The following is a 72,089-nucleotide window of genomic DNA, read 5'->3' as shown; positions in this document are numbered from 1 at the left end:
TTAGTCTTTAATAGAATATGGTAAACAGGGGGGAGGGGTTAAGATGGCAGAGGAGTAGGGGCCCCTTTTTCAGCTGGTCTCCTGAGTCGAGTTGGATAGGTACCAGACCAGCCTGAACATTCACAGAATCAGCCTGAGACTCAGGAAGATACATCTGGATCTCTACAAATGAACATCTCCCGCACTGAGTATTGAGGTACGAAGCAGGGAGTAGTGAAACCGCACACAGATATTGGAAGATAAACAGAAGGGGGAGGGAGCCACTGGGTTCGGGTGCCGGAAAGTGGTAGCCACCTCCACTGGGGAGCAGGCGGACTCACGGATGGCACCCGTGAGAAAACAGACTGGGATCATAAGTGGGGAGCGCGCACGCCACCAGACTTCTCACAGAACTCCGGTGTGCTCAGTGGATCCAGACTGAGACCAGGAGCTCCGGGAGCGCACGGGGGTGGCTGGCAGCTGGCGGTGTTAGAAACACAAAGGACAGAGATGCGCCAGCCCTGGAAGTGAGGGCTGGGACACCGGGTGCGGAACGCACATCCTGGGATGCTACAGGGTTGAGCAGCACCAACAGAAACAGAGTTAAAGTGGCCAGATCATCAGAGGAGAACAGCCCACGATCCCCTCTGTTCTGTGACAGAGGCTGAGATTCGGCCACTGATGCTCTGTCTCTCAGAAAAGGCACAGCAAACCCCCAGGGAAAGCAGCCAGAGAACAAAAGCCTGGAAACACTGGCTCACAGCGTGCCCATCCCCATCCCCACTCACAGGAGACATGGAGACCCTACCTAAACAGGGTTGCCTGAGTATTGGTGCAGCAGGCCTCTCCCCCAGAAGGCAGGCTGAAAAATCAAGAAGCCCACATCCCTAAGATCCCTATAATACAAGGGTGCACAGCCTGGGTCCCGGTCAATAATTTGGGATCTGGACAATGCCGCAACCTCTCCTCATCAGAATGACGAGAAGAAGAAATCTCCCCCAGCAAAGAAAAGACAATGAGTCTGTGGCCTATGCCACAGAACTGATGGATATGGATATAACCAAATTATCAGAAATGGAGTTCAGAGTAACAATGGTCAAGATGATGTGGAGACTTGAAAAAAGTATTAATGAAAAGTTAATGAGAATATAGAATCTCTAAGGATGGAAATGAGAGCGAATCTGGCAGAAATTAAAAATTATATGAGCCAAATGCAGTCAAAACTAGAGGCTCTGATGGCCAGGGTAAATGAAGCAGAGGAACATATTAGTGAATTGGAGGATGGGTTAGTAGAAGAAACAGCGAAAATAGAAGCTGGACTTAAAAAAAATCTACGCCCACGAATGTAGGTTACAGGAGATTACTGACTCAGTGAAACAATCCAATGTCAGAATCATTGGCATCGCCGAAGAGGTGGAGAAAAAGGTCTAGAAGAGATATTTGAACAAATTGTAGCTGAAAACTTCCATAATCTAGTAAAGGAAACAAACATTTGTGTCCAAGAGGCAGAGAGGACCCCTCCCAAGCTCAACAAAGACAAACCTACACCACGTCATGTCATGGTGCAATTTGCAAATATTAGATCCAAGGATACAGTATTGAAAGTGGCCAGGGCAAAGAAATTTCTCATGTACCAAGGCAAAGGTATCAGAATTATGTCAGACCCCTCTACAGAGACCGGGAATGAGAGAAAGTGTTGGGGAGGGGCATTTTTAAAGCTCTTCCAGAGAAAAACATGCATCCAAGGATCCCTTACCCAGCAAGGCTGTCATTCAGAATTGATGGAGAAATGAAGACATTCCAGAATCACCAATCATTTACCAATTTTGTAACCACAAAACAAGCACAGCAGGAGATATTAAGGGGGGTTCTATAAAGGTAAAATGGCCCCAGGAGTGATACAGAACAGAAAGTCACAACTGATACAAATAAAGACTTTACTGGCAACATGGCATCATTAAAATCATATCTCTCAGTATTCAGTCTCAATGTGAATGGCTTAAATGCTCCCATAAAATACCACAGGGTTGCAAATTGGATAAAAAGAAATGACCCATCCATTTGCTGTCTACAAGAGACACACTTTGAACCCAAAGATACATTCAGACTGAAAGGAAAGGGATGGAGTACCATCTTTGATGCAAATGGACCTCAAAAGAAAGCTGGGGTAGCAAATCTCATATCAGATAGATTGGATTTTAAACTAAAGAATATAGATAGAGACACAGGAGGGCACTATATTATTTTTAAAGCATGTATCCAACAAGTGGAAATGACAATTATAAATATCTATGCCCCCAACAGGGGAGCAGCAAGATACACAAGCCAACTCTTCACCAGAATAAAGAGACATATAGATAAAAACACAGTAATAGTAGGGGACCTCAACACCCCACTATCAGAAATAGACAGAACACCCTGGCAAAAACTAAGCAAAGAATCAAAGGCTTTGAATGCCATACTCGACGAGTTGGACCTCATAGATATATATAGAACACTACACCCCAGAACCAAAGAATACTCATTCTNGACCAAAGAATACTCATTCTATTCTAATGTCAATGGAACACTCTCAAGAATAGACCATGTTCTGGGACACAAAACATGTCTCAACCAATTCCAAAAGACTGAATTTATTCCCTGCATATTCTCAGATCACGATGCTTTGAAAGTGGAGCTCAAACACAAGGAAAAATTTGGAGGAAACTCAAACACTTGGAGACTAAGAATGATCCTGCTCGGGAATGATTCAATAAACCAGGAAATCAAAAATCAAATTAAACCATTTATGGAGCCAATGAGAATGAAAACACAACATTCCAAAATCTATGGGATACTGCCAAGGCAGTCCTAAGGGGAAACTACATAGCCATCCAAGTCTCACTCAAAAAAATAGAAAAATCTAAAATGCAGTTGTTATATTCTCACCTCAAGAAGCTGGAACAGCAACAGGGGGACAGGCTTAATCCACTCACGAGGAAGCAGTTGACCAAGATTTGAACAGAAATCTATGAATTAGAACCCAGGAGTACAGTAGAGCAGTTCAATAGAGCTAGAAGCTGGTTCTTTGAGAGAATTAATAACATTGACAGTACTTGGCAAGACTTATCCAAAAGAATAGAGAAAGGACCCAAATTAATAAAATTATGAATGAAAAAGGAGAGGTCAAAACCAACAACAATGAAATTGGAAGGATTATTAGAAATTTTGTCAACAAATATATGCCAATAAATTAAGCAATCTGAAAGAGATGGAGGCCTTCCTGGAAATGCATAAACTACCAAGACTGAAACAGGAAGAAATTGATTTTTTTAAACAGGCCAATTAATTATGAAGAGATTGGTCAGTGATAAACAACCTTCCAAATAATAAAACTCCAGGCCCAGACGGTTTNCTTATAAACAATCTTCCAAAAAATAAAACTTCAGAGGAGTTAAGATGGCAGAGGATTAGGGGACCCCTTTTTCAGCCGGTCCCCTGAGTTGTGATGGATAGGTTCCAGACCAGCAGGAACATCCACAGAAGGAGCCTGAGATGCAGGAAGATATATCTGTATCTCTACAAATGAACATCTCCAGCGCTGAGTATTGAGGTATGAAGTGGGGAGCCATGAAAATGCACACAGATATCGGAAGATAAACAGAAGGGGGAGGGAGCTGCCCTGTCAGGGCCCCAGGAAAGTGTAGCCACCTGCACAGGGGAGTGGGCGGAACGTGGACCCACACCCTTGAGACAGCAGACTGAGACCATGAGCCGGGGGCGCGCGCTACCAAGCATCTCATGGAACTCTGGAACTCTGGTGTGCTCACTGGGTCCAGACTAGGACCGGGAGCTCTGGGAGCGTGCACGGGGCAGATGACGGCTGGTGGGCCACCTGCACTGGGGAGCAGGTGGACCACGGATCCGCACCCTCGAAACAGCAGACTGAGACCCTGAGGCGGGAGTGCCTGCCACCAAGCATCTGAAGGAGCTACGGAACTCCGGTGTGCTCACTGGATCCAGACTGAGACCGGGAGCTCCGGGAGCGCACACGGGGCAGCTGGCGACTGGCAGCTGGCGGGGTTAGAAACACAAAGGACAGAGACACGCTGGCCCTGGAACTGAGGGCTGGGATGCCAGGTGTGGGGCACACAGCTCAGGATGCTGCAGGGTTGAGCAGCACCAACAGAAACAGAGTTAAAGTGGCCAGAACATCAGTGGAGAATGGTCCGCGATCCCTCTGTTCTGAGACAGAGGCTGAATTTCAGCCGCTGCTGCTCTCTCAGAAGAGGCATAGCAAACCGCCAGGGAAAGCTGCCAGAGAACAAAAGCCTGGAAATACGGGCTCACAGGGTGCCCATCCCCATCCCCCCTCGCAGGGGACATGGAGAATCTACCCAAACAGGGTTGCCTGAGTATTGGCGCAGCAAGCCCCTCCCCCAGAAGGTAGGCTGACAAATCAAGATGCCCACAACCCGGAGCGCCTGAGTGGCATAGTCATTAAGTGCCTGTCTTTGGGTTAGGGCGTGATCACAGCATTCCAGAAAGGAGTCCCTCATCAGGCTTCTCCACCAGGAGACTGCTTCTTCCTCTCTCACTCCCCTGCTTGGGTTCCCTTTCTTGCTGACTGTCTGTCTCTCTCTCTCAAATATAAATAAACTCTTTAAGGAAGAAGCCCACATCCCTAAGATCTCTATAAAACAAGGGCGCACGGCCTGGGTCCCAGTCAACACTTGGGCTCTGGACAACCCTGCAATCTCTCTTCATCAGAATGACGAGAAGGAGAAGTCCCCCCCAGCAAAGAATTTCTCGCCAACAAAGAAAAGATAATGAGTCTGTGGCCTGGGCCACAGAATTAATACATATGGATGTATACAAATTTTCAGAAATGGAATTCAGAGCAACAATGGTCAAGATGATGAGTAGACTTGAAAAAAGTATTAAAGAAAACATTGCTGAGAATATAGAATCCCTAAGGGCAGAAATGAGAGCGAATCTGACAGAAATTAAAAANGGCAGAAATGAGAGCGAATCTGACAGAAATTAAAAATTCTATGAGCCAAATGCAGTCAAAACTAGAGGCTCTGACGAACAGGGTCACCGAGACAGAGGAATGCATTAGTGAATTGGTAGAAGAAAAAGTGAAAATAGAGCTGGGCTTAAAAAAATCCACACCCACGAATGTAGATTACGGGAGATTAGTGACTCTAAGAAACGATCCAATGTCAGAATCATCGGCATCCCTGGGGGGGGGAGAGAACAACAGAGGTCTAGAAGAGATATTTGAACAAACTGTAGCTGAAAATTTCCCTAATCTAGCAAGGGAAACAAGCATTCGTGTCCAAGAGGCAGAGAGGACCCCATCCAAGCTCAACCAGGACAAACCTACGCCACGGCATGTCATAGTGCAATTCGCAAATATTAGATCCAAGGATACAGTATTGAAAGCGGCCAGGGCAAAGAAATTTCTCACGTACCAAGGCAAAGGTATCAGGATTACGTCAGACCTGTCTACAGAGACCTGGAATGAGAGAAAGGCTTGGGGGGGCATTTTTAAAGCTCTTTCAGAGAAAAACATGCAGCCAAGGATCCTTTATCCAGCAAAGCTGTCATTCAGAATTGATGGAGAAATAAAGACGTTCCAAAATCGCCAATCATTAACCAATTTCGTAACCACGAAACCAGCCCTACAGGAGATATTAAGGGGGGCTCTATAAAGGTAAAAAGGCCCCAAGAGTGATACAGAGCAGCAAGTCACAACCGATACAAAGACTTTAAAGAGAAATGGCATCATTAAAATCATATCTGTCAATAATCTCTATCAATCTAAATGGCTTAAACTCTCCCATAAAACGCCACAGGGTTGCAGATTGGATAAAAAGACATGACCCATCCATTTGCTGTCTACAAGAGACTCATTTTGAACCCAAAGATGCATTCAGACTTAGAGTAAGGGGATGGAGTAAAATCTTCCATGCAAATGGACCTCAAAAGAAAGCTGGAGTAGCAATTCTCATATCAGATAGGCTGGATTTTAAACTAGAGGCCATAGAGAGAGATACAGAAGGGCACTATATTATTCTTAAAGGAAGTATTCAACAAGTGGATATGACAATTATTAATATATATGCCCCCAACAGGGGAGCAGCAAGATACACAAGCCAACTCTTAACCAAAATAAAGAGACATATAGATAAGAACACAGTAATAGTAGGGGACCTCAACACCCCACTATCAGAAATAGACAGAACACCCTGGCAAAAACTAAGCAAAGAATCAAAGGCTTTGAATGCCATACTCGACGAGTTGGACCTCATAGATATATATAGAACACTACACCCCAGAACCAAAGAATACTCATTCTATNGACTACACCCCAGAACAAAAGAATACTGATTCTATTCGAATGCCCATGGAACATTCTCAAGAATAGACCATGTTCTGGGACACAAAACAGGTCTCAACTGATACCAAAAGATTGAAATTATCCCCTGCATATTCTCAGACCACAACGCTCTGAAATTGGAACTCAACCACAAGGAAAAACCTGGAAGAAACTCAAACACTTGGAGGCTAAGAACCATCCTGCTCAAGAATGACTCGATAAACCAGGAAATCAAAAAACAAATTAAACAATTTATGGAGACCAACGAGAATGAATACACAACGGTCCAAAACCTATGGGATACTGCAAAGGCAGTCCTAAGGGGGAAATACATAGCCATCCAAGCCTCNTACGCCTATGGGACAATGCCAAGGCTGTCGTAAGGGGAAATACATAGCCATCCAAGCCTTACTCAAAAGAAGAGAAAAATCTAAAATGCAGTTTTTATATTCTCACCTCAAGAAACTGGAACAGCAACAGAGGGACAGGCCTAACCCACTGACAAGGAAGGAGTTGACCAAGATTAGAGCAGAAATCAATGAATTAGAGACCAGAACCACAGTAGAGCAGATCAACAGGACTAGAAGCTGGTTCTTTGAGAGAATCCATAAAATTGATAGACCACTGGCAAAACTTGTCCAAAAACAAAGAGAAAGGACTGAGATTATTAAANCCCACTCATGAGGAAGCAGTTGACCAAAACTAGAGCAGAAATCAATGAATTAGAAAACAGAAGTGCAGTAGAGCAAATCAACAGGACTAGAAGCTGGTTCTTTGAGAGAATCCATAAAATTGACAGACCACTGGCAAAACTTGTCCAAAAACAAAGAGAAAGGACTGAGATTATTAAAATTATGACTGAAAAGNTTGAAAGGACCAAAGTTATTAAAATTATGAATGAAAAGGGATAGGTCACGACCAACAAGATTGAAATTGAAAGGATTATTAGAAATTTTTATCAACAGCTATATGCCAAAAAGCTAAGCAATCTGGAAGATATGGAGGCCTTCCTGGAAACCTAAAAACTACCAAGACTGAAACAGGAAGAAAAAGATTTCTTAAACAGGCCAATTAACTATGAAGAAATTGAGTTAGTGATAACCAACTTTCCAAATAACAAAACTCCAGGCCCGGATGGTTTTCCTGGGGAATTCTACCAAACTTTCAAAGAAGAAATATTACCTATTCCCCCAAAGCTATTTCAAAAAATAGAAACAGAAGGAAGGCTACCAAACTCATTCTATGAGGCTAAAAAACCTTGATTCCCAAACCAGGCAAAGACGCCCTCAAAAAGGAGAATTACAGACCGATTTCCCAAAATGAATATGGATGCGAAAATCATCAACAAGATCCTTGCTAATAGAATCCAACCATACATTAAAAAGATTATCCATCATGACCAAGTGGGATTCATACCTGGGATGCAAGCGTGGTTCAACCCTCGCAAATCAAACAGTGTGACACACCATATCAACAAGAAAAGACTCAGGAAGCATATGATCCTCTCAATTGATGCAGAAAAAGCATTTGACAAAATACAGCATCCTTTCCTGATTAAAACCCTTCAGAGTGTAGGAATAGAGGGTACATTTCTCAATCTCATAAAAGCCATCTATGAAAAGCCTACTGCAAGCATTATTCTCAATGGGGAAAAGCTGGAAGCCTTTCCCTTAAGATCAGGAACACGACAAGGATGCCCACTCTCGCCACTATTATTCAACATAGTACTAGAAGTCCTTGCAACAGCAATCAGAAGACAAAAAGGGATCAAAGGTATCCAAATCGGCAAAGAAGAAGTCAAACTGTCTCTCTTTGCAGATGACATGATACTCTATATGGAAAACCCAAAGGAATCCACTCCCAAACTATTAGAAGTTATAGAACAATTCAGTAAGGTGGCAGGATACAAAATCAATGCCCAGAAATCAGTTGCATTTCTATACACGAATAACGAGACTGAAGAAAGAGAAATTAGGGAATCCATCCCATTTACAATAACACCAAAAACCATGCGTTACCTTGGAATTAACTTAACCAGAGACGTAAAGGACCTATATGCTAGAAACTATAGATCACTTTTAAGAGACATTGAGGAAGATATAAAAAGATGGAAAAATATTCCATGCTCACGGATCGGAAGAATTAACATAGTTAAAATGTCCATGCTACCCAGAGCAATCTACACTTTCAATGCTATCCCGATCAAAATACCGAGGACATTTTTCAAAGAACTGGAACAAATAGTCCTTAAATTTGTATGGAANAAACTATAGATCACTTTTGAAAGATATTGAGGAAGACATAAAAAGATGGAAAAATATTCCATGCTCATGGATTGGAAGAATTAACATAGTTAAAATGTCCATACTACCCAGAGCAATCTACACGCTCAATGCTATCCCAATCAAAATACCGAGGACATTTTTCAAAGAACTGGAGCAGATAGTCCTTAAATTTGTATGGAGCCAGAAAAGGCCCCGAATCGCCAAGGAACTGTTGTAGAGAAAAAACAAAGCTGGGGGCATCACATTGCTGGATTTCGAGTTGTACTATAAAGCTGAGATCACAAAGACAGCATGATACTGGCACAAAAACAGACACATGGACCAATGGAACAGAATAGAGAACCCAGAAATGGACCCTCGGCTCTTTGGGCAACTAATCTTTGATAAAGCAGGAAAAAACATCCGGTGGAAAAAAGACAGTCTCTTCAATAAATGGTGCTGGGAAAATTGGACAGCTACATGCAAAAGAATGAAACTTGACCACTCTCTCACACCATACACAAAAATAAACTCCAAATGGATGAAAGACCTCAATGTGAGACAGGAATCCATCAAAATTCTAGAGGAGAACATAGGCAACAACTTCTATGACATCGGCCAGAGCAACCTTTTTCATGACACATCGCCAAAGGCAAGAGAAACAAAAGATAAAATGAACTTATGGGACTTTATCAGGATAAAGAGCTTCTGCACAGCCAAGGAAACAGTCAAAAAAACTAAGAGACAGCCCACGGAATGGGAGAATATATTTGCAAAGGACACCACAGATAAAGGACTGGTATCCAAGATCTACAAAGAACTTCTCAAACTCAATACACGAGAAACAAATAAACAAATCATAAAATGGGCAGAAGATATGAACAGACACTTTTCCAATGAAGACATACAAATGGCTAACAGACACATGAAAAAATGTTCAAAATCATTAGCCATCAGGGAAATTCAAATCAAAACCACACTGAGATTCGACCTTACGCCAGTTAGAATGGCAAAAACAGACAAGGCAAGAAACAGCAATTGTTGGAGAGGACGTGGAGAAAGGGGATCCCTCCTACATTGTTGGTGGGAATGCAAGTTGGTACAGCCACTCTGGAAAACAGTGTGGAGGTCCCTTAAAAAGTTAAAAATTGAACTACCCTATGACCCAGCCATTGCACTACTGGGTGTTTACCCCAAAGATACAGACGTAGTAAAGAGAAGGGCCATATGCACCCCAATGTTCATAGCTGCATTGTCCACAATAGCCAAATCATGGAAGGAGCCGAGATGCCCTTCAACAGATGACTGGATTAAGAAGCTGTGGTCCATATATACAATGGAATATTACTCAGCTATCAGAAAGAACGAATTCTCAACATTTGCTGCAACATGGACGGCACTGGAGGAGATAATGCTAAGTGAAATAAGTCAAGCAGAGAAAGACAATTATCATATGATTTCTCTCATCTATGGAACATAAGAACTAGGATGATAGGTAGGGGAAGAAAGGGATAAAGAAAGGGGTGTAATCAGAAGGGGGAATGAAACATGAGATACTATGGACTATGAGAAACAAACTGAAGGCTTCAGAGGGGAGGGGATGAGGGAATGGGATAGACTGCTGATGGGTAGTAAGGAGGGCACGTATTGCATGGTGCACTGGGTGTTATACGCAACTAATAAAGCATCGAACTTTGCATCAGAATCCGGGATGTTCTGTATGGTGACTAACATAATATAATAAAAAAAATCATTAAAGAAAAAATAAAATAAACTTCAGGCCTGGACCGTTTTCCTGGGGAATTCTACCTATCATTCAAAGTAGAAATAATACCTATTCTCCTAAACCTATTTCAAAAAATAGAAACAGAAGGAAAGCTACCAAACTCAATATGTGGCCAATATTACCTCTTGATCCCCAAACCAGGCAAAGACCCCATCAAAAAGGAGAATTACAGACCGATTTCCCTAATGAATATGGATGCCAAAATCCTTAACAAGATCCTGGCTAATAGAATTCAACAGTACATTAAAAGAATTATCCCTCATGACCAAGTGGGATTCATCCCTGGGATGCAAGCGTGGTTCAACATTCGCAAATCTATCAATGTCATAGATTTTATTCATTAACAAAAATTCAGAAATCATATGATTCTCCCAATAGATGCAGAAAAAGCATTTGAAAAATACAGCAAACTTTTCTGATTATAACCCTTCAGAGTACAGGAATAGAGGGTTCATTTCTCAAGCTCATAAAAGCCATCCATGAAAAGCCGNCATCTATGAAAAGCCTACTGCAAGCATTATTCTCAATGGGGAAAAGCTGGAAGCCTTTCCCTTAAGATCAGGAACACGACAAGGATGCCCACTCTCGCCACTATTATTCAACATAGTACTAGAAGTCCTTGCAACAGCAATCAGGCAACGAAATGCATAAAAGTTATCCAAATCAGCAAAGAAGTAGTCAAACTGTCTCTCTTCGCAGATGACATGATACTCTATATGAAAAATCCAAAAGAATCCACTCTCTAACTATTAGAAGTTATAGATCAACTCAGTAATGTGGCAGGATACAAAATCAATGCTCAGAAATCAATTGCAATTCTATACACGAATAATGAGACTGAAGAAAGAGAAATAAGGGAATTCATCCCATTTACAATAGCATGAAAAACCATACGTTACCTTGGAATTAACTTAACCAGAGACGTAAAGGATCTATATTCAAGAAACTATAAATCACTCTTGAAAGACATTGAGGAAGACACAAAATGATGGAAAAATATTCCATGCTCATGGATCAGAAGAATTAACATAGTTAAAATGTCCATGCTAGCTAGAGCAATCTACACTTTCAATGCTATCCCGATCAAAATATTGATGACATTTTTCAAGGAACTGGAAAAAATAGTCCTTAAATTTGTATGGAACCGGAAAAGGCCCTGAATCGCCAAGGAACTGTTGAACAGGAAAAACAAAGCTGGGGGCAACACAATGCCGGATTTCGAACTGTACTGCAATGCTGTGATCACAAAGACAGCCTGATCCTGGCATAAAAACAGACACATGGACCAATGGAACAGAATAGAGAACCCAGAAATGGACCCTTGGCTCTTTGGGCAACTAATCTTTGATAAAGCAGGAAAAAACTTCCGGTGGAAAAAAGACAGTCTCTTCAATAAATGGTGCTGGGAAAATTGGACAGCTACATGCAAAAGAATGAAACTTGACCACTCTCTCACACCATACACAAAAATAAACTCCAAATGGATGAAAGACCTCAATGTGAGACAGGAATCCATCAAAATTCTAGAGGAGAACATAGGCAACAACTTCTATGACATCGGCCAGAGCAACCTTTTTCACGACACATCTCCAAAGGCAAGAGAAATAAAAGATAAAATGAACTTATGGGACTTTATCAGGATAAAGAGCTTCTGCACAGCCAAGGAAACAGTCAAAAAAACTAAGAGACAGCCCACGGAATGGGAGAATATATTTGCAAAGGACACTACAGATAAAGGACTGGTATCCAAGATCTACAAGAACTTCTCAAACTGAATACGACGAGAAACAAATAAACAAATCATAAAATGGGCAGAAGATATGAACAGACATTTCCAATGAAGACATACAAATGGCTAACAGGCACATGAAAAAATGTTCAAAATCATTAGCCATCAGGGAAATTCAAGTCAAAACCACACTGAGATACGACCTTCTGTCAGTTAGAATGGCAAAGATAGACAAGGCAAGAAACAATTGTTGGAGAGGATGTGGAGAAAGGGCATCCCTCCTACATTGTTGTGGGAATGCAAGTTGGTACAGCCACTCTGGAAAACAGTGTGGAGGTCCCTTAAAAAGTTAAAAATTGAGCTACCCTGAGGTCCCTTAAAAAGTTAAAAATTGAGCTACCCTATGACCCAGCCATTGTGCTACTGGGTGTTTACCCCAAAGATACAGACGTAATGAAGAGAAGGGCCATATGCACCCCAATGTTCATAGCAGCATTGTCGACAATAGCTAAATCGTGGAAGGAACTGAGATGCCCTTCAACAGATGACTGGATTAACAAGTTGTGGTCCATATATACAGTGGAGTATTACTCAGCTATCAGAAAGAACGAGTTCTCAACATTTGCTGCCACATGGACGGCACTGGAGGAGCAATTATCATATGATTTCTCTCATCTATGGAATATAAGAACTAGGAAGATTGGTAGGGGAAGAAAGGGATAAAGAAGGGTGGTAATCAGAAGGGGGAATGAAGCATGAGAAACTATGGACTCTGAGAAACAAATTGAGGGCTTCAGAAGGGAGGGGGTTTGGGAATGGTATAGACTGGTGATGGGCAGTAAGGAGGGCACGTATTGCATGGTGCACTGGGTGTTATACGCAACTAATGAATCATCGAACTTTACATCAAAAACCAGCGATGTACTGTTTGTTGACTGAAATAATATAATAAAAAAACATTAAATAAAGATATAAAATCATTAGTGGTGCTACAAGTTTCTTAACCTCTCTTCTTTAGCTTCCTTTTTAATAGCAACAAAAAGACCCTGTATCTTAAAGTTGTTATGAGAATTAAATGAGATACATAAGGTGCTTAGCATGAAGCCTAGTATAGTTAAGTATTCAATAAATGTTGACTAGCATCATAGGTATTAAGGTGCAATGAGTCACTTGGAGAGCCTGTTGACATGCAAATTTCAAACACTTGGGGTAGGAGCAAAAAATCTACATTTCTATTAATCATCTTGGGGTATTCTAATTCAGACTTCCCAGGAAACCATCCTTTCAGAAAATAATGAATTAGTCACTCCAAAAAACAAAATAGACCTTGATATATGGGTAACTGATAGATTATATAGCTTTTATAGACACCCTAACCCAATTCGACACAACCAATTATTTGGCAAAGCTTCACTGAGCTTCCACTTTGAGTCAGTGAAGGATAAAGAGAAATATGACAGAGGTTGTGTACAAAGAGCAGTCTATCTTTCTCACCATTGTATTCTTAACACAGCTTCTAGAATTAGGAATCTACAATGCATTGGGAACTTTGCACCCTAGTCACAAATACAAACGGATAAGTGATAACCACTAGCAGCATTATTTTTTCTAAAATATCTACTAGTGAAGAGCAGGGCAAGTTGGGAGAGAAGTACCCTATTTCAACCAGTCCCCTGAATTTAGCTGAGTACCTACCAAACCATTCTGAATACCCATGAAATCAGCCTGAGATGTAAGAATATATATCTGGATCTCTACAAGCAGAAAAATGCTGCGTGTCATGAGGTAAGAAGGTCAGAGTCATGAATCTGCAGGGAGATATTGAAAGATAAGCAAAAGGGGGAGGGACCACCATAAACTGGTTCCTGGAAAGTGATACAACAGCAGATTGCAAAAGTGTCCTGGACCAGGAGAGACAAAAACTTGCAGGGTGGTAGCAATCAAAAAAGAAGGGCTTTAGAGCAGCACCCAGACAGGAACCAGGAGCTCTAGGGGCACGCAGGCAATGCCAGGACCGCTCACAGTTTTAGAAGCACAAAGGGCAGAGACAAGTCCAGACCCCTGGGTCCATCCTTGATAGGGTTGCTGTGGGCATGCAATGTGGAAGTTCACAGAAATGAACACAGTGTATCATGGAGGGTTATGTGAAGGGCAGACTGTGAGTTCTGTGCTCTGGGACAGATGTCTGGGTGGGGCCATTTTTGTTCCGACCACCAGAAAAGGCACAAAAAGCCGCCAGAGAAGAAAAGCTCAATAAACCGGTTTCCACAGAGCCCAGCCCCCCTAAAAGGGGGTAGGACCACTCACCCAAGCAGGGTTGCCAAAGAAACAGTGTGGCAGGCCCCTCCTCCAGAGGACGGGCTGGAAGAACAAGAGGATGACAACCCTAGGATCCCCATAAAACTGCAAAACGCCAACAACAGGGGAAAATAGTATATTGCCTTCTAGGCATTGGCTCGTGTCTTGTGTATTTTTCAAATACAACACTTTATATCTTTTTATTCATTCTCTTCTGCTTCTTCTCTCTCTTTTCTTCTTACTTTTTTCTCATTTCAGCAAGATCTTCAATATACCAACTTATATTTCATAATAGCATCTTGTACTTTTTCCCACCTATATTTTATTATACAGATATATGCTTTAGTATAATCCTTTTTCCTTACTCAATATTGCCTTTATATATATACAAGTTCTACTTTCCTTGCAATCTCGGGAAGTAGTGTCCTCTAAAAAACAGAACAAAGTACACCCAGGAACAACTGAAATACCCTACTCTGTCCACACTAAGGGATTATAGCTACCCTTCCCTTGACCCACCACTTTTTAAAATTTTTAATTAAATTTTTTTTAAATTTTTAATTAAATTTTTTTTAAATTTTTAATTAAAATTTTTTTAAAATTTCATAAATTTTATTCTTGTGTTTCACTTTGGCTTTGTTTTTTCAGCACTGGCTTCTAACCACTCTGGAACTTTCTAGGGTCATCTTGCTTGGGTTCTGGTTGATATTTTGGACTCTGTACATTCCCTCAACGATCCCTCGACAGAATGACTAGGAGGAGGAACTCCCAACAAAGAAAAGAAGCAGAGACAATGACATCTGCCACAGATCTAATGGATACAGGTATAAACAAGATGTCAGAGATAGACTTCAGGGTAGCAATCATGAAGTCAATTGCTAGGCTTGAGAAAAGCATTAGCGACAGTATAGAATCTCTAAGGGCAGAAATGAGATCTAATCAGGCCAAGCTTAAAAATGTTATGAATGAGATGCAGTCTAAACTGGAGACTCTGACAGCCAGGGTAAATGAGGCACAAGAACGAATTAGTGATTTAGAAGATAAGCTGATAGAAAGGGAGGAAGACAAGGAGAATAAGGATAGGTGGCTACAAGCCCATGAGAACAGCCTTAGAGAGATCAATGCCACCATGAAACATTCCAATGTCAGAATTAATGGGATTTCTGAGGGTGTGGAGAGAGAAGACTAGGAGGTATATTTGAGCAAATCGTAGCTGAGAACTTCCCTAACCTGGGGAAGGAAACAAGCATTCATGTCCAAGAGGCAGAGCAGACACCTCCTTAGATCAATAAAAACAGACCAACACCCCAGCATATCATAGTAAAACTTGCTAATCTTAGAGCCAAGGAAGCAATCCTGAGAGCATCTGGGGAAGAGATTTCTTATGGGTGGAGGGAGGAATATCAGCATAATATCAGACATGTCCACAGAGACCTGTAAGCCAGAAAGGGCTGGCAAGACATATTCAGGGTACTAAATGAGAAGAACACGAAGCCAAGAATACTTTATCTGGCAAGGCTGTCATTCAGAATGGACAGAGATAAAGAGCTTCCAGGACTGGCAGAAACTGCAAGAATATGTGACCACCAAGCCATCCCTGCAAGAAATATTAAGGGGTATTCTATAAAGAAGAAAGACCCCACGTGTAACATAGACCAGAAATGTACAGAGACAATCTATAGAAATGGGGACTTTACAGGGCAACAAGAAAGCACTAAATTCATATCTTTCCATAGTTACTCTCAATGTGAATGGCCTAAATGTTTCCAAGAAATGGCACAGAGTTGCATGTTGGATACAAAGAGAGGACCCATCCATATGCTGTCTACAAGAGTCTCATTTTGAACCTAAAGATACATCCAGACTTAACGTGAGGGGATGGAGAATCATTTTTTCATGCCAACGGTCCTCAAAAGAAAGCTGGGGTAGCAATTCTCATATCAGACAAATTAGATTTTAAAATGAAGACTGTAATAAGAGATATAAAGGGGCACTATATCATACTTATAGTGTCTATCCAACAAGAAAATCCAAATATCATAAATATCTATGCCCCCAACATGGGAGCAGCCAACTACATAAGCCAGGTGTTAACCAAAATAAAGAATCATATTGATAATAATACATTAATAGTAGGAGACCTTAACACTCCACTCTCAGCAATGGACAGATCATCTAAGCAGGAGATCAACAAAGAAAAAGAGCTTTGAATGACACATTGGAACAGACAGACTTCATAGATATATACAGAACATTCCACCCTAAAACAATAGAATGCTCATTCTTCTCGAATGCACACAGAACTTTCTCCAGAATAGACCACATACTGGGTCACCAATCAGGTGTCAATCGATACCAAAAGATTGAGATTATTCCCTGCATGTTATTAGACTACAGTGCTTTGAAACTGAAATTCAATCACAAGAAAAAATTTGGAATGAATTCAAAGACTTGGAAGTTCAAGAGCATCCTACTAAAGAATAATTGGGTCAACCCAATCATTAAATTAAAGAAAAACTTAATCAATTATTGAAACTAATGAGAATGAAAGCACATCAGTCCAAAACCTATGGGATACTACAAAGGCAGTCCTAAGGGGGAAATACAGAGTCACACAAGCCTCTCTCAAAAAAAGTAGAAAACTCCCAAATGCACAAGCTAACCTTACACCTAAAGGAGCTGGAGAAAGAACAGCAAATAAAACCTAAACCTAGCAGGAGAAGAGAAATCATAAAGCTTCAAAAAAGACATCAATGAAATAGAGCCAGAAAAACAGTAGAACAAATCAATGAAACTAGAAGCTGGTTCTTTGAAAGAATTAATAAGATTGATAAACCTCTGGCCAGACGTAACCAAAAGAAAAGAGAAAGGACCCAAGTTAATAAAATCACTATTAAAAGGAAAGACAAGAACAATATGATCCTCTCAATTGACACAGAAAAGGCATTTGACAAAATACAACATCCTTTTCTGATCAAAACTCTTTAGAGTGTAGAGATAGAGGGGACATACCTCAATACCATAAAAGCCATCTATGAAAAGCCCACAGCAAATATCATTCTCAATGGGGAAAAGATAAGGTCAGGAATATGACAGGAATAACCTCTCTCACCATGATTGTTCAACGTAGTACTAGAAGTCATAGCATCAGCAATCAGACAACAAAAAGAAATAAAAGGCATTCAAATTTGCAAAGAAGAAGTCAAACTCTCTCTCTTTCAGATAACATGATACCTTACATGGAAAACCCAGAAGACTCCACCCCAAAATTACTAGAACTCATACAGCAATTCAGCAATGTGGCAGGATACAAAATCAATGCACAGAAATCAGTTGCTTTTCTATACACTAACAATGTGACTGTAGAAAGAGAAATTAAGGAATTGATTCCATTTACAATAGCACCAAAACCATAAGACACCTAGGAATAAACCTAACCAAAGAGATAAATGATCTATGTTCTAGAAGCGACAGAACACTTATGAAAGAAATTGAGGAAGACACAAAGAGATGGAAAAACATTCCAGGCTCATGGATTGGAAGAATAACCATTGTTAAAATGTCTCTGCTGCCCAGAGCAATCTACACTTTCAATGCCATCCTTATTAAAATACCATTGGCATTTTTCAAGGAGCTGGAACAAACAATCCTAAAATTTGTATGGAACCCAAAAAGACCCCAAATCACCAGGGAAATGTTGAAAATGAAAACCAATCCTGGGGGCATCATGTTGCCTGACTTCAAGCTATATCACAAAGCTGTGATCACCAAGACAGCATGGTATTGGTACAAAAACAGACGCATAGATCAATGGAACAGAATAGAGACTCCAGAAATGGACCCTCAGCTCTATGGTCAACTAATCTTTGACAAAGCAGGAACAATACCCAATGGAAATAAAAACAGTCTCTTCAATAAATGGTTCTATGAAAATTGGAGAGCTACATTCAGAAGAATGAAACTGGACCATTGTTTTACACCATACACAAAGATAAACTCCAAATGGATGAAAGACCTCAATGTGAAACAGGAATGCATCAAAATCCTAGAGGAGAACATAGGTAGTCACCTCTTCAACATCAGCCACAGCAACTGCTTTCAAGACACGTCTCCAAAGGCAAGGGAAACAAAAGCAAAAATTAGCTCTTGGGACTTCATCAAGATAAAAAGCCTTCTGTACAGCAAAGGAAACAGTCAACAAAACTAAGCACCAACCCACGGAATGGGAGAAGATATTTGCAAATGACATTGCAGATAAAGGGCTGATATAAGAGATCTATAAAGAACTTCTCAAATGCAACACTCACAAAACAAATAATCCAGTCAAAAAATGGGCAGAAGACATGAACAGACACTTTTCCAAGGAAGGCATACAAATGGCTAAGAGACACATGAAATAATGTGCCACATCAGTAGACATCAGGGAAATTCAAATCAAAACCACAATGAGATACCACCTTATAGCAGTTAGAATGGCAAAAATTAACAAAACAGGAAACAATAAATGTTAGTGAGGATGTGGAGAAAGGTGATGCTTCATACACTGTTGGTGTGAATGCAAGCTGGTACAGCCACTCTGATAAACAGTATGGAGGTTCCTCAAGACTTTAAAAATTTAGCTACCCTATTACCTAGCAATTGTACTGCTAGGTGTTTACCCCAAAGATACAGATGTAGTGAATGGAAGGGCCACATTCACCCTAATCTTCATAGCAGCAATGGCCATAATAACGAAACTGTGGAAGGAATTGAGATGCTCTTCAATAGATGCATGGATAAAGAAGATGTGGTTCATATATATAATGGAATATAACTCAGCCATCAGAAAGGATGAATACAAACCGTTTGCATCAACATGGTTCAAACTGGAGGGGATTATATTTAGTGAAATAAGTGAAGCAGAGAAAGACAATTATCATATGGTTTCACTCATGTATGGAAAATAAAGAATAGTGTGGAGGACCACAAGGTAGGGAGGGAAAACTGAACAGGAAGAAATCAGAGTGGGAGAAAAACCACGAGAGACTGTGGACTCCAGGAAACAAACCGAGGGTTTCAGTGGAGAAGGTGGGGGGGGGATGTTGTACCCGGGTGATCTGTATTCAGGAGGGCACATGTTGTGATGATCACTGGGTGTTACACACAACTAATGAATCATTGAACACTACATCAAGAATATCAAAAGTGATGTACTGTATGTTGGCTAACCAAACATAATAAGAAAAATAAATTAAAAAATAGAAATAAATAAATGTTTGGTAGAATTTCCATGTGAATCAATTTGATCCTCGACTTTTGTTTGTTGGGAGATTTTTGGATTCAATTTGTTTACTAATAATTTCTCTGTTCAGATTTTCTGTATTCCTGATTCAGTTTTGGAAGATTGTATATTTCTAGGAATTTTTTTTTCTTCTGATTTGTCCAATTTGTTGGCATACAATTTATTTGCAGTAGTTTTCTGTAATCCTTTGCATTTCCGAGGTGTCAGTAGTTACTCTTCTTGTTTCATTTCTGACTTTATTTATTTGCCTCCTCTTACTCCTCTTTTATTTTTCTTAATGTGTTTGGCTAAAAGTTTATCAATTTTGTTTATTTTCTCAAAAATCCATCTCTCAGTTTCATTGATCCTTTTAATTAATTTATTTATGTATTTATATATTTAATCTCTATTTCATTCATTCCTGCTCTGTTCTTTGTAATTTCCTTCCTTTCACTAACTTTGGCCTTTGTTCTTCTTTTTATACCTCTATTACATGTAATGTTAGATTGTTTATTTGATACTTTTCTTGTTTTCTTGAAGTATGCTTGTGTCACCATAAACTTTTTCTTTCACCCAGTTTCACTGCCTCCCAAAGATTTTGGACCATTTTATTTTCGTTTTCATTTATTGTCATGCATTTGTTTAAAATTTCCTCTTTGATTTCTCGGTTGATCCATTAATTCTTTATAGGCATGTTGTTTAGCTTCCATCCTTTTGTGTTTTTTTTCCATTTTTTTCTTGTTTTTGATTTATTATTTCATACTATTTTGGTAAAAAAATGCTCTATATGATTTCAGTCTTCTTAGTTTAATTAAAGTTTGTTTTATGGCTAACGTGACCTATTCTGGAGAATGTTCTATGCCATACTTGAAAGAAAGTGTATCTGCTGTTTGGGGATAGAATATTTGTATATATATATGTTATGTGCATGTTTTCTAATGTGCCGTTTAATGCCAATGTTTCCTTATTTATTTTCTATCTGGATGATCTTCCATTGGTGAAAGTAAAGTCCCCTACTATTATTGTATTGCTACAAGTTTTACTATGTCTGTTAACATTTGCTTTATGAACATAGGTGTTCCTACATTGGGTGCATAGGTATTTACAATTGCTATATCCTTTTGTGGGATTGATCACTTTATAATTATAATTATGTAGTGTCATTCTTTGTCTCTTGTTACAGTCTTGGTTTTATTTTATTTGTTTTACTTTTTAATTTAAATTCAATTAATTGACATATAATGTATTACTAGTTTCAGAGTTCAGTGATTCATCGCTCTTATATAACACCCAGTGCTCATTACATTCTGTGCCTTCCTTAATGTCCATCCCCCAGTTACACCACTCCCCCACACCTCTCACCTCCAATAACCCTCAGTTTGTTCCCTATGATTAATAGTCTCTTATGGCTTGTCTCCCTCTCTGATATTGTTTTGTTTTATTTTTCCCTCCCTTCCCCTATGCTCCTCTGTTTTGTTTCTTAAATTCCACACATGAATGAAATCATGAATGAAATACACTCTAGTTCCATCCATGTCATTGCAAATGGCAAGATTTCATTTTTTGATGGCTGAGTAATATTCCATTGTATATATACCACATCTTCTTTATCCATTCACCTGTCGATGGACATCTCGGCTCTTACCATAGTTTGGCTGTTGTGGACCTTGTTGCTATAAACATTGGAGTGCAGATTACCCTTCAGATCACTACATCTGTGTCCTTGGGGTAAATACCTAGTAGTGCAATGGCTGGGTCGTGCTGTAGTTCTATGTTCAAGTTTTTGAGGACCCTCCATACTATTTTCCAACATGGCTGTAGAAGCTTGCATTCCCACCAACAATGTAAGAGGATTCCCCTTTCTCTGCATCCTCACCAACATGTATTGTTTCCTGATTTGTTAATTTTAGCAATTCTGACTGGTGTGAGATGGTATCTCACTGTGGTTTTGATTTGTATTTTCCTGATGCTGAGTGACAGTGAGCATTTTTTCATGTATCTGTTGGCCATTTCTTTGGAAAAATGTCTGTTCATGTCTTCTGTCCATTTCTTGATTGGATTATTTGTTCTTCAGTTGTTGAGTTTGATAAATTCCATGTAGATTTTGGATACTAGCCCTTTATCTGATAAGACATTTGCAAATATCTTTTCCCATTCTGTCACTTGTCTTTTGGTTTTCTCGACTGTTTCCTTTGTTGCGCAAAAGCTTTTTATTTTGATGAAGTCCCAATACTTCATTTTTGCCTCTGGTTCCCTTCCCTTTGGAGGCCTGTCTAGCAAGAAGTTGCTGTGGCCAAGGTCAAAGGGGTTGTTGCCTCTGCTCTCCTCTAGGATTTTGATGCATTCCTGTCTCATATTAAGGTCTTTAATTCACTTTGAATCTATTTTTGTGTGTGGTGTAAGAAAATGGTCCAGTTTCATTGTTCTGGTTATGGTTGTCCAATTTTCCCAACACCATTTGTTGAAGAGACTGTCTTTTTCCCATTGGATATTCTTTCCTGCTTTGTCAAAGATTAGTTGACCAAAGAGTTGAGGGTCCATTTCTGGTTTCTTTATTCTGTTCCTTTGATCTATGTGTCTGTTTTTGTGCATATACAACACTGTCTTTATGATTACAGCTTTGTAATTTAGCTTGAAGTCCGAAACTGTGATGCTACCAACTTTGGTTTTCTTTTTCAAACTTCCTTTGGCTATTCAGGGTCTTTTCTGGTTCCGTACAAATTTAAGGATTATTCGTTCCAGCTCTGTGAAAAATGTTGATGGTATTTTGATAGGAATTGCATTGAATGTATAGATTGCTCTAGGTAGCATAGACATTTTTTAAAAAGATTTTATTTATTTATTTGACAGAGAGAGACAGCCAGCAAGAGAGGGAATACAAGAAGGGGGAGTGGGAGAGGAAGAAGCAGGCTCCCAGCAGAGAAGCCTGACGTGGGTCTTGATCCCAGGACTCTGGGATCATGCCCTGAGCCAAAGGCAGATGCTTAATGACTGCACCACCCAGGCACCCCATAGCATAGACATTTTAACAATAATTGTTCTTCCAATCCATTAGCATGCAATGCTTTTCCATTTTTTTGGTGTCTTCCTTAATTTGTTTCATGAGTGTTCTATAGTTTTCAGAGTACAGATCCTTTGCCTCTTTGGTTCGGTTTTTTTCTGGTATCTTATGGTTTTTGGTACAATTGTAAATCAGACTGACTCCTTAATTTCTCTTTCTTTTGCCTCATTGTTAGTGCATAGAAATGCAACTGATTTCTGTGCATTGATTTAATATCCTGCCACTTTGTTGAATTCCTGTAGGAGTTCTAGGAATTTGGGGGTGGAATCTTTTGGGTTTTCCACATAGAGTATGATGTCATCTATGAAGAGTGAGAGTTTGAGTTCTTTGCCGATTTGGGTGCATTTTATTTCTTTTTGTTGTCTGATTGCTGAAGCTAGGATTTCAGTACTGTTTTGAACAACATTGGTGAGATTGGACATCCATGTCCTGTTCTTGACCTTAGGGGAAAAGCTCTCAGTTTTTCCCCATTGAGAAAAACTTTCCATATACAGCTTTTATGATATTGAGGTATGTTCCCTCTAATCCTATGCTCTGAGAAGTTTTAATCATGAAAAGATGCTCTACTTTATCAAACGCTTTTTCTGCATCTATTAAGAGGATCATATGGTTCTTGTCTTTCCTATTATTAATGTGCTGTATCGTATTGATTTATTTGCAGATATAGAGCCACCTTTGCAGCCCATGAATAAATCCCCCTTGGTCATGATAAATAATCCTTTGGATGTACTGTTGCACCTATTGGCTAGTATCTTGGTGAGAATTTTTGCATCCATGTTCATCAGGGTTATTGCTCTGCAATTCTCGTTTTCAGTGGTGTATTTGATTTTGGCATCAAGGTAATGCTGGCCTCATAGAACAAGTTGGGAAGTTCTCCTTCCATTTCTATTTTTTGAAACAGCTTCTGAAGAATAGGAGACCTTTCTTATTTCTTGAGAAAGGCTTGTATTGTTATATGCATCTCCCTTAGGACTGCCTTTGCTGCATCCCAAAGGTTTTGAACAGTTGTGTTTTAATTTTCATTTGTTTCCATGAATTAAAAAAAAATTCTTCTTTAATTTCTTGGTTGACCCATTCATTCTTTAGTCGGATGCTCTCCAGTCTCCATGTATTTGAGTTATTTCCAAATTTTCTCTTCTGATTGAGTTCAGGTTTCAAAGCATTGTGGTCTGAAAATATGTAAGCAATAATCCTAAATTTTTGGTTGAAGTTGAGACCTGATTTGTGTCCCAGTATGTGATCTATTCTGGAGGATGTTTCATGTGCACTCGAGAAGAATGTTTATTCTGTTGCTTTGGGATGGAATGCTCTGTACATATCCGTGAAGTTCATCTGGTCCATTGTGTCATTTAAGGCCCTTTTTTCCTCGTTGATCTTCTTCTTACATGATCTGTCCATTGCTGTGAGTGGGGTGTTACAGTCCCCTACTATTATTGTATTATTATCAATGTGTTTCTTTGATTTTGTTAATAATTGGTTTATATAATTGGCTGCTCCCACGTTATGGACATTAATATTTACAATTGTTTGATCTTCTTGTTGGATAGACCCTTTTATTATGATATTGTGTCCTTCCTCACCTCTTATTACAGTCTTTGCTTTACAGTCTAGTTTGTTGGGTATGAGGATTGCCATCACAGCTTTCTCCTGATGTCCATTAGCATGATAAATCGTTTCCATCACTCACTTTCAAGCTGGAGAACTCTTTGTGTCTAAAATATGTCTCCTGTAGACAGCATATTGATGGGTCTTGCTTTTTTATCCAATCTGATACCCTGTGTCTTTTCATTGGAACATTTGACCTATTTACATTCAGTGTGATTATTGGAATATATGAATTTAGGCCATTGTATTATGTATAAAGTCACTGTTTCTGTAGATTGACTCTGTTCCTTTCTGTTCTATGTTACTTTTGGCCCTCTCTTTGCTTATAGGATCCCCTTTAATATTTACTGCAGGGCTGGTATAGTGAACACAAAATTTTTTGGTTTCTGTTTGTCCTGGACACTCTTTATCTCTCCTTGTATTCTGAATGACAACTTTGTTGGATAAAGTATTCTTGGCTGGATATTTTTCGCATTTAGCACCCTGAATATATCATGCCAGTCCTTTCTGGCCTGCCAGGTCTCTGTGGATAAGTCTACTGTCAGTCTTATGTTTCTATTGTTGTAGATTATGGACCTCTTGTCCTGAGCTGCTTTCAGGATTTTCTCTTTGTGCCTGAAACTTGCAAGATTCATTATTATACATCAAAGAGTTGACCAATTTTTTTGATTTTGTGGAGGGTGCTCTGTGCCTCCCAGATTTGAATGCTTGTTTCCTTCCCCAGGTTAGGGAAGTTCTTATCTATAATTTGCTTAAATATACCTTCTGCTCCTCTCTCTTTCTTCTTCTGGACCCCAATTATTCTAATATTGTTTCACATTATGGTGTCACTTATCTCTTGAATTCTCCCCTTGAGATCCCATAGTTGTTTTTTTTTCTTCTTGTCAGCTTCTTTATTCTCCATCATTTTATTTTCCATATCACTAATTCTCTCTTCTGCCTCATTTATCCTAGCAGTTAACGCCTACATTTTTTATTTCATTTTATTGGTAACCTTTTTGATTTTGACCTGATTAGATTTTAGTTCTTTTATTTTTCCAGAAAGGGAATCTCTAGTGTCTTCTATGCTTTTTTCAAGCCCATTTGATATCTTTATAATCATTATTCTGAACTCTAGTTCCATCGTCTTACTTATATCCATACTGATTAGGTCCCTGGCAGCCTGTACTGCCTCTTGTTCTTTTTTTTTGAGGGGAGTTTTGCCATCTTGTCATTCTGTCCAGAGAAGAATAGATATATGAGAGAACAAAATGCTAAAATATAAACAATGACCCCAGAGAATTATACACTAAACAAATCAGAAGAGACCAGAAACCATAAACAACAACAACAACAAAAAAGAGAATGTAATAAGACAGGTGAACAAAACAAAGGAATATACTAGATACACTATATCTTGAGTGTGTTTTCATCTGTTTGTTAGAAAACTAGATCCCAAAATTGTGAAGAAAGAAAAACATTATATATATAAAATATATATAAGATACATAATAGACATTTTGTGTGTATGTATGTGTATATATATATAAACAAAAATAAAATTAAATGCAATGAACAGATAGAATGTAACCATAAAAACAAAAATTAAAAGGGACTTAAAAAACGAAAAGAAAAAAAGAAAGGATATAATCAGACAGGTGAACAGAACAGAGCAATACACTTAATTTTGGGTGTATTTTGATCTGTTAGAAGAAACTACATCCCAAAATTGTAATGGAAGAAAAATATATATATACAAATATCAAGTACAATGAAATGATAGAATGTAATGTAAAGATGAAAAGTAAAAAAGACTTGGAAAAGGGAAAGAAAATGATTAGAAGACAGTTGAACAGAATAGTGCAATACACTTGATTCTGGGTGTATTTTGGTTTGTTTGTTAGAAGAAACTACATCCCAAAATTGTAAAGAAAGGAAAACTTATATATATATATGTATATATATACACACACACATATATATATACAAGAATAATATTAAATGCAATGACAGGATAGAATGTAACTGTAAAAAAAGGACATTAAAAAGACTTAAAAAAGAGTTGATAAATAAGAAAGTAGTTGTAAAGGAAAAAGAAAAAAATTAAAATTGAAAGACTAAAGAATCATGAGGATCAGCCCCAAAATCTATATACTATTTCATTCTAGTGCTGGAGTTTTGCAGTTCTGTGTGATTAGTGAACTTGATGTTATCCAAATGTTCTTGTTGATCTTCTGGGGTAGGGGCCTGTTGCATTGATTCTCAGTTGTCTTTGCCTGTGTGGAATTGCACCACCCCTTGTCAGAGGGCTGGGTTCAGTGTAAGTGGCTCAGTGTAAGCAGCTCCAAATTGCTCAATGTGGCTTTTGTTCCCTGAAGGCTTTCTGTGTTGCTTCAGAGGATGAAAATTAAATGGTGTCCTAATCTCAGCCCCAGATTTGAAAGATCATAGGCCCCACTCTTCAGTGAATCCTTAGGGAAAAGCAGTTAATCACTTTTGTCTCCCTGGTTTCTGTCTGCACTCTGTGTTCACCAGCCTGTGACCAAGTATTTGTATCTCAGGCCTGTTTTGAGTCTCCAAACTTTGCAGACTCCTGTGGCATGCATCCACACCACTCTTCCTGGGGGAATAAGGTGGGTCTTGTGTGGTTCTGCTGCTTGCTGGGCCCCTCCTCAGAGACCTATAGCCCAACTGAGCTGTGGTTCATGGTTTATGGCAACAAGGAGCTGAAAGCCCACTCCTGGACTCACTGATTGCAACTGGCTTCCCTGCTCTTGTGCCCACAAACTGCCACACTCAGGCAACCCTGTTCTTTCTGTGACCCTGGAGATCCTGAGACCACACTGTCCCACCTAGGATTCCTTTTTTTAAAAAGATTTTATTTATTTATTTGACAGAGATAGAGACAGCCAGCGAGAGGGGGAACACAAGCAGGGGGAGTGGGAGAGGAAGAAGCAGGCTCACAGCAGAGGAGCCTGATGTGGGGCTCGATCCCATAACACCGGGATCACGCCCTGAGCCGAAGGCAGACGTTTAACCACTGTGCCACCCAGGCGCCCCCCACCTAGGATTCTGACCCACTTTGCTACCTGAGCACCTTTCAGGCAGGGATGTCCCTCACCAGAGCAGACTTCTAAAAGTTCCAATTTTGTGCTTTGCTGCTATATCACTTTTCGGTAGTTGGCTTATGGAAACACACTCCCCCTGCAGTTTATCCATGATATTTCACCTCAGATTCAGTTCTCTGCACCTTCTATCTTGCAAAAAGTGGTCATTTTACTATTTTCAGAATTGTAGCAATTCTTTTCTTAGATCTCCAGTTGAGTTCACAGGTGTTCAGAATGATTTGATAGCTATATAGCTGAATTCCAGGACCAGACAAAACTATGGTCCCTTACTCCTACACCATTTCCCCCTTTCCCTGCCAGTCTTTGTTCTAAAGGTTGTTTTTGTTTTTGTTTGTTTGTTTTTGTTTTGTTTTTTGTCTGATGTAAGTATTCCTACCCTGGCACTTTTATCCTCTACTTGCATTAGCATGGAATATCTTTTTCCATCCCTTCACCTTCCATCGCTATGTGTCTTTAGATCTGAAACAAGTCTCTTGGAGCATATCAATGGGCTTTTTAAAAAATATATTTAGTCATCCATATCTTTGGATTGGGCATTTAGCCCATTTACATTTAAAATAATTATTAACAAAATTAATATTGAAAAGTATGTACTTATTGCCATTTTGTTAATTGTTTTCTGGTTGTTTTTGTAATTCTCAGTTCCTTTCTTCTCTTGCTTTCTTCCCTTGTGATTGATGCTTTTCTTTAATGTTATGCTTGGAGTTCTTTCTTTTTATTTTCTGTGCTTCTAACATAGGTTTTTGGGTTTTGGTTACTGTGAAGTTCATATATAACATCTATATTGTGTGGATGGAGATTTCTGTAATTTATCCTGCATAACCAACCATCCCAACTTGTACACACACAGGCAGGCTAAACAATGTTGTTTGTGAGACTTGTGCTTTATAAGTGACATTGGGAGCCTGATTAATTGACATTAGCTGGCCTCCAGATCAGAACTGGCCCTTCTTGTCTGGACACCAGGAGCTATAAATTTTGCCTTACATCCCATCTGGCTCCAGGCTGGGTTGAACCACAAGAATAAAATCTGGGAAGGGAGGCAGACACACCTACCCCAGGCTCCATGAATATGTAAAGACATGATAATATGAGAATGCAGCTCACTCCAAACTGCACATAGGCAAACAAATGTTTAACTTCAGACCCTGTCATTAGCCCTATAAATATCGCCTTTATGGGGATGGTTAGTTGGAAGTCTCACCTGAGGGGAAAACGTTTCCCCCAGGCCTCTCAATCATGACCAACCTGGCTGTCTCCATGGGGCTTCCCCAGCTAATGAGATTGAATGCTGTAAGTACCTGATTTGATGTAACTTTGTCTTATTCTCCTTTACTGCTTACTATCGTCCTCACATATGTGTAGATTTCCCTTTTCTTCTTTCTGTTTCTATTAGATATTTATAATAACAATAAAGTGTTTTTCCCCTTCAAAACTGAGAGTAAAGTTGTTGTGAATCTTTTCTTTAGAAGGACATCCTAAACATATAGTAGTCTATGTTAAGTTGATAATTGTTTAAGTTTGAGCACATTCTAAAAGTATTACATTTTTACTCAACCCCTACATGTTTATGTATATGATCTCATGTTTTGCATCCTTTTAAATTGTGAGTCCCTTAACTAATTTTTTAATTATAATTGACTTTGCTACTTTCATCTTTTAACCTAAATACTAACTTTATAAGGGATTGATCTACTGTATGCTTGCTTTTACTTATGAAAGTTTTTCCTTTCATATTTTTCTTTCCTCCAGTTATGACCTTTTCTTTTCCACTTAAAGAATTCCCTTTAACATTTCTTGAAAGGCTGGTTTAGTAGTGCTAAACTCTTTTAACTTTTGTTTGTGTGGGAAACTTTACCTTTCCTTCATTCTAAATAATCTTCCCATGTAGAGTATGCTGGGTTGTAAATTTTTTCTTTCAGTATTTGGATATATTATGCTATGCTATTCTGGCCTGTAAAATTTCTGCTAAAAAAAATCAGCTGATAACCCCATGGGGTACCTTTGTGCATAACTAGTTGCTTTTCTCTTGCAGCTTTTAAGATTCTCACTTTATCTTTTTTTTTTAAGGAAGAGTGGGAGAGAGAGAGCAGTTGGTAGTGAAGAGGCAAAGGGAGAGGGAGAGAGAGAATCTTAAGCAGGCTCCATGCCCAGTGTTGAGCCCAATGCTGTGTTCAATGTCACAACCCTGAGATCATGACCTGAGCTGAAATTAAGGGTTGGATGCTTAACCAACTGAACCACACAGGTGCCCCAAGATTTTCCCTTTATCTTTTTAAAATTATTATTATGATATGTTAGTCACCATACAGTACATCATTAGCTTTTGATGTAGTGTTCCATGATTCATTATTTGTGTATAACACTCAGTGCACCATGCACTATGTGCCCTCTTTAATACCCTTCACTGGGCTAGCCCATCCACCCACCCCCCTCCCCTCTAAAACCCTGAGTTTGTTTCCTGGAGTCCATAGTCTCTTGTGGTTCATTTCCCCCTCTGTTTACCCCCCTTTCATTTTTCCCTTCCTTCTCCTAACGATCTCCCTGCTATTCCTTATGTTCCACAAATGAGTGAAACCATATAATAATTGTCTTTCTCTGCTTGACTTATTTCAATTAGCATAATCTCTTGCAGTCCCATCCATGTTGATGCAAATGTTGGGTAATCATTCTTTCTGATGGCTGAGTAATATTCCATTGTATATATGGACCCACATCTTCCTTATCATTTGTCTGTTGAAGGGCATCTTGGCTCCTTACCCAGTTTGACTATTGTGGACAAAGCTGCTATGAACACTGGGGTGCATATGTCCCTTCTCTTCACTACATCTGTATCTCTGGGGTAAATACTCAGTAGTGCAATTGCTGGGTCATAGGGTAGCTCTAGGTTGAACTTTTTGAGGAACCTCCACACTGTTTTCCAAAGTGGCTGTATCAATTTGCATTTGCAACAACAGTGAAGAGGGCTCCCCTTTCTCCACATCCTCTCCAACATTTGTTGTTTCTTGTTGTCAATTTTTGCCATTCTAACTGGCATAAGGTGATATCTCAAGGTGGTTTTGATTTGAATTTCCCTGATGGCTAATGATGTTGAAGATTTTTTTATGTGTCTGTTAGCCATTTGTACGGCGTCATTGGAAAAGTGTCTGTTCATATCTTCTGCCCATTTTTTTATTTATTTGTTTCTTGGGTATTGAGTTTAAGAAGTTCTTTATAGATCTCATATACCAGCCCTTTATCTGCAATGTCACTTGCAAATACCTTCTCTCCTTCTGTCAGATGCCTTTTTCTTTTGTTGACTGTTTCCTTGGCTGTGCAGAAGATTTCATCTTGTAGAAGTCCCAAAAGTTCATTTTTGCTTTTCTTTCCCTTGCCTTTGGAGATATGTCATGAAAGAAGTTGCTGTGGCTGATGTCAAAGAGGTTAAAGCCTATGCTCTCCTCTAGGATTTTGATGGATTCCTGTCTTACATCAAGGTCTTTCATCCATTTGGAGTTTATCTTTGTGTATGGTGTGAGAGAGTGGCCAAGTTTCATTCTTTTGTATATAGCTGTCCAATTTTCCCAGCACCATGTATTGAAGAGACTGTCTTTTTTCCATTGGATGTTTTTTCCTGCTTTGTCAAAGATTATTTGACCATAGAGTTGAAGGTCCATTTATGGAGTCTGTATACTGTTCCATTGATCTATGTGTCTGTTTTTGTGCCAGTACCATGCTGTCTTGGTGATCACAGTTTTGTAGTATAGCTTGAGATCATGAACGTGATGCCCCCAGTTTTGGTTTTCTTTTTCAGCATTTCCTTGGTGATTCGGCGTCTTTTCTGATTCCACACAAATTTTAGGATTGTTTGTTCCAGCACTTTGAAAAATGTCATTGCTATTTTGATCAGAATGGTGTTGAAAGTGTAGATTGCCCTGGGTAGCATAGACATTTTAACTATGTTTATTCTTCTGATCCATGAGCATGGATTGTTTTTCCATCTTATTGTGTCTTCTTCAGTGTCTTTCATCAGTGTTCTGTAGTTTCTAGAGTATAGATCTTTTACCTCTCTAGTTAAGTTTATTCCGAGATATCCTATGTTTTTTGATGCTATTGTAAATATAATCGATTCCTTAATTTCTCTTTCTTCAGTCTCATTGTTAGTGTATAGAAATGCACCTGATTTCTCTGCATTATTTTTGTGTTCTGCCAACGTTACTGAATTGTGTGAGCTCTAGCAATTTGGGGGTGAAGCATTTTGGGTTTCCACATAAAGTATCATGTCACCTGCAAAGAGAGAGTTTGACTTCTTCTTCACCAATTTGAATACTTTTCACTCTTTTTTGTTGTCTGATTGCTGTTGCTAGGACTTCTATGACTATGTTGAACAATAATGGTGAGAGTGGGCATTTTTGTCGTGTTCCTGATCTTAAGGGAAAGGCTCTCAGCTTTTCCCCATTGAGAATGATATTCGCTGTGGGCTTTTCATAGATGGTTTTTAAGAAATTGAGGTATATACCCTCTACCCCTACACTCTGAAGGGTTTTAATCAAGAATGGATGCTGTATTTTGTCAAATGCTTTTTCTGCATCAATTGAGAGGACCATATGATTTTTGTCTCTTCTCCTATTAATGTGTTCTATCACACTGATTGATGTGCGAATGCTGAACCACCCTTGCATCCCAGGGATGAGTCCCACTTGGTCATGATGGATAATCCTTTTAATGTACTGTTGGATCCCATTAGCTAGAATCTTGAGAATTTTGAAATCCATATTCATCAGGGATATTGGTCTCTAATTCTCCTTTTTGATGGGATCTTTGGCAGGTTTTGAGATTAAGGTAATGCTGGCCTCATAGGAGGAGTTTGGAAGTTTTCCTTCTGTTTCTATTTTTTGAAACAACTTCAGAAGAATAGGTATTATTTCTTCTTTGAATGTTTGGTAGAATTCCCTAGGGAATCCATCTGGCCCTGGACTCTTGTTTTTTGGGAGGTTTTTGATCACTGCTTCAATCTCTTCACTGGTTATTGGTCTATCCAGATTGTCTATTTCTTCCTGTTTCAGACTTGGTAGTTTATAGGTTACCAGGAAGGCATCCACTTCTTCCAGGTTGTTTAATTTATTGGCATATAGTTGTTGATAATAGTTTCTGATAATTGTTTCTATTTCCTTGGTGGTTGTCATGATCTCTCCCATTTCATTCATAATTTTAAAATTTGGGTCCTTTCTCTATTCTTTTGAATAAGTCTGGCCAGTGGCTTATTGATCTTATTAATTCTTTCAAAGAACCAGCTTCTAGTTTTGTTGATCTGCTCTACTATATTTCCGGTTTCTAATTCATTGATCTCTGCTCTAATCTTTATCAGTTGTCTTTTCCTGCATGGCTTAGGCCTGTTCTTTTGTTCCATCTCCAGCTGTTTAAGGTGTGAGTATAAGGACTGCATTTTAGATTTTTCTATTTTTTTGAGTGAGGCTTGGTTGGCTATGTATTTTCCCCTTAGGACAGTCTTTGCTCTTTCCCATAGGTTTTGGACAGATGTGTTTTCATTCTCATTGGTTTCCATAAATTGCTTAAGCTCTTCATTATTTCCTGCTTGACCCAAACATTCTTAAGCACAATGGTCCTTAGTTTCCAAGTGTTTGAGTTTCTTCCAAATTTTTCCTTGTGATTGAGTTCCAGTATCAAAGCATTGTTGTCTGAGAATATGCAAGGAATAATCTCAATCTTGTGGTATCAGTTGAGACCTGTTTTGTGACCCAGTAAATGGTCTATTCTGGAGAAAGTTCCATGTGCATTCGAAAAGAGTGAGTATTCTATTGTTTTAGGGTGGAGTGTTCTGTATATATCTCTGAGTTCCATCTGGTGAAGTATGTCATTCAAAGCTTTTGTTTCCCTGTTGATTTTCTACTTAGATGATCTGTCTATTGCTGAGAGTGGAGTGTTGAGGTCCCCTACTATTAATGTATTATTTTCTATATGTCTGTTTATTTTGATTAACATTTGGCTCATGTAGTTGGCTGCCCCCCCTCGTTGGGGGCATAGATATTTCTAAGTGTTAGATCTTCTTGTTGGATACACACTTTAAGAATAATATAGTGTTCTTCTGTATCTCTTACTACAGTCTTCAGCTTAAAATGTAATTTGTCTGATATGAGAATTGCTACCGCAGCTTTCTTTTGAGGTCTGTTGGCATGAGAAATGATTCTCCATCCCTTAACTTTCAGTCTGGATGTAACTTTAGCTTCAAATTCAGTCTCTTGTAGACAGCATATGGATGGGTCATGTCCTTTTATGCAGTCTGCAGCCCAGTGTATTTTTATTGGGGCATTTAGGTCATTCACATTGAGAGTGATTATTGAGAGATATGATTTTAATATCATTATGTTGCCTGTGAAGTCCTTGTTTCTATAGATTGTCTCTGTAAATATCTTTTCTGTATCACTCTTGAGGTCTTTCTACTTTTATAGCATCCCCCTTGATATTTCTTGTAGGGCTGGCTTGGTGGTCACATATTCTTTCAGTTTCTGGCAGTTTCGGAAGCTCCTTGTCTCTCCATCCATTCTGAATGACAGCCTTGCTGGATACTGTATCCTTGGCTGCATGTTCTTCTCACTTAGCACTCTGAATATGTCTTGGTAACCCTTTCTGGTCTGACGTTATTATGATGTTCCTCCCTCTGTATGGAAGAAATCTCTTCCCCCTCACCACTTTCAAGATTGTTTCCTTGGATCTACGACCTGCAAATTGTACTATTATATGTCATGATGTTGGTCTGTTCTCATTGATCTTGGGAGGTGTCCTCTCTTGGACAGGAATGCTTGTTGGGAGGTGTTCCTCTCTTGGACAGGAATGCTTGTTGGGAGGTACAATTTGACCTGCAAATTGTACTATTATATGTCATGATGTTGGTCTGTTCTCATTGATCTTGGGAGGTGTCCTCTCTTGGACAGGAATGCTTGTTGGGAGGTGTCCTCTCTTGGACAGGAATGCTTGTTGGGAGGTGTCCTCTCTTGGACAGGAATGCTTGTTTCCTTCACCAGATTAGGGAAGTTCTCAGCTACAATTTGTTCAAGTATCTCTTCTAGACCTCTCTCTTTCTCCACCCTCTCAGGGATGCTGATCATTCTGACACTGGAAAGTTTCATTGAGTCAGTAATCTCCCATAGCTTTTTTTCATGAAATTGGAGGGTTTTTTCCTATGTTACCTCTCTTTCCTTCTTTTCTATCATCTCATCTTCTAACTCAGTAATTCGTTTTTCTGCCTCATTTACCCTGGCAGTCAGAGCATCTAGTTTAGACTGCATTTGATTCAGAGAATACTTAATTTCCGCTAGAATCATTCTCTTTTCAGTCCTTAGAGATTCTATATTTTGTTAATATTTTTCTCCAGCCTATACATCATCTTGATAATTCTTACTCTGAAATCCATATCCAACATCTTGGTTATATCCATATCCATTAGCTCTGTGTAGAGGCTACAATCTCTGTTTCTTTATTTTGTTGGGGGTTCCTCCTCTTTGTCATTCTGATGAGGTCTGGTTGCAGGGATGTACAGAGTCTAAATTATTTACCAGGACCCAAGGAAGATTCACCTGTTTTATAGGGACCTTAGGGATGATGGCTTCTTGTTCTCTCAGCTTGCCTTCTGGGGGGGTGCTGCCGGACTGATAGACAACCCTGTTTGAACAGAGTTGCCCTGCTCCCTGTGGGTGGGTGGGCTCAGTGAGAACTGGTTTTTGGGGGCTTTGTTCTCTGGTGGCTTTCCCTGGCAGGTTTCTCTGTCTCTTCTGAGAGTCAGAGCAGTAGTGACTGTCTCCAAACCTCTGCTCAGTACATTGAGATCACAGTCTGCTCTTCACTGAGCTCTCCAGGCCACACTGACTCCATTTCTGTGAGTGCTGCTAAAACCCCCCAGCGTCCTGGTTTGTGCACGTCACAGTTGCTCTCCCAGTCCTTGCTCCCAGGCCTGGCACATCTCTTTAGCACCCTTTGTGCTTCTAAAATTGCCAGTCACCCCCAGTTCACATGTGTGCTCCCGAGCTCCAAGTTTCAGTCTGGTTTGCCACTGCTACCGGTCTGCTAGTCCAGCCCACTCCCCAGCACTGGTGGCTTCTGCCTTCTTGGCACAATAGCAAGGGCCACTCCCTCCCCCTTCCATTTATCTTCTGATATCTGCACACAGACTCTCGGCTCCCACTTTATACCTCTTGACCAAGGGCGAGAGATGTTCTGTTTGTAGAGATCCAGATGTATCTTCTTATATCTCAGGCTGATTTTGTGAGTGCTCATGATGGTCTGGTCGATATCCAGTGCGATTCAGGGGACCAATTGAATTCTTGGTGTGCACCATCTTATCTGAGACTCTTTTTTTTCCTTTTTTAAGGGTTTTATTTATTTATTTGGCAGAGAGATACATCGAGAGAGGGAACACAAGCAAGGGGAGTGGGAGAGGGAGAAGCAGGCTTCCTGCCAAGCAGGAAGCCTGACCCGGGCCTGATCCCAGGACCCTGGCATCATGTCCTGAGCCAAAGGCAGATGCTTAATGGCTGAGCCAACCAGGCACCCAGGTGCCCCTGTCTGAGGCTCTCTGCCTGAATCTTGATGTCTGTTTCCTTTCCCAGGAACTTTTCAGCTATTATTTTTCAAATAAGTTTTCTGCCCCTTTCACTCTCTCTTCTCCTTCTGGAACTCCTATAATGTGAATCTTAGTACATTTAATGTTGTCACAGAGATGCTTTACCTTATTCTCATTTAATTTTTTCTTTCTTTTTGCCATTCATCTTGGTTTTTCCAGTGCCCTGTCTTCCAGGTTAGTGATCCATTCTCCTGCATCCTCTAATCTGCTGTTGATTCCTTTTTGTGTATTTTTCATTTCAGTTATTTTATTAAATCTTGATTTGTTCTTTTTTTTATATTTCCTATCTCTTTTTTGAAGTTCTCACTGAGTTCATCCACTTTTTTTTCAAGTCCAGTGAACATATTTATAACTATTACTTTGAACTCTTTATCAGGTTGATTTTTATGTTCATTTCATTTAGTTCTTTTCCTAGAGTTTTGTCTTGTTCTGTTGTTTGGGAGATATTTCTCTATCTTCTCATTTTGTTTGACTTTCTTTGTTTCTATGAATTAGATGGAATGGCTACTTCTCTTAGTCTTAAAGAATGGCTCTGTGTAGGAACAGTCTCTTTGTAGACTGTGTGCCTAGCAGCTTTGGCTGGTGGTCTGGAGCTATAGCAAGTGTGTTCTGTGGGTCACAAGGTACAGTGCACCAGGGCTCCTCTGTTGGGACAGCTGGAGGTGAAGTAGCAACAGGTCAGAGCTCCTGGAGTACCCTGTGCAGAAGGCAACATGGTAGGACAGTTAATGATGAAGTGCATGCAGGCCATGGATCTTGGGGCATTCTGTACAGGGCGCTGTCTGTGGTATAGCTAGAGGTAAAGCATGTGGGAGCTGGGGAATGTCCAAGGGTATTCTGTGCAAGGAGCTCCCTGACAGGATGGCAGGAGCTGAACTAGTCTCAAGCCTCAAGTGGGGCAGGTGGGGAAGTCTTGTGCAGTTCATACAGGGGATGTCCTCTAAAGTTGTCTGGAGCTGAAGCAGGTGTGTGGCATGTACAAGGTGCTTTGTACCTGTGTTGCCTTAGTAATATGGCTTGAAATGTAGTGAGTGCTTTTTCAGGGTTGTCCTGGTGTGTGCTATGCTGGGGTCACCTTGGTGGGGCAGCTGAAACTTGGGGGGTTGGGGAGACTCTTGTGAGAATGGCTGGGGCTGATGTGAGTTGGTGATTCAGGGTTTACTAAGGCAGCTGGTTGTTCAAGGTGCCTGTACCCTGTTCCATCCCTGTTATCAAAGTTGAGGAGAAACATAAACAATGGTGCTTTCCAGCCCCTGTGAATCCACAGAATGTTCTCCCAGATCCTCTAGGGCTGTTTCCTTTATATTTTAATTTTTTTTAACTCCACCTTCTTTTTCTGTGTCCAAGAGTGGCTAAATCTGATGTGGTTGGACAGCTAGAGTATCTGGATCCAGCTCCTGTCTGTGCTATCAAGGTGGAAATGAAACATAAACAATGGTACTTGCCAGATCCTCTGACCCTGAACAGCATTCCCACAGCTCCTCTAGGGTTGCTTTTTTAAAATTCTAGTTGTTCCTTTAAACTTCAGCTTTTTTCCTGTGTCTCCAGGTATCTGTGACTGAGGTGGTCTAAGGACCTAAAGTGTTAGACCAGCTAGGATGCCTGGACCCTGCTCCATCTGCACTACCAAGGTGGAGGAGAAGCATAAATAATGACACTTGCCAGCCCCTCTGACTCTGGAGAGCACTTTGTAGGTCCCCTGCCTTTGGCAGACACTCAAGGGCTAGTTTCTTTGAATTCTAGTTGCCCTTTTAATCAGGTTTTTGTTTTTGTTGTTCTTTGGTTGGTTTGGGTTTTGTTTGTTTGTTTGTTTTCTTTATTTTTGTTAATTTTTTTCTGTGCCCCAGGGCAGACAAATCTGCCCAAGGTCTCTCAGTATTATCTTTCCTTTTGTAGATCTTGGCCTTGGAGATGGGGTTTCAGTTGTCACCATGTCTGTATCTCTCCCGTTGTTCTTTAAGTGTCTATCCTTCATTGTGTAGAAGCTGTTCAGTCAGCCCTGTTTTACTTCAGGAGTAATTACTCTATATGTAGGTGTAGATTTGGTGTGTCCATGGGACGAGAGGAATTTAACATCTTTTTACATGGCCATCTTAGATCCTTTCCCAGACCATCCAGGATTTTAATTTAGGCTCCTTGTTACCAGTAGTGTGACCTTGGGGGTTTACTTAACCTCTTTGAGTCTTATCTGTATAAAGTGAGGATAATACATAACTTAAATTTTGCTGTAAGAAAGAAATGAGACACATGGCATATAGTTAGCATTAAAATGAATAGCACTTTAACTTATCTTAGAACACAGTATCTGTAGGCTATGAAACATACCAGTGCAGCCAAATAGTCATCTTCATAGCTAAAGTGTGCCTTACCAGCTTAATTGACTAAGTGGTGAGGAGAGAGGAGGCCTTGAAGGTGGAAGGAACAACAAAAGCAAAGGAACGATGGTATAATAAAAAGGAGCTTCTTCAACCAGATTTAAAAAAAAAACAGAATTGTAAATAATCTTTGTCTCATGCAGGCAAATCCCAAAGAAAAGAGACTTCTTAAAAATCAGCCTATAGATGTTACTACTTTGTTTGCCATTCTTATTGCCAGAAGCCTGATTAAGTTGGAAGTATAATCAGTTTTCTTAAGAAATGATATGGGTGTTAATTAGAGTGCTGTGAAACTAGCAGGTTTCAAGTATCAGTGGGGTCAATGGAAATTTTAGTTACTACTACTTTGAGAGCATCTCTCAAACTATGAAGTCTGAAAACTTTTTCACATATCCTAAATAAGGAAGCCTATTAACTACAGAACCAGCTATTGAAAGAATTACCCTTAACAACACTTTTAGAAGGTGGGAGAACTGGGGAGTAGAATCACTCAAAGACTGCCACTGCTAACCCCAAGGGAGAAGGAAATAGAGCATATGACATATTTTGTTATTTGAATACACCTATGCAGTGTTGGTCCAGTTTTTTCATTATATCCTAAGATGCACACTTAATGTTTTAAAGGCCCTCTAGAATATAATGTTGCTGGTGAGTGTAGACAGAGGGAACTTAAAAGGGTTTTCCTCATAATAATAGGATTACACCACCAAATAGCTCCCTACTGGTACCTACAATAATCATTAATCAGTCTTTTCACCTGAGATTTTGATGGTCCCTAGTAAGTTGCTAGTGGCTTTGGAGGGATAATGTATTACGCTATGAATGCTGTTATACCTTAAGTGAGAATTAATCAATCAGATCCTTTCCAACAAAATAATCTACTGGAAAGTGGTTTTCCAAGAAAGAATATAGGAAATTATCTGGTGGGAATGGATTTAATTAGGGAGTGGTGGGACATATAGCATAAAGATAGTGTGGGGATAACGTAGAGGCCACTTTCAGGCAAACAGGCTTGAGGGATGGAATGTAGAAAGGGTCACAGTGACCACCTGGCTGAATATGGACAGACCTATTAAGTGACCCTCCTCAAAATATCCATAGGCCCTAACTGACCAATGGGCCACTTACAACTAGGCACAATTACCAAAAAAGGGAAGATTCCATATGTCACCATACCTCCTCATCGTCCTGATGATGAGGTTGGGGAATATAAGTGAGGTTCAGTGGGGTGGAGTCCAGAGCCGATGACCAAGAAAGAATTCTTGAGGCATCTTTGGTGCAAAATTGGTGGTTTATTAAAGCACGGGGACAGGACCCGTGGGCAGAAAGAGCTGCTGCCCCGGGTTGTGAGAGGTGGCTGATTATATACCATGGAGTTGGGGGAAGTGAGGAAAAAGGGAGGCTGAGAAAGCACTTTCATATGTCAAAGAAGACTCACAGGACACTGGAGGCCCCACCATCGTCAAGCCAAGGCTGTCCACACTATCACTGTGTCCTTATCAATGAGCTGCAGATACCTTCATATGTCAAAGAAGACTCACAGGATATTGGAGGCCCCGCTATTTTCAAGCCAAGGGTGTTTACACTATCACTCTGTCCCTAACAATGAGCTGCAGGTCCTTTCCTTAGTTTTAGGGCAGCCAGGAGTGCTGAGGAATGTTGAATACATGGGGGGAGGGGTTGCAGGGTGTCAGCTTCTGCTTTGTCTTCAGCCAGCCTTCTATTCCCTCATCAGTCCTGCTTTAAAAACATCTCCCCCACTGCCTCATTGCAGACAGCCTCTTCTCTGCTATCCTGCCCACTGCTCCCTTGCAGTGTATTCAGTAAACTTCTATCTCCTTTGTTCTGCCTCAGGTGAATTCTCTCACCTCACCTGCCACTGGCTTCCACTTGATCACTGCCCCACATTTGGGGGTCCCTATCTGATAAAGAGACACCCCATTTAGACATCACAGATACCTGGATGATAGTGCAGAAATACCTATGAGTAGGGAAAAAAAGCTGAAAGAAGAAGTATAATGGTTCCAGGGGAAATTTTAGGAAGAGACTACTACATGCTGAACATTGGGTCAGGCACACTCACACTTAGTTTTTTTCTTATATGCTAAAGTTGAGCATTACTTACTTCACAATTTTGCATAAGGCCAGCTATGCATATAGCTCTGGCTATTATTTCAAAAATTTGTTTACTTATATCTATACATTTTGATTCAATTTCTAATTCATAGTTCTTATATTTATCTTTTCAACTGTAACAACAAGTACAAAATAAAAGAAACTTTCCTAATGAACACCAGTAGCTTTCCTTTAGAAAGGAGGTTATATAATATTTGGTCAGTTGTACCCTGATGAAAGGAAGGCATTACACTGTAATATTTTTCTGGCTATTTTAAAAAGGTCTTTCCAGTCATTAATGTTCTCCTGGCTTATCTGTAAGATATGAAGACAATTATGGATGTTACATTCCAGCCTGCATTTTAGTGAAAATTTAGGTTCATTAATGAGTCCTTACAGCAGAAATCTAATTCTATTCTTTCAGCCTGTGCTTGCTTGTGTATTTGGTGGTAGAGAAATGGAGGAATGTTTGGTTTTGTAAAACAGACAAATGGCAAATTTTATTTTGGGTTAAGATTTCTTTTAACCTTAGTGCTTTAATGATAAACACTGCACTAAGAACAAGTGATTTTCATTTTATTTCACTTTTCTCTAGAGGATGACACCCCAGTAAATAAAAATAAATAAGGAAAATGATTTAGTGTCATATGCATGAGAGTGGGACTTTAGCCTCAGAATTTCAGCCTTCTGGTCTGTTTTCTCACCTGGGTCTCTTCTAATGTGTGGTACTAGTATACTATATTCTCAATCCACAAGTCTCTGGATTAATTAGGATCTGCATATATGATCTTATAGAAAATATACACAGCTAATACAGTAAAGTGTGCACTTACACCAAACACATTAGCTGTGTATACTAGTAACTATTGTATCAGTTTGACACTTGAAAAATTAATAATTCTGTGCCAAATGGTAGCAAAAGAACATGTTTTGGGTGCTGGGGGAGTAAATATGTTGATGTTAAGAACTGTATATGCCATCAAATTCATTTCAACTAAGTACAATTATGTATGACATGCATAGCAACATTTGGAAGTGATTTTAATCTTTTTTTCAAATAAATCAGCTTAATGGACTTAGTTGATCATGAGTAGTTCATAATTAATAATTTCAATTGGAAATCATTGTAGAAATTGTACTCTTGTACAATTAAAATCTCCATGGCTTAGTCGTTAAGCGTCTGCCTTCAGCTCAGGGCGTGATCCTGGCATTCTGGGATCGAGCCCTACATTGGGCTCCTCTGCTGGGAGGCTGCTTCTTCCTCTCCCACTCCCCCTGCTTGTGTTTCCTCTCTCACTGGCTGTCTCTCTCTGTCAAATAAATAAATAAAATCTTTAAATTTTTTTTAATTTGAAGATTAATGGAAGTTCTATACTATTTTTAATGGCATAATTTATTGTTTCCCACTCCCGAAGACATGATATTATTTATAATAATAATTTAAAAAAAAACTTGGGATGCCTGGGTAGCTCAGTCAGCTAAGTGTCTGCCTTTAGCTCAGGCCATGATCCCAGTGTCCTGGGATCAAGTTCCACATTGGGCTCGTTGCTCAGTGGGGAGCCTGCTTTTCCCTCTGCCTGCTGCTATCCCTGCTTGTGCTCTCTCTTTCTGACAAATAAATAAAATATTTAACTAACTAACTAAACAAACTCTTTTGAGTGCATGAAAGTGCTTTATAACAGAAATAGGTAAAATTGAAGAATCTACCCCTCTGAAAAATATGGAACTTGTTTATTGTTCCTGCCTCAAGGGAAAAAAACATATTTTCATAAGAATGGGAGAAATTAGAATTTATACAGCATAAAATATGTGTCTTTTTATATAGTCTTTCTAAACAACATTAGAGCAAAATAACACACAAGAAAAAACATTAGAGCAAAGACCTACTGCAATAGGACTACGCAATTATTTTGCTGCCGTAAAAAGATTAACATATAATCTTAACTAAATTTCAACCTTGTTATTTACTTGAGTTAGCACATAACTTTGGGAAAGACATATATAGTGAAGTGAGGAAAGAAGAGGTAGTTACCTGTTTAGTTAGCTAGATGTCCAAATCATCCTTGGTGACCAATGTGGTGAGAGCCAGATTCCGTTCAATCCACCTGATTATAAAATATGACATTATTATTAGATGAGTGTTATTCACATGCAAAATAGTGTGTGATATGCATACGTTTTTATGCATATGAGAACGTTTTCCTAAAATGATGGCAACATGCATGTTTTTTTATACATATACTTACATTTCAGAAAGATCTCAAATCACTGAAATAGAACAAATTTATCATCTCTATTTAATAATATATTTTTAATATTAATATGGAGAATTTGTGTTTCTGACAAATTATAGCATAACTATTTGGGTAGCCCTCAAATTTATATTTTCAGCCTACACCTCTCCACAAAATTTCAATTCTGTATAGTCTTCTGTCTACTGGGTATCTCTACCTGCATGTCCCACTGACCCATAAAATAAACATCCAACATGGCAATCATGTGTTTTTCTACCCAAGCTTGTTTTCTTTGTTAGTTCCAACTACCATGGAGATAGATATTTACATTCAATTTGAAACCACTTCCTAATAATGATACCTCCTTAGCACTTTTCATATGACACATCCTCTACATTCTCACTGAGTTCAGTCTCTACTCATGTCTTCTAGCCTTTCTGTTCGTTTTCAATCTTGCATTCTTCAAAACTATCTATCTGCACTATTGTCTGAGTCATCCTTTTTTGCAATGTATATCTGACCATATTACTCCCCTAACTAAAGTACTTTAATGGGATTTTTACATAAAAAAAACAAAACAAAAACCCACATTTGTTTATCTGTGACACTTCTTGAAGACCATAAAGCTTGGATAATAAAAGCAATTAAAAAGGTATAAAATTACAGGGACAAAGAAAGAGGGAGCAGAAACCTAGAAGACTAGACATATCTATTAGATAGAAAGCAAACAGATGAGTAGTAATTTATGTAACCGAGTAGAAAGAGATAAAACTTAAATATCTGCAGGGGAAGATTGGTTAAAAATCTGGATAAGTAGTACAATTCCCAATTTCCTAAAGAAACTCACTTCCCTTCCTTTAGAGAATAATTCTAGAGTAGAAGATACCTATGTTTCTCAAAAGTTCTTTAATACTTTAAAATATACAAAATATAGATACGAATATATTTGTATAATTTCTTTACAATGCACACAAAACATAATCATTTGATAGTCTGAGCAGTTGTGACTCTTTACTACTCTTGTTCTCTTGTAAGCTTTATGCATGCCTTTCAGGCAACACGGTTTTTAGAAAGTAGGTTTTTGATAAACACGTAAGTGAATTTCAATAAACCATGTTTGCAAATTGGCTTTCTGGCTGAAGTGGGGTTTATGGGATTTCTAGAACCTGTAAACTCTTGGATCTTTATTGATGGGGTATTTGAGATTCTATTGTATTGTAATAATTGGTGTTTAAGGAGGAACATCAGGTGGAAACCATATATAAGGGGTGAGAATGCAGAGACCTGGGAGAGGTGACAATGTGCACTGTGGAATTACATAACAAATTTACAATCTGCCTTGTATTTTGGCAGGTTGAAGAGAATGCATACTGCATCATAGAGATAGGATACAGAAAACCCAGTCTTTGGGGAAAGGAAAGATAATAAGGGTGAGATAAAGGGTAGGTAAGCTATAAAATAGGATGAGGTTGTGTTTCATATGAGCATGGTATGTGTTGTGATTTTGAATCTTTTTCAATTTTCATTTCTCTCTAGTATGAACTTGGGAGACATATTTTCATGAATGAATTGGAGAATTGAAAGCATACCAGAAAGTGTCATGGTATAATTTGAGACTAGTGAAGATGTAAATCATTTTTTTTGCACAAGAACCCTCTGAAATTAACCTCCAAATACAGCTGAGGAATAAGCACTGTTATGACTACTTTATGGATCGGTAAACTGACAAAATGTGTTAAAGCTATATGAGAAGACCAAAGATGTACAAGAAGACATGCTTTGAGCAGAAAATAAATTTGAGTTCTGTTTCTCAATTCGTAATTTAACCAGAGACAGTTATGTCCCAAACATGAAATTCTATATAGAAACATGAGGGAATTATGAAGTAATATCTAATGAGAATTTTTCCTGAAATATTACAACTGTCATTCCCAGGGCCTTAGTCCTGAGATAGTGGTAGTTTAAGATATTAAATTATATTTTTCTGGTAACTCTTCATTGACTGTTGCCATATCAGTGACAATACAGACAGAATCACAGTGATTTTTAAAATCATACTACTTTTTAAAAGCATAATATTTGGAGTATCCTCTGCATAGTGTAATTACACTCTGGAGCAGTTAGCAGTGTTTATCCAAATTCTTTATTATTTGTCCAAAGGACCAGTGTTTTCTGACATAATCTTTCTTTTCTAAGGAAAAAAATATCAGTGGTGCATATTTTAACTATGCTTTAGCATCTGAACTTCTGTCCTTAAGATCAAAACATTAAGATGGCCTCAAAAGAAAAAAAAAGTGATATAAAGGTGGATATAAATCAAGTGTTTTTAAATTTAAAAGCTGATATCATGTTTCTCTCTCTCTCCCCCCCTTTCTTCTTTTAATGTATTAAGCATCATCTCATATGGTCATGAACATAAACCGTGACCTATTTACTGAGTAAGGTTATAATCAAAGAGACATATAATGATATATTTGTCTTTCCTTTCTTGTCTTTGCATTTACTTTTTGTAGATATTCATATCTGTGCAGTGACTTTGAAAGTGTCTCCTGGAAGCAGATGCCCATGCACATTTAACAACAAAGACAGTAGGGGGGAACATTATGTACAGGAAAGGATATGTTGGACAGTGTAGACAGGGATAGAATATATTGGAGAAAGAGGGAAGCAGGTTTCTGATATCAAAGGGAGTCAGAGTATGCACCTTTGTTTGATGAAGAAACCAGCACATAGATGAAGAACTGTCTTTTGATTGTCTTCTCTATGTATCTAAGGGATATGCTTTCAAGTGGATTCATTTAAGGTCTTTTCATTATTTTTTTAATAATGGTTATGCTAACATATAGAGGAGTGAGCACAGTTTGGGAGACTTTCCCCAGTATGAGTGCCACTTCTTCAGTCTAGCTCTGCTAAGCTCTGGGGGTTGTTGGGTTAGGGATGAAATGTTCTGAAGATGATACTAGAGGTAAATATTTTCCCTGGTACTATTCTTTTTGTACAGCAAAGTAACTACAAGTTTTCAGTGTTTTAAAAAATTAGATGGATCAATTTCTCATGAAATTGATAATTAGAAAAAATTGGTACCAATAATAAATGCAATAGGTTTTAAAAATTTACTGGGTAATGGCAGCAGCAATGCAACCACCAACATGTATAGTAATTCCTATTTGCTGGGCACTCTTATAACTACATTACAAGTATCATCTCAAGTAGCACTAAAAAAAAACCTGTGGTATAGGTACTAATATTATTTTGATTTTACAGAAGTGGCAGATTTGAGATTTAATCACAGGTAGGGTGGTTTCAGAGTCTGTGCCCTTTATTGCTACACAGTACTACCTCTCATAAGACAGGGCTATGTGCTTTTCGACTTGCCTTTATGACAAGATCACATTTAGGCATATTTGTGAGCAGGTGAAGTTTGTGTCTGACTCAGCTCAGTCTCCCCTTTTTCTGCACTTTCCTATGTTTCATAACTGCCAACCTCCCCACAGTGTCCCATTCTTACCTGCTTCGTTACACTTTTGTTCTAATAAGAAACCACATTATAAAATATGTTCTCTGAAGTATATATTGTTATCCCTCTCAAAAATATATTCTTTCAGGTATATAAAATATTAACTCTCCCAGAAATATTTGCATTTTCAAAAAGGATGCATGGGGAAAAGATTGGGAAAATATTGAGCAGGTAAGATTTCTAAGAGCTCCTCAAATTGCAAAAGGGTAGATAATTTCATACTTCCCCTACCTTTATGGACAGTCTAGCATTATGGTGCTATCAGCACTTTCTTGTCAGATGCAAATGTCATAAGAAATTGGATAGTTTTCATATCATTTCAGAAACCCCTGCCTCCTCTACTCACCCTGAATTCATTAGTACCATTTGTATTTCTGTGGCAAGGAAAGATCCTTATCACTGTGGTGCAATAAGGATTGATTTCTGGCTCATTGGGTTTCCAAGTTTAGCAAATATAAATGTATAACTCCAGTATGAATTTGAATTTCATATAATGAATAAATTTAAATATAAATACATCCCATCCAATATTTGGGACATACATATACAAATATTTGCTGTTTATCTGAAATTAAACTTTATTGGATATCTTGTATTTTATCAGGTCACCATAATCATGGCGTACTTTCATTGTCTCTAAGGAGTAAAAATTCCTAATTATGGATATTTTAGCAATCTAAGTATGAGATGCTAAGAATAGGAAAGAAATTGGTAGCTGTGATGAAAGGGACAAATCTGTACACACAATGGAAGAAGAACAAATAAAATGTGCTAATTGCTTAACTGTGAGGGGTTGATGAGCAATGTTGTGGAAAGAGATCCCAGGTGTCTTGAATAAAAAGTTATACATAACAAAGCAAAAGTTAATATAAAAGAATAAGTCCAGAAATTGAGGGAGTTTGGTTCAGTTTTGGGGAGAAAACCTGTTATATAAATTAATCTGAGGCAACAATAGTTTGAGCCAAGGTAGCTGGATAAGATTTGGGAGATTAAGCAAAATTTAAATATTATTTCAGGCAATGATCCAGAAATCTGAAAGTCAGTTACTTTGATGTTGAATATCTAACGACCAGTAATAGCAAAGAGAAAACATTAGTCTTTTGACATTATACAGTCCTGCTCTGATATGAATAAAGAATATTACTTATATTTAACATTTAATTAAGATGATTGGGTAAGAGGAGAAGATGCTGGCACAGTAAGAGGACCCTAGGCTCATCTCATCCCACAAATACAACTGTCAAATCACTCTAAATACCACAGAAACCAACCAGAAGACTGAGAGAAAAAATTCCATAATTAAAGGAATAGAAGAAAGCACATCAAAAAAAAAAAGAAAGAAAAGAAAAAAGAAGAAGTAGGAAGTGTGGAGACATGGCTCAGGGGAAAAACAGATTATAGGTGCTACAGAGGGGAAGGAGCTGTGGTTGCAGAGAAGAGCCAGAGAGAGGAGCACAGAGGGGAGCACACCAGGAAAATATTTACCCAAAGCCATTGACATGGAAATGAGAGGGGTTAAATTTTGTGAATTCTTGCACCAGCAGGGCATAAAGCCTGGAGTTTTAAAGGTCTGTGGGCTTGGCTAGGATAGAGCCCTGAGGGCCCTGCCCTGTTCCTGAATGAAGGCAAGCAAACAATCAAGGGGGGAGAAGGCATGGAAACAGTAGTTTGAAGAATGCCGGGGGGGGGGGCCCACTGGGGGGTGATTACTCCCTGTTCTTGGAGTGTGTCTCTGAGGTGCAGCAGAGACACCTCTCCAGGGACAGAGCAGCTAGGTGGAGCCATTCCCCTCCCCTTAGCATAAACACAGAATTCTACATGGGAGGCAGTGCAGCACCAACACTGGCTGCCTAATTTGCTTATACCAGGTCCCACAACCCTGATTCTGGCAGGACTGCCCTTCTCAGACAAGCTTGCCTCAGTCCCAGCATAGCAGGCCCCTTCTTCACAAAAAAAAAGGGAGAAACATCTGCCCACAAAACTTCTTCCTACCAGAGAGTTCCGCAGGGTTTCAGTTCTAATGGATAGTATCAGGTCTCATTTAATAAACAGATCAGAACACAGAACACAGCTAGCTAAAATCACCACATTCTGGTCCAAGGAGAGCCTCTGCAGATGACTGGCCTGAAGGATAGAGCAGCCAAAACACAACAGCAGAATACACACAGCATGCACCAGAGATAATCCTTGAAGTGCCAGGCCCTGAACATTACATGACTTCATCTTCACAAAGCCATTACTCTCAGGGTCAGGGAACATCATGACCCTTTATAACACACAGAAGAAGGCAGAGACTTAGACAAAATGCTAAGATAGAGGAATTCATCCCAAATGAAGGAACAAGAGAAAGCCATGCCAATTGTCTAAGTGAAAGAGATATAAGTATAACATGCCTGATGGAGAATTTAAAGCAACAATTATAAGAATAATAGCTGGGCTTGAGAAAAGAATGGAACTTCGGGAAGACCCTTACCACAGAGATAAAAGAGTTAAAAAAGAATCAGACAGAAATGAAAAATTCAATAACTGACATTGGAAACAGTCTTGAGGCAATAAACACAATTCTCTGGAAGAAGCAGAGGAATTAATAAATGACACAGAAGACAAAATAATGTAAAATAATGAAGATACACAAAAGAGAGAAAAAATAATTTGGAAATATTTGAATAGACTTAGGGTACTCAGTGACTCTATCAAACATAACATTTGTATTATAGGAGTTGCAGAAGAAGAAAAGAGAGAAAAAGTGGCAGAAAATGTACTTGAAGAAATAATAGCTGAAAACTTAAGATTGGGAAACAAACAGATGTTAAGATCCAGGAGGCACATAGAACACCCACCAAAATCAATAAAAGCAGGACAATACCAAGGCATACTGTAATTTGCAAAATATAACGATAAATAAAAATATTAAAAGCAGCCAGACAAAAGAAGTCCTTAACTTACAAGAGAAAACCCATAAGGGTAGCTGCAGATTTCTCAACAGAAACTTGGAAAGCAAGACGGTAGTGGCATGATATAGTCAAAGTGCTGAATGGGAAAAATCTGCAGCCAAGAATACCGTATCCAGTGAGGTTACCATTCAAAAAAGAAGGAGCAATAGTTTCCCAGGTAAACAAAACTTAAAGGAGTTTGTGACCACTAAACCAGCTCTGCAAGAAATACTATAGGAGACTCTTTGAGTGGAAAGGACAGACCAAAAATGACAAGAACAAGAAAATAACAGAGAAAATCTCCAGAAACAAGGACAAAACAAGTAATAAAATGAGAGTAACTACAAATCTATCAATAATTACTCTGGACGTAAATGGCCCAAATGCTCCAATCAAAAGACAAAGGTTATCAGAAAGGATAAAAAAAAAAAAAAGAAAAAAACAAGACAATCTATATGCTGCCTACAAGAGATTCATTTTCTTTCTTTCTTTCTTTCTTTCTTTCTTTCTTTCTTTCTTTCTTTCTTCTTTTTTCTTTCTTTCTTTCTTTTTTCCTTTCTTTGAGAGAGAGAGGGACAAAGTATGAGAGTGGGGGAGGGGTTGAAGGAGCAGGAGGAAGAGAACCTTAAGCAGGCTCCATGCCCAGAACGGAGCCTGATGCAGGGCTTGGTCTCACGACCTTAAGATCATGACCTGAGCCAAAATTAAGAGTTGGACGCTTAATCTACTGAGTTCCTCTATTAACAAAACTCATTTTAGACCTCAAGGCCCTTCAGATTGAAAGTGAAGGGATGGAGAAATATTTATCATGCAAACGTATGTCAAAAGAAAGCCAGAGTAGCAATACTTACATCAGATAAACTAGACTTTAAAACAAAAACTGTAATAATAGACAAAGAGGGGCACTATATCATAAAAGGGCACAATCCAACAAGATGATCTCACAATTATAAATATTTATGCCCCCAACATGGGAGCATCTAAATATATGAAACAATTAATAACAAACTAAAGGAACTCATTGATAATAATACAATAATAGTAGGGCACTTTACCGTTCCACTTACATCAATGGACAGATCATCTAAACAGAAAAATGCAAGGAAACAATAAAATGCATTGGACCAGATGGAGTTAACAGATATATTCAGAACATTCTACCTTAAAAAAGTGTAATGCTCATTCTTTTCAAGTGCACATGTGACATTATCCAGAATATATCACATATTAGGTCACAACTCAGGCCTCAACAAGTACAAAAAGACTGAAGTCATAACATACACCTTTCTGAGCCCAGTGCTATGAAACTAGAAGTCAGTCACAAGAAAAAAATTTGAAAAGACTACAAATACATGGAGGTTAAACATGCTACCAAACAATGAATGGGTCAATCAAAAATCAAAGAAATTAAAAAAGAAATACATGGAAACAGCTGAAAATGAAAATACAATGACCCAAAACCTTTGGGATGGAAGCAAAAGTGGCCCTAAGAGGGAGGTATATAGCAACACAAGCCTACATTAAGAAGCAAGAAAAATCTCAAATAAAAACCCTAACTTTACATCTAAAGGAGTTAGAAAGTGGCAGCTGGGTGGTTCAGTCGGTTAAGTGCCTGACTCTTGATCTCAGCAAAGGTCTTGTTCTCAGGGTTGTCAGCCCAAACCCCATGTTTGGTTTCTGCTGGGCATGGAGCCTACTTAAAAAAAAGAAAAGAAAAAAAAAGATTTAAAGGAGCTAGAAAATAGGCAACAAATGAAGTCTAAATAATAAAGATTAGAGCAGAAATAAATGATATAGTAACTAAATAAACCAGTAGAACAGATCAGGAGCTAATTCTCTGAAAAATTAATAAAATTAAAAAATTAATAAAATAGATAAACCTCTACCCAAACTTAAAAAGAAGAGAAAGCCCCCCAAAATAAATCCACAAATGAGAAAGGAGAAATAACAACCAACACAATAGTAATACAAACAATTATGGGAATATTAAGAAAAAATTATATGCCCCCAAATTGGACAACCTGGAAGAACAGGATAACTTCCTAGAAACATATAAACTACCAAAACTGAGACAAGAAGAAATTGAAAACTTGAACAGAAAAATAACCAGCAAAGGAATTGAATCAGTAATAGAAAATCTCCCCAAAACAAAAATCCAGGGCCAGATAGCTTCCTGGGGGGATTCTACCAAACATTTAAAGAAGAATTAATATTATTCTTCTCAAAATATTCCATAAAAATAGAAAAGGAAAGGAAACCTCCAAATTCATTCTATGAGGCCAGCATTACCTTGATACCAAAACCAGATAAAAACTCCACTAAAAAGAGAACTACAGGCCAATATCCCTGATGAACATGGATGCAAAAGTTCATAATAAAATACTAGCAAATTGAATCCAGCAGTACATTAACGAATGATTCCCCACAGTCAAGTGGGATTTATTCCTGGGTTGCAAGGGTTGTTCAATATTTGAAAATCAATCAACACGATACACCATGTTAATAAAAGAAAAATAAGAATCATATGATCATTTCACTAGATACAGAAAAAGCATTTCACAAAGTACAACATCTATTCATAATAAAAACCCTCAACAAAGTAGAGATTGGGGAACATACCTCAACATCATAAAGGTCATTGCCAAAAACCCACAGCTAACATCATCCTCAATGAGGAAAACCTGAGAGCTTTTCTTCTGCAGTCAGGAACAAGACAACTGTGTCCACTGTCACCATTGTGATTTAACATGGTACTGGAAGTCCTAGTCACAGCAATCAGATAATAATAATAAAAAAAAAGACATCCAAATCATCAAGGAAGAAGTAAAGCATACACTATTTGCAGTTGAAATGATACTGTATATAGAAAACTGGAAAGACTCTACCAAATAATTGCTAGAACTGATACAGTTAAGAATTCAATTAAGTCACAAGATACAAAATCAATGTACATAAATCTGTTGCATTTCTGTATACCAATAATGAAGTAGCAGAAACAGTAATTAAGGGATCAATTCCATTTACATTTGTACCAAAACCAAAGATACCTAGGAATAAAGCTAACCAAAGAGGTGAAAATCTTGTATTCTGAAGACTATAAAACGCTTATGAAAGAAATGGAAGAGGACACAAAACAATGGAAAAAAAATTCCATGCTCAAGGGTTGGAAGAACAAATATTGTTAATATATCTATACTACCCAAAGCCATCTACACATTTATTGCAATGCCTGTCAAAATACCACCAGCACTTTTCACAGAACTAGAACAAATAATCTTAAAATTTGTTGGAACCACAAATAGCCAAAGCAATCCTGAGAAATAGAAGCAAAGCTGGAAGTATCACAATTCTGGATTTCAAGTTCTATGACAAAGCTGTAGTGATCAAGACAGTGGTGCTGTCACACAAACAAAGAGATCAATGAAACAGTATAGAGTAGCCAGAAATTAACCCAAAACTATATGATCAATTAAGCTTTAACAAAGCAAGAAATAATATCCAATGGGGAAAAGAGAGTCTCTTCAACAAATCTTGTTGGGAAAAGTGGTCAGCAAAATGCTGAAGAATGAAACTGGACCACTTTCTTACACCATACACAAAAGTAAATTCAAAATGGTGAAATACATAAATGTGAGACAGGAAACCATTAAAATCCTAGAGGAGAACACAGGCAGCAACCTCTTTGACATCAGCTGCAGTACCTCCTTACCAGTATGCCTCCTGGGTCAAGGGAAAGAAAAGCAAAAATAAACTATTGGGACTTCATCAAAATAAAAAGCTTCTTCAAAGAGAAGGAAACAATCAACAAAACTAAAAGGCAACCTACAGAATAGGAGAAGATATTTGTAAATGACATATTTGTAAATGACATTTGTAAATGACTATCCAAATTATATAAATAACTATAAAACTGAACACACAGAAAATGAATAATACAATTAAAAATAGGCAGATGACATGAATAGACATTTTTTCCCCCAAAGAAGACATAAAGATGGCCAACGGACACATGAAAAGTTGATCAACATTACTGAGAATGTCAGAATGACTACAATCAACAACAGAAGAAGTAGCAGGTGTTGGCAAGGATGTGGAGAATGGGGAACACTCTTGCACTGTTGGTAGGAAAGCAAACTGGTGTAGCCACTGTGGAAAAGAGTACGATGTTCCTCAAAAGGTTAAAAATATAAATTATCTATGAACAACAATTACACTACTAGGTATTTATCCAAAGAGTAGAAAAATTCTAAATCAAAGGGATATATGCACCCCTATGCTTATAGCAGTGTTTTCTAAAATAGCCAAGTTATAGAAATAACCCACTGATGAATGGATAAAAAATATTTGGTATATATATTTAATGGAATATTACTCAGCCATAGAAAGAGTGAAATCTTGCCACTTGCAACAACATGGGTGGAGCTAGAGAGTATTATGATAAGCAAATATGTCAGGCAAAGGATGACAAATGCCATATGATTTCACTTACATGTAGTATTTTAAAAAGAAAACAAAAGAGCATAGGAAAAAAGATAGGGAGAGGTAAAACAAGAAACTGACTCTTAACTATAGAGAACAAACTGATGGTTACCAGTGCAGAGGTGGTTGAGGGGATGAGTGAAATAGGTGATGAGGATTAAGGAGCACATTGGTGGTGATGAGCACCAGGTGTTGTATGTAAGTGTTGGATCACTAATTTGTCTACCGAGATTAATATTATACTGTATGTTAGTTAACTATAATTTAAATAAAAAACTTAAAAAAATGATTGGGGAAGGTAGGATTGGTTACAACAAAAACCAAACTGCAAAATGTCACACAGAGTCTGTTCTGGAAAAATTCTAAAAATTTGATAGCTATTTTCTAATGTCACAAAATACCTCAAGCATAAAAGATAATCTAAGCTTGTTTCCCACTGGGTCAATACTTTGTTCCTTCTTCAGGAGATGATTCTTCAAAGAGTAGATGACAACTAGTGGCTAATTTAAGAAATACAAGTTTGATTTATGTAAATGCTTCATAACATGAATCTTATTTTCTGTTCTAGCTAGAATTCCCATTAGCTATTTTGATTTATTTAATTTTAGTTTGATTTCAAAAATTATTAAATCATTGTTCATATGGTACGGTGAATACTTAATCAGTTAGTTCTCACAAGATGCTGATACTGAGAGTTGTAATAGAGTGAAAGAACATTTTAAATGTACAGACTGTGTGTGGGGCATACACAATAATGAGCAGGGTTACCTGGGAACCATAATCCCGAATTTCAGGACTTGTTTTGTGTGATTACAAATTTAATGCTTTAGGAGGATCCTGTGACCTTTTCCTTTATTTTGAGGATGATTTATTTGTGAATAATCAGGAAAGGATTAGGCTTATATGTGACCTGAATTTGCCCACTGTGAGGATCCTGCATCTTTTAGGGAAATAGCAGGAAGGTAAGGGAAGGTAATCTCTTCAAAAATATACTACTTAAGTGCTCTACATGGTTCACTGTAAAAAAGGACAGAGACCAATTTTTCTCTTTGACTTCGTTTGCATCTGAGGATTTCCAAAATGCTTTGAAATGGACACAAGAGCTTTACAATGCTTCTTAAAACTCTACCAGAGCTAGTCGTGATAATGAATGTATTTCAAGGGATGGAATGCAGCTGAAGCTGGCAAAAGAAAGCAAGAGAAGCTAGAGGAATATACTTTTGTATGGATTTACTGGAATGCAACTTACAGCAGTAAACTGTAACTACAGTTGTCTGAGAAAGAACAGCAGCAGACAGGCAAAGTGTGTAGCAGTCAATGTATGATTTGTCTTGTTTTTAAAAGAGGTCTGGAGTCAAGAGTATCAGATTCCATGCATACTTATATATTTACATCATGCATTTTAATGTAAAGGGAAATTAATAGTCAATTAATAGGCCCTTTTTACATTTATGAATGTATAAACATCAAAGTGTTGGATATTTGACACACTTTTATATTGATTAGCTTATTATTATTTTTTGATATCACCAGAGGCAATAGATGTTGAGGTTAGGCCAATTTAGGCAATGGATATTCCAAATAATAACCTTTACTCTGTTCAGTGTTTATTAAACAATTTTGACAAGGCACAAAAGACAAAAAAGACATATCAGTAGAGATCATGTAAACATTAGGTTCTTTTTGGTTCCTTTTGGAGACTAATTTAATAGAAATGCTGCTGCCTAAACAAATTTAACTAAAATCAATATGCCAAATTGTATTAATACTAATACTTATACTTCTGGCTTCATCTATTTTCAGCTCAAGAATGTGATATTCCTAAAATCAATGTTAGCTCCTGAAGCCTGTAAATGCAGTATGTATTCTACGGGGGGAAAAAAAGTTTAAAATTACTGCTATAGACAATAAATAGGGAAGCAAATGGTGAATGGAATGTAATTTTAGAGTAAGAAAGACATAAATAAATAAAAATGAATGAAATGAAATTTGTCCTTCAAGTCATGGAATACCAAGCACATCATCAAAGCAAGAATTTGCTTAATGGAGGAAAAAAACTATTAAAAGTATGAAAGAGTTGAAAGAGGGCTTAGCATCACTATAAAGACACAATGTTGAATGACTCAAAAGAGAATATCAGTCAAAAACAATCACCCCAATTTTTTATAAGAAAATGTTCAGAAAAATTATCATCCTGGTTTCAGTAAACATTATCAAAGCTGGTTAGATGTACAATCTTCAAAAAAAGTACCTTCACCAAACCCAGAAACATATTAAAAGTATTATACACCACAACCAAGTGAGATTTACTTCATGAATATAAAGATGGTTCAACATGAGAAAAGCAATCAATGTAATATACTACATTAATAGAGTGGAGGGGAGAAAGATAGTCATCTTAATTGATGAAATAAAAGCATTTACCAAAATCCAACACTTTCATCATAGGAACACTCAACACACTAGGAATAGAAGATACCTTTCTCAATATGATTAAGAACATTTATGAAAAATGCCCAGATAGCATTGTAATCAATTGTGAAAGCCTGAAAACTTTCTTTTGAGGATCAGGAACAAGAGTTGGATGTTTTCACCATTGTTATTCAGCATTGTATTGGAAATTCTAACTGGAGCAATTAAGCAACAAGGAATTAAAATCTTCAAAAATGGAAAAGAAATAAAAATATTTCTATTTGTCGATAATATATTCCTATATATAAGAAATCTCAAAGAGTCTACAAAACAAAACAAAAAAACCTAAGCCATACTTATTATAATTTGAATTGTGTCCCCAAAGAATATGTTTAAGTCTGTGGTACACCCAGTACTTCAGAATTTTACACTATTTGGAAATAGGGTGATTGAAAATGTAATTATTAAGATGAGGTCATACTAGAGTAAGATTGGCCTTTAATCCAATATTACTGGTGTCCTTTAAGGAGAGATAAAGAGACAGATACACAAAAGACTGTCATATGATGACTGACACATAGATTAGAGATACATCTACAAACCAAGGAATGCCAAAGATTGTCAGACTATGAGAAGCTGGAAGACCCAAGGAAGGACTCTTCCATAGAGACACTGGAGAGCACATGGCTATGCCAATACCTTACTTTGAGATTTCTGGACTCCAAAACTGTGAGAGAATAAATTTCTGTTTTAAGTCACCCATTTGGTGGTAATTTCTTATAGTAGACCTAGGAATCTAATACAGATTGTGGTATCAGAGAGTGGAGTACTGCTCTAGCATATGTTTAACAATGTGGAGTGGGTTTTGGAATTAATATATAGAAACTAGAAGAATTTTGAGGTGCTTGACAGAAAAATCACAGATTGCCTTGATGGTAGAAATATGAACAAATGTATTTCTGATGAGTCCTTAGAAATGATAAACATGTTTTGAACACTGGAGGAGACATGATTCTCAACATATAGTAGCAGAGTTTTGACTAAACTATGTTCTATCATTGGGAGAAAAGTGGAATTTATGAACGGTGAACTTGGATATTAAGGAGATTTCTAAGCAAAGTATGGAAGGTTCAACCTAGTCTCTGCTTGATGCTTATAATAAAATATAAAAGGAAAGATAAGTTGATAACTGTTAAGCACAATGGAACCAGCATCTGATGATTTGGATAATACTCTGCTTGTCTAAATAGTGTGCTCTGGAAGCATGGCCAAGTCTATGACTGGACAACAATTTGCTAAGAGATTAGGCATGTGATTTCTGGATTCAATCAACCATCTCAGCAAAAAGTCAGGATAAGAAATGTTGGCTAGGAAGTATCAGTGTGAACCCTCCTATCTAATGGCTTGGGCCCCTATAAAATGGGTGGTAGACCAACAATGTTTTGAAATTGTTTTACCAACAAAAATGCTGCCAGCTTGGGCTAAAAGGGACAGAGATGGGACAAAATGAAGGAAAATTAACTCCAAGGGTAGAACCATGGAGGCAAGGACCGAACTTTAAGCCACAGAAGATTATCCTCAGAACTTGAAATCTAATGGAATTTCCCCTGCTGGGGTTTGGACTTGCTTGGAACTTGTGGCCCATTTTTTATCCATATTTCTCCCTTTTGGAATGGGAGTGCCTATCCTATGCCTGTCTAACAACTGTATTTTGGAAGAAGATAACTTGTTTTCTGGTTTCACAGGTCCACAGATGGAGAAGAATTTTTCCTCAGGACAGACTATATTCAGAGTTTCACTTATTGATTGATTTATTTAGATGAGAATTTGGTCTTCATCAAAATTAAAAATTTGTGAATAAAGGATAGTATCAATAAAGTTAAAAGACAACCTACAAAATAGAAATATTTATAAATCATGTATCTGGTAAAAATTTAGTATCCAGAATAAATAAATAACACTTATAACCCAAGAACAAAAAGATGAACTACCCAGTTTAGAAATGGGCAAAGGAATTTAATAAACTAAAAAAACACTGAATTGTACATTTAAAATTGTAAATTTGTGCAATATGAATTACATTCATAAAACTGATTTTTTTAAGATTTTATTTATTTATTTGACACAGAGAGAGACAGCCAGTGAGAGAGGAAACACAAGCAGGGGGAGTGGGAGAGGAAGAAGAAGGCTCCCAGCAGGGAGCACAATGTAGGACTCGATCCCAGGACCCCAGGATCACGCCCTGAGCCGAAAGCAGACACTTAACAACTGAGCCACCCAGGCGCCCCAAAGCTGTTTTGTTTAAAAAAAGAAAATTTAAGAGAAATGAGTAGGGGCTATGATACTGGATTATTTAATGGTTTCTTAGATAAGTTACTTAAGCACAAGCAAGAGAATAAAAAAATAGACAAATTGAATTTCATCAAAATTAAAAACTTTTGTGCAAAGGACACCATGAAGACAATGAAAAAAAAACCCCACAGAATGAGAAAAAATATTTGTATATCATATATCTGAAAAAAGTCTAGTATCTAGAATACATAAAGAAATGTTATAACTAAATGATAAAAAGATAATCCAATTGAATAAAAATGGGCAAAGGGTCTGAATAGACATTTCTCTAAAAATATAAAAATGGCTAATAAGCACAAGAAAAGATGTTTAGCAACATTAGCCATCACAGAATGTGATTAATTGCAAATCCAAATCACAATGAGATGCCACTTCACACCTACTAGGATGCTTATCATAAAAAAGAAAAACAACAACAAATGTTCATGAGGATGCAGAAAACTTGAAACCTCATACATTGCAGGTGGTAATGCGAAATGGTGCAGCCACTGCAGAAAGCTGTTTGGCAGTTCCTCAAAAAATTAACATAAAATTCTCATATGATCCAGGAATTCCTTTCCTAGTTATATGCCCAAGAGAAATGAAAACATATGTCCACAGAAAAATGTGCACACAAATATTTACTGCACCATTATTCATAATAGTCCCAGAGTGGAAACAACCCAAATAACCTTCAACTGGTAAATAGGCAAACAAAATATGGTATATCCCTTTAATGGAATGCTACTGGGCAATAAAAAAGAATGCAGTAGTGATACATGAAACAACACCAAACATCACTGAAAACATTATGCTAAGTTAAAGAAGACAATGATAGAGGAAAACATATTGAATGATTTATATGAAATGTCCAGTGTAGGCAAAGCCATAGAAAAAAGAAACAGATATTATGAGGTTATTGGTTGCTTAAGGTTGGGGTGCTATGAAGAAATAGAGAGTGTCTGATCAGAGGTACAGGTCTTCTTTTGGGGGTGATGAAAATGTTCTAAAATTATATTGTAGTGATGATTGCATACCTCTGTGAGTATAAACAAAAAAGAAGAGCAGCACTGAATTATACAGTTTAAAAGTAGGTGAATTATGGATTTCTAGGGAAGATGGCAGAGTAGGAGGACTGTGTGGTGTATTCTGATTGGGTGGGGACCAGCAGCATGGGTGGTGAAAGAATTCACATGAGGCAGAACAAAGGAGAAGTTTATTGACTAAACTGCAAGGGAGCAGCAGGCAGGACAGCAAAGGAGAGATTGTCTGCTATGAGATGGGGCGGTGGCTGTAGTTATAGGGCAGAGTGAGGAAGTATGGAAACCTGTGGAATTTTCCCTTTTTTGGGAACTTCCTGGTGATCAGTAGCCCATTTGTTAGGGCCTATGATGATTTTGAGGTGGGTCACTTAATGAGTCTGTTGGCATTCAGCTTGGGGGTCACTGTGGGCCCTTTTGTCTTGCTCAAGTTTCCATTGCTCAAACCTATTTCCAAAAAGCAGCCTCTACACATCCTAAGGTCACCTCATCCCATGAATACAACTAGAGAACACTCACAGCAGTGTAACTCAGAAAGTCACCTCATCCCATGAATACAACTAGAGAACACTCACAGCAGTGTAACTCAGAAAATGACTGAGAGTGGCAGAATAAACTTCACACTTTAAATGCAGAGATGAGGCCACATCAAAAAGTAGGAAGGGCAGAGACATATTTGGGAGCTAAACAGACATACAGGACTTTCTCTGGGAGGGGGAGGTGCCATGGACACCTGAAGGGGAGAGAAACAGACCCCTGTACTGGAATGCCTGCAAGGGGAAGATAAGTCCCCATAACATTTGGCTTTGAAAACCAGAGGGGCTGAATTTCAAAAGTTCTTATAGCCAGGGAGACATAAAACCTTGAACTTAAACAAGATCAGCAGGGTCCACTCTGGAAGAGGGAAGGTGAGAGGAAACTGAGTCCCTGCCCTTAAAAGAGACAACACAACAAATATCCCATGGTGGTAGAGCATATAAGCAGCAATTTGAAAAGGAGGGGCATACTGGAAGGACTTATTTACTCATCTCAGAGACTGTCCCAGAGGGACAGAAATTGCTGGGAACTCCTCCAGGAACAAAATAAATAGCAGGCATCATTTATGTCCCCACCCCCTAGTGTAAGCACACAGGCACCTGAGGTACTGGTCACCTAACTTGCTAGCACTGCAGCCCCGCCCCCACACAATGCTTCCACAGAGCCAGACAGGCCAGTTCAGTTCTGGCACTGCAGGGCCCCTCCAGCAGAGGACCGAAGGGCACGAAATTTCCTAGCACTGCTGCCTCACCACCCCGACCCCCTTCACTGTACTCCTAAGGACCCACCTCTCTAGAGGGTACTTCAGTCCCAGTGCTGCAGGACCCCTTTTACAGAGGAATTTAGGCATGGAAAACTTGCTAGTATTGGTGCTCAACCACCCTGCCCCCTACACTGGGCTTCTGCAAACCCGGACAGAACATTTCAGTCTTGGTGCTGTAGAGTTCCTTCTATGGTGTGCAAAGCTTGCTAACACCACCACCCCACTGCACCACCACTGTGTTGTGCTTTGGGGGATCCACTTTCTCCAATATGCTTTTGGCCAGAGCCCATACATGGGTGATACAGTCCTAGACAGTGTGGAAACAGCCCCTACAGTGTCCAGCACTACTGCAAAGTCACTCCTGCCTCAGAGAGAGGGGAAGATAGCCACACATACTAATCAGACAGATGCCCTAGCAATGGGTTGGAGGCAGACAACTTTTCTAACTTCAGGCACTGCCCACCAATGAAAGCTTCTCCAGGAAGAACACAAGGAAAGCACCCTGCAGTTTTTTGCCACTCTGTGTCTGGCAAACACATGGTCTGAATCCACTCAATCCCAAGGTTTTCCCAGACTGGCCCCTAACACCACAGAGAATATATACTGCTCATGATAGGCAAAGAGAGCCAGTGGACTGCAGGAAAAAGCAGCTCATACACAGCAGTAGGGCACACGAATCACACATAGGAGACATCCCTGATGTGCCATATTGAAATTAAAAATACCCTTGATAGAATAAATAGAAGGCTAGAAGAAGCAGAGGAATGAATTAATGACCTGGAAGACAGTGTAATAGAAATTAATCAAGCTGAGAAAATGAGTTAAAAAAAAGAAATACGCAAAACAAAAATAGACTTAGGGAATTCAGTGACACCATCAAGTGTAATAACATTCAATTATAGGGATGCAATAAGAAGAAAAAGAAAGAAAACGAGTCAAAAATTTATTTGAAGAAATAATAGCTGAAAACGTTCTTAATATGAAAAAGGAAATAAATATCCAGAAACAGGAAGCACAGAGATTCCCCTCCAACAAAATCAATCCAAGGAGTTTCACACTGAGACACATAGTATTTAAAATGGCAAAAAAACAGTAAAGATAAAGAAAAAGAAATTTAAAAGCATCAAGAGCGAAGACGTCAGTTACATACAAGGGAAAACCCATAAGGCTATCAGCAGATTTTTCAGCAGAAACTTTGCAGGCCAGAAGAAAGTGGCATGATATATTCAAAGTACTGGAAGGGAAACATATGTGGCCAAGAATACCCTATCCTGCAAGGTCATCATTCATAATATAAGGAAAGATAGTTTCCCAGGCAAACAAAAACTAAAGGAGCTCATGGCCACCTAAACTATACTTGGAAAAAATATTAAATGGGGTTATTTGAGTAGAAAGGAAAGGCCATAAATGAGACTATGAAATATAAGTATATATGTAAAAATCAGTCAAGAATTCATAAAGAAAAGCGTTGGGGGAGAGAGGAGTAAAAGTGGATTCAAATTCAAGTGATTATCTACTTAATATAGACAGCTGTATGCAAAAGTAGTTATATACAAACATAATGGTAACCATAAATCAAAAACCAGTAATCAATGCAAAGAATAAAGAGAAAGGAATCCAAGTATATTACTTAAATAAGCCAGCAAAGCATGAAAGAGAGCAAGAGAAGAAAGGATCAAAAAAAAAAAAACCTATAGAAACAACCATAAAACAAGAACAAATTCACAATGAATACATATCTATCAATAATTACTTTGAATGTAAATGGACTAAATGCTCGAATCAAAAGACATAGGGTGACAGAATGGATAAAAGAAACAAGACCCATCTATATGCTGCCTATAAGAGACTCATTCCAGACCAAAAGTCACCTGCAGATTGAAAGTGAGGGGATGGAGAAATATTTATAATGCAAATGGAAGACAAAAGAAAGCCAGAGTAACAATACTTATATTGGAAAAAGTACATGTTAAAACAAAAACTATAACAAGAGGCAAACAGGGACACTATATAATAATAAAAGGGGATAATCCAACAAGAGCATACAAAAATTGTAAATATTTACACACCCAACATGGGAGTACATACATACATACATAAAACAGTTAATCACAAATGTAAAGGAAGTAATCCATTGTACTACAACAATATTAAGGGACTTTAACACCCCACATGCATCAATAGATCATCTAAACAGAAAATTAACAAGGAAAGAATGGCTTTGAGTGACACACTGGACCAGATGGATTTAACAGACATATTCAGAATATTCCATCCTAAAACAGAAGAATACACATTCTTTTCAAGTGCACATGGAACATTCTCAAGAATAGATCGCATATCAGGCCACAAAACAAGTCTCAACATATTCAAAGAGATAAAAGTCATAGTACGCAAATTTTCTTTTCCTAAAGATTTTTATTTATTTATTTTAGAGAGAGAGAGTGAGCAAATGGGGGGAGGGGCAGTGGGAGAGAGAGAATTCTGAAGCAGACTCCCTGCTGAGTGCAGAGCCTGATGTGGGGCTCAATCTCAGGGCCCCGAGATCATGACGTGAGCCAAAATCAAGAGTTGGCTGTCCAACAGACTGAGCCATCCAGGTGCCCCAGTATGCAACTCTTTTGACCACAACTCTATGAAACTGGAAATCAACCACAAGAAAAAAAAATCTGGAAAGGGCACAAATACATGGAGGTGAAATAATATGCCACTAAACAATGAATGGGTCAACCAAGAGATGAAAGAAGAAATAAGCAATTACATGGAAATAAATGAAAATGAAAACAACAGTCTAAAATATTTGGGATTCAGCAAAAGTAGCTCTAAAAGGGGAGTTTATGGAAATAAAAGCTTGCCTGAAGAAACAAGAAAAATCTCAAATGAACAATCTAACCTTATAATAAGGAGATAGAAAAAGAAGAACAAACAAGATGCAAAATCAACAGAAAGAAGAGAATAATAAAAATTAGAACAGCAATAAATAATACAGAAACTAAAAAACAAAAAACAAACAAACAAAAAACAGATCAATGAAACCAGGAGCTGGTCCTTTCAAAAAAATCAATAAAAGTGATAAACCTCTAGCTAGACTCAACAAAAAAAGAAATATTACTCAGATTAAGAAAACCAGAAATGAGAGAGGTGAAATAACAACCAACACCACAGAAATATAAATAATTTTAAGAGAATATTATGAAAAATTATATGCCAACAAATTAGACAACTTACAAAAAATGGATAAATTCTTAGAAATGTATAAAAGACCTGAATCTTGAACATTGACAGTTCAATTTTAAGTGCACTTTCCATGGTATCCAAGCTTCTTTAAAAGTTGAATTCATCCAAAAGCATCTATCCAAATGACACTCTATAGGAGGAAGATAGTGTTCCATTAGTCCCAGAAAACTAGAGAATGACTTACCACAAAGAATTTAGGCCTTTGGATTCTTTACTTCTGATTTTCTTTTGGTGCAACATTGCTTTTCATTATGTTTCCATTTTAAAAAAAAATTCTTCTACAAAATAACCCTATGATGTGGCCCTGTAACATCTTCTTTATCCATTTCTGCAAATGAAATTGGTTTTCTTTAGGCCCCACATAAATAAATCAAATGCAGTTTTTCAATTATGAATCATAACTCTTCCTTATCCCAATTGCTTGTATAGCCCATTGCTTTGGAATACCCTTCTTCTTATTCTTTTTAAATGTTTTGTTCAGAGAACACTTCAATGTTTAAAGATGATACTCAACCAGTTCATTTTCTACTGCTGAAGAAGCACAATGCCCTCCTGCTTATCTGGCCTCATTTCTTTTCTTTGGAGATATGTACCTTCTGCATTTTTCACAGTTGGAGATAAACTAACCCTACCTTTTCAACATATTGCATGTTGTCATTTTATTTCTCTTCCAGAAAGAAATGATATTTGGTATTGTTGGTAAAAGGACAAGCTCAGTCTCCTGAATTCTGATTTTAATACTCTTTTCAATTCCATCTGATCATTTCTATCAAATACTTCATAGTGTATGACTGGATTTTTTCGTAGCCTTCTCCATTTCTCCACATAAAAATTGATAGGATAATGTTACTATATTATGTACTCAGGGATATATGAAAAATAGTGAGAATTGCTATTAGTTAGCATAACTAAATTTTTTTAAGTGCTAGAGGAGGTCCATAGTGTTTATATAATTTATGATTAAAGTTGAAAATTTACATGTATCTACATGTGCAAAATCATATTGTATTTGTCTTTCTCTGACTTATTTTGCTTATCATGATACTCTCTAGCTCCACCCATGATTTTGCAAATGGCAATATATCATTCTTTTTTATGGCTGAATAATATTCCATTACATATACTATTATTAATAGTATGTTATATATAATAATATTTTATTATATGCACATGCCACATTTATATATATATGTATATATACACATTATAATATAGTAATTTATATATATACACATTACTATATTGTATATATATGTGTGTAAATATGTACATAAATGTATGTATGTAAATGTATATATGTATATATGCACACTACTATGTTATGTGTTATACATAATACAGTTAATGATTTCATTTATCTCCTTTATAGTTTATTTAGCCTTTTTCATTTCTTTCTGCTGTTATCTTTATTTTTTTTTTCTACTTGCTTTGGGCTTTGTTCTTATTTTATAGTTCCTTTTGGTATAAGGTTAGGATATTTATTTGAGATTTTTCTTGATTTTTGATGTAGGCCTGTATTGCCATAATCTTCCCTTTTAGAGCAGCTTTTGCTATACCCCAAGATGTAGGACTGCTGCATTTTCATTTTCATTTGTCTCCATGTATTTTTTAAAATTTCCTCTTTAATTTCTTGATTGAGCCATTCATTGTTTAGTAGCATTTTATTTAATCTTCATGCGTTTGTGGTCTTTCCAGATTCTTTTCTTGTGACTGATTCCTACTTTCATACTGTTGTGGCCAGAAAATCTACATCATAAAACTTCAATCTTTTTGAATTTGTTGAGACATGCTTTGTGGCCTAACATGTGATCTATTCTGGAGACTGTTCAGTGAACACATGAAAAGAATGTGTATGGTGCTGTTTTGGGATGGGATGTTCTGAATATATCTGTTAAATCTATCTGATCCAATGTGTCAACCAAATCCAGTTTCCTTGTTGATTTTCTGACTGGATGATTTATCCCTTGATGTATATGGGGGTGTTAAAGTCCCCTATGATTATTGTATTACTCTTTTTTAAAAAGATTTTTATTTATTTATTTGTCAGAGAGAGAGATTGAGAAAGAGCACAAGCAGGAGGAGTGGCAGGCAGAGGGAGAAGAAGGCTCCCCACTGAGCAAGGGGCCCAATAGGGGAGTAGATCCCAGGACCCTGGGATAATGACCTGAACTGAGAGGAAGAGGCTTAACTGACTGAGCCACACAGGCACCCCCCATAAGAGACTCTAAATCATAGGAAACAAACCAAGGGTCACTTGAGGGGTTGGGGGTGGAGGCATGGGGTAACTGGGTGATGGACATTAAAGAGGGCACATGGAAGGAATCACAGAAAAACTACAAAAACTACTACCAAAAAACAAGTAACAAAATGACAACAAATACACATCTATCAAAAATTACATTGAATGTATGATTTTTGGTGCTATTATTAATGGAATGGATTCCCTAATTTGCCTTTCTTCAGTCTCATTGTTCATGTATAGAAATGCAACTGATTTCTGAGCATTGATTTTGTATCCTGCCACATTACTGAATTGCTCTATAAGTTCTAGTAAATTGGGGGTGGAGCCTTTTGTGTTTTCCATATACAGTATCATGTCAACTGCGAAGAGAGAGAGTTTGATTTCTTCTTTGCCGACTTGAATATCTTTTATCCCTTTTTGTGGTCTGATTGCTGTTGCAAGGACTTCTAGTACTATGTTGAATAATAATGGCAAGAGTGGGCATCCTTGTTGTGTTCCTGATCTTAAGGGAAAGGCTTCAGCTTTTCCACATAGAGAATGATATTTGCTGTAGGCTTTTCATTGATGGTTTTTATGAAATTGAGGAATGTACCCTCTATCCCTACAATCTGAAGGGTTTTAATCAGGAAAGGATGCTGTATTGTCAAAAGCTTTTTCTGCATCAATTGAGAGGATCATATGGTTCTTGACTCTTTTCTTGTTGATACGATCTATAACACTGATCAATTTGTGAATGTTGAGCCACCCTGGCATCCCAGGGATGAATTCCACTCGGTCATGAAGGATAATACTTTTAATGTATTATTTGGTCCTATTTACTAAGATATTGTTGAGAATTTTGGCGTCCATATTCATCAGGGATATCGGTCTGTAATTCTCCTTTTTGATGGGGTCTTTCCCTGGTTTGGGGATCAAGGTAACACTGGCCTCATAGAATGAGTTTGGTAGCTTTCCTTCTGTTTCTATTTTTTGAAACAGCTTCAGGAGAATAGGTATTATTTCTTCTTTGAATGTTTGGTAGAATTCCCCGCGGAATCCGTCAGGCCCTGGACTCTTGTTTTTTGGGAGGTTTTTGATCACTGCTTCAATCTCTTCATAAATAATCGGTCTGTTTAAATAATCAATTTCTTCCTGTTTCAGTCTTCGTAGTTTATAGGTTTCCAGACAGGCATCCATTTCTCCCAGGTTGTTTAATTTTTTGGCATAAAGCTGTTGATAAAAGTTTCTAATGACCCATCCTATTTCATTGGTGTTGGTTGTGATCTCTCCCTCTTCATTCCTAATTTTATTAAATTGGGTCCCTTCTCTATTCTTTTGAATAGGTCGGGCCAGTGACTTATCAATCTTATTTATTCTTTCAAACAACCAGCTTCTAGTTCTGTTGATCTACTCATCTGTGCTCCTGGTCTCTAATTCATTGATCTCTACTCTAATCTTGATCACCTGCTTTGTCATAAGTGGGTTAGGCCTATTCTTCTGTTCCAGCTCTGGCTTCTTGTGGTGAGAAAATAAAAACTGCATTTAAGATTTTTCTATTCTTTCGAGTGAGGCTTGGATGGCTATGTATTTTCCCCTTAGGACTGCCTTTGCAGTGTCCCATAGGTTTTGGACCAATCTATTTTTATTTTCATTTGTCTCCAAAATTGTTTAATCTCCTTCTTAATTACCTGCTTTATCCAAACATTCTTGAGCAGGATGGTTCTTAGTTTCCAAGTGTTTGAGTTTTGTCCAAATTTTTCCTTGTGATTGAGTGCCAGTTTCAAAGCACTGTGGTCTGAGAATATGCAGGGAATAATCTCAGTCTTTTGGTATCAGTTGAGACCTGTTTTGTGACCCACTATATGGTCTGTTCTGGAGAACATTCCATGTGCATTCAAAAAGAATGAGTATTCTGTTGTTCTTGTGTGGAGTGTTCGGTATATATCTGTGAGGTCCATCTGGTCCAGTATATCATTCTAAGCTCTTGTTTCTTTGTTGATTTTCTGCTTAAGTGATCTGTCTGTTGCTGAAAGCAGAGTGTTGAGGTCCCCTACTATTAACGTATTATTATCTATATGTCTCTTTATTCTGGTTAAGAGTTGGCTTGTGTATCTAGGTGCTTCCCTGTTGGGGGCATATATATTTATAATTGTCATATCCACTTTTTGGATACTTCCTTTAAGAATAATATAGTGTCCTTCTGTATCTCTCACTACAGCCTAGTTTAAAATCTATTTTGTCTGATATGAGAATTGCTACCCCAGCTTTCCTTTGAGGTCTATTGGCATGAAAAATGGTTGTCCAACCCTTCACTTTCAGTCCGGATGTATCTTTAGGTTCAAAATGAGTCTCTTGTAGACAGCAAATGGATGGGTCATGCCTTTTTATCCAATCTGCAACCCTGTGGTGTTTTATGGGAGCATTTAGGCCATTCACATTGAGAGTGATTATTGAGAGGTATGATTTCAATGATGTCATGTTTCCTGTGAAGTCCTTGTTTCTATAGATTGAAAATTTCTATTCTGTATCACTCTTGGGGCCTTTTTACTTTTATAGAACCCCCCTTAATAGCTCATGTAGGGCTGGTTTGGTGGTTATGAATTCCTTCAGGTCCCGCCAATCCTGGAAGTTCCTTAATCTATCCATCAATTCTAAATTACAGCCTTGCTGGATAAAGGATCCTTGGCTGCATGTTCTTCTCAGAGGTCTGAAAATACCTTGCAAACCTTTCCTGGCCTGCCAGGTTTCTGTAGACAGTCTGACATTATTCTGATGTTCCTCCCTCTGTACATGAGGATCCTCTTCCCCCTGGCTGATTTCAAGACTGTATCCTTGGATCTAATATTTGTGAATTGCACTATAACATGACATGGTGTAGGTCTGTTCCCATGATGTTGGGAGGGGTCCTCTCTGCCTCTTGGACCCAAACGTGTGTTTCCTTTTCCAGATTAGGGAAGTTCTCTGCTACAATTTGTTCAAATATCTCTTCTAGACCTCTCTTTTTCTCCACCCCCTCAGGGATGCTGATGATTCTGACATTGGAATGTTTCATTGAGTCAGTAATCTCCCATAATGTACATTCTTGAGATTGGAATTTTTTGAGCCAAGTTTCCTTTTTTTCCTTCTCTTCTTCCATCCCATCTTCCAATTCACTAATTCTTTCTTCTGCTTCATTTACCCTGGCAGTCAGAGCATCTAGTTTAGACTGCTTTTGATTCCTAACATTTTTAATTTTTGCCAGATTCACTCTCATTTCTGCCATGAGATTCTATATTCTCGTTAATATTTTCATTAATATTTTTTCAAGCCTACACATCATCTTGACCATTGTTACTCTGAACTCCATTTCTGACAATTTGGTTATTTCCATATCCATCAGTTCTGTGGCAGAGGCTACAGACTCTGTATCTTTTCTTTGCTGGGAGTGATTTCTCCTCCTCTTCATTCTGATGAGGAGAGGTTGTGGGGATGTACAGAGCAGAAATTATTGACCAGGACCCAAGAAATGTGCACTTGTTTTATAGAAACCTTAGGGATGTGGGCTTCTTAATTTTTCAGCCTGCCTTCTGTGGGGAGGGGCCTTCCAGGCTGATACTCAGGCAACCCTGTTTGGGTGGATTTGCCCCATCTTCCACGAGGGGGGATGGGAATGGGCACAATGTGAAACGGTATTTCTGGGCTTTTTTTCTCTGGCAGCTTTCTCTGGTGTGTTTCAGAGACTGTTCTGAGAATCAGAGCAGCAGTAGCTGTATCCTAGCCTTTGTCTCAGAACAGAGAGATTGCAGTCTGCTCTTCACTGAGCTCTCCTGTCCACTTTAACTCTGTTTTTATCAGTGCTGCTAAAAGCCCTGCAGCATCCCAGGTTGTGTGCCCCACAGCCACTCTCCCAGCCCTCACTTCCAGGTCTGGCATGTCTCTGTCCTTTGTGCTTCTGACACCGCCAGCTGCCCCCGGTTCCTGACATGCTCTTGAGCTCCCTGTTTCTGTGTGGTTCATGTGCGGTCTGGAGTGCCAGTTTTCGTCTGGTCATGCACTCGCTCCTGAGTTCCCAGTTTCAGTCTAGTTTGAGTGTGCACTCTGGAGCTCCAGTTTTCAGTTTGGTGCAGTCACGCTACTGAGTTCCCAATATCAGTCCGGTTCCAGTGAGTGCTCCAGAGCTCCGGTTTTCAGTCTGGTCATGCACGCATTCCTGGGCTCACGGTCTCAGTCTGCTTTCTCATGGGTGCCAGTCTGCGGGTCCTGCCCACTCCCCAGTGCAGGTGACTACTGCTTCCTGGTGCGTGCGTGTGGCTCTCCCTCCCCCTTCCTTTTATTTTCCAATATCTGTGTGAGGATTCATGGCTCCACACTTCATACCTCAATACTCAGCACTGGAGTTGTTTGTTTGTAGAGATCCAGATGTACCTTCCTATGTCTCGGGCTGATTTTGTGGGTGTTCAAGATAATCTGGTAGATACCTTGTTCGATTCAGGGGACCAGCTGAAAAAAGGTCCCCTACTCCTCTGCCATCTTTTTCTGACCAAAAAGAGTGAAATCTTGACATTTGCAATGATGTGGATGGAACCAGAGTGTATTATGCTAAGCAAAATGAGTCAAATAAAGACAAATATCATATGATTTCACTCGTAGGTGGAATTTAAGAAACAAAAGAAATGAACATAGGGAAAGGGAAGGACAAATAAAAGAAGACAAAAACATAGAGGGAGACAAACCATAAAAGACTCAACTATAGGAAACAAACTGAGGGTTTCTGGAGGGGAGGAGAAAGGGGAAGGGATGATTGCCTGATGGGCATTAAAGAGGAGGGCATTACGGCATTAAGGCACTTGATGTAATGAGCACTGGGTGTTATATGCAACTGATGAATCACTAAATTCTACTCCTGAAACTAATAAAAAAAAAAAGGATGAACTCTTGCCATTTTAAAGACGTGGGTGGAGCTGGAGAGTATTATGCTAAGTGAAGCAAGTCAGCCAGAAAAAGACAAATACCATCTGATTTCATTCATATATGCAATTTAAGAAACAAGGCAGGTGCACAAAGGAGAAAAAAAAAAAAGAAAGGCAAACCAGAAAACAGACTCTTGCCTATAGAGAACAAACTTAGGGTCTTGGAGGGGTAGTGGTTGGGAGAATGTATTAAATGTGTGATAGGTATTAAGGAGGGCACTTGTGCTGATCACTTGGTGTTGTTATGTATGTGATGAATGACTAAATTCTACACCTGCAACTTATAACACTGTATGTTAATTTAGTGGAGGTTAAATAAAACTTGGGGAAAAAAAGATGGAATGTTCTGTATATATCTGTTAAGCCCATTTGGTATGTGTCAATCAAAGCCATTGTGTTGTTGTTAATTTCCTGCCTGCATGATATACCCATTGATGTAAGTGGGGTGTTTGAATCCCTTATTACTATTGGATTGTTATCAATCAGTTCCTTTATGTTCATTGCTATTTGTTTTATATATTTGGGTGCTCCCATTTTGGGTGCATAAATCTTTATAATTGTCAGATCTTCTTGTTTGATCATCCCTTTTATTATGATATAGTGTTCTTCTTCATCTCTTGTTACAGTCTTGTTTTAATGTCTAGTTTGTCTGATATAAATATTGCTGCTTTGGCTTTCTTTTGACATCTGATTGCATGATGTTTCTCCATCCCCTCACTTTCAATCCACAGATGCCTTTAAGTCTAAGAAGGGTCTCCTGTAGGTAGCATACAGACGGGTCTTGTTTTTTTTTTTAATTAATTTATTTTATTTTATTTATTTTATTTATTTTTTAATGTTTTTTTATTATATTATGTTAGTCACCATACAGTACAT

Source organism: Ailuropoda melanoleuca, chromosome X, assembly GCF_002007445.2.
Source record: "Ailuropoda melanoleuca isolate Jingjing chromosome X, ASM200744v2, whole genome shotgun sequence".
NCBI classification, from domain to species: domain Eukaryota; kingdom Metazoa; phylum Chordata; class Mammalia; order Carnivora; family Ursidae; genus Ailuropoda; species Ailuropoda melanoleuca.
This window is presented reverse-complemented; position numbering follows the sequence as displayed.